The sequence below is a fragment of the Amborella trichopoda genome, chromosome 2, assembly GCF_054954075.1.
Source record: "Amborella trichopoda isolate Santa Cruz 75 chromosome 2, AtrichopodaSantaCruz75HAP2 v2.0, whole genome shotgun sequence".
NCBI lineage: Eukaryota > Viridiplantae > Streptophyta > Magnoliopsida > Amborellales > Amborellaceae > Amborella > Amborella trichopoda.
Window position 1 is genome coordinate 28,248,160 of NC_142337.1, and position 72,089 is coordinate 28,320,248.

At 43.4% G+C, this 72,089-nt stretch overlaps 1 protein-coding gene across 1 annotated transcript; it reads left to right on the plus strand.

The window, feature by feature from the left end:
* The first annotated feature begins 28,786 nt into the window (after positions 1 to 28,786).
* Positions 28,787 to 29,275, plus strand: LOC148783184 (uncharacterized). The gene has a single exon (XM_088859828.1). It carries the CDS (start codon positions 28,787 to 28,789, stop codon positions 29,273 to 29,275), a length of 489 nt encoding a protein of 162 aa, XP_088715954.1.
* The last annotated feature ends 42,814 nt before the right edge of the window (positions 29,276 to 72,089 follow it).

Consider the following 72,089-nt stretch of genomic DNA (forward strand, 5'->3'; position numbering starts at 1 on the left):
CTCTTGATTGAGCTCAAGGTTTTGTTAGGCCTCTAGTCTTTTTTCATCAAGAGCATCCAACTCCTTATAACATGACCCTCTCATCTTCAGTCAGTCCTTGATGTATTGCATCATAGAGTGAGGGTATTTGAACCTTGAGGGGTAAAACTGCCTCACCTCTATAAACTAAGGAATAGGGACTAGCGTTTGTAGCATTTCAAGTGGTGGTGCGATAGGCCCACAGAGCCTCAAGCAGCCTCTCATGCCAATTCTTCTTTGACTTCGAAATTGACTTCCGGAGCACCCCGCACAAGGTTTTATTGAATGCGTCAGCTAAACCATTAGCTCAAGGGTGATCTATGATTGATTATTTCCACTCAAAACCGAACTAGTTAACTAGGTGATCAATGAGATGGATTCTGAAGTGGGGGCCATTATCAGAGATTATTTGGTCCAAATCCCCGAACCGGTATATGATATGGTGATGCAAGAAGTTGGCCACAACAGTCCCTGGAACTTGCTTGAGAGGGACTGCTTCAGCCCACGTGGAAAAGTAATCTGTCGCTGCTAAGATGAAGGCATGACCCAAGACAGAAGGAGGGTCGATGGGTCCTACAATGTCCGTACCCCACTGGGAAAAGGGCCATGATGTCACTGTAGGATGGAGAGGTTCCAGGAGTTGATGAATGAGGCTTGAGTGCATTTGGCACACATGGCATCTTTTAACATAGTTTTGGGCATCAGCTACCATTGAAGGCCAATAATAGTCGAGTCTACGTATGCACTCGTAGAGCTTTGGGCCGGATTGATGCAGCCCATAGATACCCAAATGCACTTCTTCCAGTACTTTATCTGCTTCTCTTGCATCGATGCATCTAAAGAGAATTTCGTCAAATGATCGGTGAAAGAGAACATCCCCATCGAGAAGGGTGTACTTGGTAGACACTCGTCGTATACTGTTGCATTCCGCCCGATCCTCAGGTAGCCTTCCATGCTTTATGAAGTTCATGATAGGCTCCCTCCAGTCTTCCACTTGTTCAACCTTTACACATATTGGGTTGAAGAATTCCGGCTCTTGCTTCTCAGCCTTGGATTCTTTACCTCGGGATACTTCCTACTTTGCCTAGATGACATCCTTGGCAGCAAGGAGTGCTCTTAATGGATAAGGTGGGCATTCAGGGAAGACATCTCTCTCATCATTTGCATCTACTTCAGTACTCAAGTCAACATCTCTCCATTCTTTTACCCAAACAGGCATGGGACTTAGAGAGGACAATTGAATGGTGGCCCCGAGCTTTGAGAGCTCATCAGCCGGCGAGTTTAGCCTTCTAGGGATATGACTTAGGGAGAAATCGTCGAACTAGGCCATATAAGATTTGGCCATGTCATGATAAGGCTTGAGAGTATCTTTCATCATAAATCACCTTAAGCTACAGGATGATCAGCTCAGAGTCGCTGAAGATGTTTAGCTGCTCTAGTTCTAGCTCATGGGTGATCTCCAATCCGATTATGAGGGCTTGATATTCAGCCTCATTATGAGAAAATTCCTCTGCGAGTGAGAAGGATAGGGGAATCATTCCACCATTGAGAGTTAAGAACACCACTCCGGCACCCCTCTATCAGACTGGAATGCTCCATCGAAGTACATCTCCCATGGCCGAGTCAGTATCGTACATAAAACTTCTTCATCTGGAAGATCACTTGACAGGGGAGATTTTGAAGGGACTGGCTGCGACACGAGAAAATCTGCTAAGGCTTGACCTTTAACAACTTTTGGTGGTACATAAATGATGTCGAACTCCATAAGCAATAATGGCCACTTGGCCAAGCGTCCTGACAGGCATGGTTAGGTCATAAGGAACATGACCGGGTCCGCCTTTGAGATTAGCTTGACTTCGTGGTCGAGCAAGTAATGACGAAGCTTTTGTAGCTCAAAGATTAAGGCTAGACACATCTGTTCGATGGGAGGGTAATTCTTCTCGGCACCTTGCATCCTGCAACTGAGATAATAGAGCACTGTTTCTTTCCCTGTATCATTTTTCTGTGCTAGGAGTTCCCCAAGTGACTCATCAAGAGCAGTCTCGTATAGGATGAGAGGCCTTCCTAACACCGGCGTGGAGAGTACCAAAGGATTTAACAAGTACTGCTGGATATCATCGAGTGCAGCTTGGCACGCCTCATCCCATATGAAGGGAGTGACTTTCTTCAGGAGGTGTAAAAAGGGCTTGCATTGTCTTGAGAGGTTCGAGATGAACCTTCAAATGTACGTCAACTGCCCTTGGAGAGACTGAAGCTCACGCAGGGTTGTAGGCGGTTGCATGTCCTGGATCGCCTTAATTTTGTCCGATTCAATCTCAAGCCCATGATACCTCATGATGAACCCTGAGAACTTTCCTGAGCGTACTACAAAAGCACATTTCAAGGGGTTCATCTAGAGTTGGTGACACCTCAGCCACTCAAATACCTTTTTAAGGTCCTTCATGTGAGCATCCTTTGTTTCAGACTTCACCACCAAGTCATCCACATAGCACTCAACCTCCTTGTGCATCATGTCTTTGAAGATTATCGTCATGGCTCCTTGATATGTGGGACCAACATTCTTTAACCCGAAAGGCATCACAGTGTAGCAAAAGACACCTTTTGGGGTCAAGAATGTAATGGCCTCTTCATCCTTTGGTTCCATCCTGATCTGATTGTAACCAGAATATCCATCCATGAAGGAGAAGGTTTGGAAATGAGCCGTGGAATCAACAAGCATCTTGGTGAATAGTAGGGAGAAGTTATCCTTGAGGCAGGCAGTGTTCAGGTTGCGAAAGTCAATACAGACCTTGATTTGGCCATTTTTCTTCTTGACTGGGACAACATTTTCTAGACATCTTGGGAATTGGACTTCACATAAGAATCCAGCTTGTTTGAGCTTGTTCACCTTAGCATCAATCAGCATTTCGAGGTCGGGTTTAAACCTTCTTGATCTCTGCTTTATGGGTTTGATGGACAGATCAATACCGAGATGATGGACAACGATTTGAGGGTCTAGACTGGGCATCTCATGATAAATGCTAGGGGAATACATCCCGATTTCCTCGGAGGAGGGAAATATAACTTTCTTTCTCTTCTGGGGACATTTTTATCGAGATGAAAGTTAGCCTTAGGTCGGTCTCATCCCCTCAGTTTATCTCTTCAAGCTCGTCAACTGTGGCTTGACCACCTTCTTCCCACTCTTTCGGAGCTTCTTACAACTCTTTCTCTAGGGATTCAAGATGGTTTTGATCAATATCGAGTGCAGAGACCCATGATTCTGACATTTTTGCTTCTAGGAGGGTCCTAGTGTTTGAGACAATTTTCGATCACTGGCCAAACCAGGGAATGAAAGGGTCAACATCAAACATGAAATCCATGGCATTGTGACGGAGGTCACTCAGTATTTACCCCGAGATGGGTGGTGCTTCATGAACTTGAACCATGTGACTGACCTCATGGGAATAAGAGCTCGAAGATGGCTTGGACTTGGCTTGGGTTGCCAGGGTGTCAGCGACTGTCAAGAATCCAGCCGTTTGGGCCAACATCTTTCTTAGGTGCTTCCGATGCGACTTGCTTATGTTGGTGCCTTTGAGCTCTCTGTCAAAGTCTTGGCACTGCCAAATTGCATATGTGAAAGAGATAAAAGTAGGAGGAGGAGAAGAAATGGAGTTAGAGTGTTCTGGCCTGCTTTTTTTGTCATCGTAAGAATTGGACGCGTGCAGGGGGTATTTTAGGTCTTGCCCCGACTCTGACCTCTAAGGGTTGCTTTTAACATTGTCACCCATATTGGACAAGTCCAGAGCAATTGATGACCTAGGGACATCCACCTGATTGGATGAAGGGATCAGGCGAGTTGCGCCTAGGATTAAGTCTTATAAGGTCGGGAGTGGAGGAAGGGGCCTAAGAAATTCTTCCTTGACTGCTGGCTGACGAATATGATTCCTTCAGTGAGATAACTTAGGTGCTCGTCTCTATTTGGATCCTATGAAAGGTGTTTGGTCTATCCTATCAGGCTGATGAGTAGCCATGACTTGGCGGACTACCTCACGCTTCAAGGACTTGAGCCTACTTCGTCCATGGTAGACTTTCGAGGGCTGAGAAGTCGAGGGCTCTGCTGGGTCTAGTTTAGGTTCATAGGGAACCTGTAGTGGGATTCCTCTTGAATGGGAGTGACAGCTTGGAAGCGTTTTGGGAGAACGACGCAAACAATGTGGCCCTTATGTACTTTATCTACGACTATAACTTGGAACGCATAGCATTTTGCCAGCTCATGACCCCATACCTGGTGATATGGGCACCAAAGATTTTCGGTACCCTAAGCAAGACGCCTAGGCTGCCTGGCGGGCTTGAGAGTGACAAGACACTGTTGGAGCATTGCCTCAAAGAGGGCCTACAGAGGATCTAGCTCGGCACTTCCCTAGGCTTGTGGCGAGAGGTCTTCTTGCACTGGTGGAGCAGGGACTTGAGAGTGTCCTTCTAGGTTACCATGAACTTCTTGGTGCTGCTACATCTTCTTTGCCAAGAGCTCATGGAAGCCAGTGCATTCTCTCAGTTCATGGCCTCATATCAAATGATACAGACACTAGAGGTTCTCAGTTCTTGGAGGCAGGCACTCGAGCGGCCTTGTCGACTTCGAAGTGATGAGTCCTTCTTCGAGCAATATAGAGAATAGTGCATGGAGGACAGCGGGTGCCTCGTCATCCTCTTGGATTGTTACTATGTGGGAAGCCTCAGTTGCCCCGAATGCTTTCTTTAGCTCTTGGAGCTTTATCTGTTGTTAATAAGGGATTCGATAATGTCTTGGAGCATATAACACTTTTGAGTGGGGTGGCCTACGTGACATGTGCAATGTCTCTCATGTGTCTCCTGTCCAACTTGTTCTGGGGATTTGGCCTCCGGAAGTTGGATCATGTTTTGCTCTAGTAATAACTAAAGCAGTGCAGGAACTCACTCCTTCTCGAAAGGGGTACACCTTGTTTTGGCGCAGGATCCATTAGTCACTTTGATTTATATTTTTAGGGGGCGGGACCTTGTTATAGGACTACTGTGTTGTCTTTGCCTTGGTTGTGACTACCCCTTTTGAGAGGTCCACGGTTTGAGGGTTGGCTTTCTTGGTGTCAGTCACGGTGACAACCACACTAATCACCCCTTTTAGCTAGTTGCTGCTATTGTTGGAGTGAGAATTGCAATCCCCTAGTTATTTCCTAAGCTGAAGGGCTGTTGAGGAGATCCACCGTAGTGCTTGGACATACCTTATATACAAACCTATTTAGAACTGAGCTCTGACATGGATGGTGGATTGGATGTCTCAACATGTAGGGCAATTTTAGGCAGCATATTTCTTATGCAGGTCTAAACTGCTTCTCTTTCAGTCATGGGAGTGGCATGATAGATTGTCAACTCTCTCTATCGGGCGATGAACTTATTGACTGGCTCACCAGGCTCTTGGGTCAGAGTGATGAGCTTGATAGTTTTCACATTTCTCTGGATTTCATAGAAGTGCTGGTAAAACAATTGCTCCATTTCTTGCCATGTGTGCACTGAGCATGGAGGTAGCCGAGCATACCACTGGAAGACTGGCGCTTCGAGAGCCTCAACGAACTGATGAAGGAGGAGTCGCCTGTCAGTTGCCATCTCTTGACAAGTTGCTTGGAAGTGAGTGATATGTTAGTGTAGGGATGTAGTTGGTTATGTGCCTCGATCTCACCTCCCCGGATATAGGTGATCAGGTGACAAGTGTCTCAGGTTCGGAAGACCCCGGACTTGAGATCGCTCTCTCGAGAACCTCATTCACAAAACAAGGGAAGGTGTTCAACTGGTGAGAGAGGAATTGAATGTGAGGTGGGGACAAACCTCACCTGGGTCTGTGACTTACTCGGGCAGCCTTGAGCGGGAGCCCACTTAGATCACGACGGAAAGCCTCCCAACTGCTTCAATTGGTTCAAAATCGCCTCCCTTGACCTGCAATCTCCTTGTTTTTTGCACTACACTTTCATGGTTAACAAATGGGTGGGCTGAAGGACCCACCCTTGTCTTAGGGCAATGCACATTCCTAAGAAGTTAGGGTGATGAAGAAGAGAGTTTGAATAAAGAGAGAAAAGGGAAGAGGACTTGATGAAGGGACGAGACTAGCAAGATAGCTGAACTAGTCACCGACTCGGAGTGGTAGAAAGATGGGCATGGTACTCAGGACCAGCATGACGACAATACTACTCAAAAGCAAGGCCGATATGACTGTCCTAATCTGGTGTGGCAGCAAGACGAGCATGGTACTTAGGACTAGCACGACGACAATACTGCTCGACATCTAGACTGCTATGGCACTATTAGACTGAGTCGACCCTCAATTAAGTGAGAAGAGAATAGAATAAAGAGAAGGCATAAGACGACGAAGATATGGGGGTCCCAACGGTGTTTAACATTGCTACCGTCAGCCGTGGAGTAACAGTGTTGCGGCCCTTGAATGGTGCTGGACACTATTGCTCACGGTTAAAGGGTGAGTAGTGAACTACAGATGGAGTGAGGCATCGCCATTGGCAACATGAGAAGGCAGTACACCCCTTCGTGGGTGGCGATGGCTTGTGAAGCGCACGATGATAGCCTCTTGTAAAGCGTGTGACGATAGTTCCTTGACAAAGCACACGGTGTTAGGTTTGGGACGTAAGAGAAGCCTATGGACGGTGATAGGCACCGAGCGCACGAAGGAAGCTCGCGTACGGCGATAGGCACTGAGCGTACAAAAGAAGCTTGTAGACGACGATAAGCACCGAGAGCATGAAAGAAGCTAGCGCACGATGATAGGCCCCGAGCACACGAAGGGAGCTCACAGACAATGATAGGTATTATCGCGACCCTTCATAGGCGGTGATAGGCATCACCGTCTGCGATAGGCACGCAATAGGGTGAGACCCTTGCTGGTGGGAATAGGTATCGTCATCTGGCATCCGCAAGATGTCGAGGATACATCTGCGTATGATGATGAGCAATGCCATCTACGAATGTCGTTGAGAGATAGAGATGAATGAAAAGAATGAGAAAGTTGCTCGCGCATGGCGCTGGTATTGCCATGCACGACCTGTGAAACTACAGGAGAGAGAAGAGAGAGAGAGGCACGCACGGCACTAACACTGTCATGCATGGCCTCTGAGAGAAGCTTAGACAAAAGAAAAAGAGAAGAAGAGAGGAAAGAAGAGAGGAGAGAGAAAAATATTTACCTTAAGCCAAGGGGTACCGTCCCAAAAGTTTCTCTCTCGTTCCTCTCTCTCTCAAGCTGTGACCCAATAATGAGAAAAGATGGAGATTTTATTAAGCAAAGTTCGATCCATGTACAATGAGAGGACATGATATATATAAAGTTTTGCCCAATGGATTGATCAAAATTAAATATAATTGCTGAAAATTAGGATTTAATTTAATTAAATAAAATAAGAAAATAGGGTGCAAAACGATAGATTTGCTCCTTCTTAATAATTGTAGAAATTTTAAAAGAGTCCCTGCTACTGCCCTAGAACGTGTGTGATCTTTCATGGATGATCTAGGGTTGCTCTAGTGCTTATTTGTACGAAATATTATTGCTTTCTTGTAGGGCTCGGCATGACGACTGAATTGATACCAACTTCGAGCCAGGGATCGTGTTTTTAAGCCACGATCATGTGACTTGAAATTTGGATGAATCTTACAAACTTCATATCGATAGTGTGCTCGTTTCTTGATTTTCTTTCATGATTTCCTTGTTGAATCAGTCCCGTGGCAACAAACGCAGCCCGATTTCGTGCTCGAACGAAGATTTCGTAACTTTTGAGTTTTGACCAGAATCTGGAATTTCAACGCCACAATTTGCAGTCACTCATCCGCTTTGTGCATGAGATCTGGCCGTTCATCATGTTTGAGGTTTGGATCAGCGAGAGCCATGTGCCTTATGCACGCGATGCAGGTGGTTTCACATTGATTAGGCCCGCGAGTGCCATGATTTCGCCATTCGAGCGAGGCGTGGTGCTGCTGATTTTCCTGCAACGTTTTTCATAAATCCGCAATTTCTCTCTAGTGTTTCTTCACACTCGGGCGTCGTTACGGGGCGTGACACATATTAAAACGCTCGTCTTGACGAGACGAACACGCTCACTAAATTTGAGCTTGCCGTACCTCTGGCGAGTGAGATATGAGTGTTGCAAGTCACTATTCATGACTACCCCTTTAATGGTGTTTAGATGCAAGGTGGCCACACGAGAATAGTGTGCGAATTTTCCTGTTTTGGTCTTTTACCCATAACTTTTTCCTTGAGTGCTCGATTAAGCTGAAATCCCATAACTTTGTCCTAGAGTGCTCAATTAAGCTGAAATTTGACCCATAGGGGTTTTCGATCGTTCTGATTTCAATGGTAGTGATCCCATAACAATTTGACACATCAAAAGTAGAATTCCAATTATAAGGGTCTATTTCAGAGTGCTAGAGGCTTATTCGACCAAAACTGTTTCTCAGTCTACACTACCTTAGACCTGTTGAAATGCGACAAAAATTGACAAGAGACTTTTTGGAGTCCTTATGACGATCTTGACTAGTTCTGAGGCTATTCTAATATTGTCAAAATTTCCACTGTTTGTTAGGCTTTATTGACCGGCTACTCTTTTTATTCCGCATCAGGGACTCATGGTGCTGAAAAATGTCTTCAAACAACATGCCCTACGGAATGTTGTGCTTCCAGAGAAGCAAAAAGGACAACATTCAACAAATTTCTTCTGGTTTTATTTCTTTTTTCTTCCTAGCCACAGGTCCACGTGAACACCAAGGAGATCCACATAATGTTGTAACTAGGATGCTCAGATGTTTGGATGCAATGTACAGGTCCATCCGTGGAGAATTTAGGGGGAGAAGAGACTTTTGAAGGATCTGTTGAAGTCCTCATCCTCAAAGGACTATTTGAGATTCTGACCGCTGAGGCTTTTGTGTGGACCTCGTTGGCCAGAATCGGGCCTATCTGGCGGCCAAGTGCTATGAGCTTTCGATTGGCATTGTTTGCTGCTACACCAGGTTTTATTTTGACATTCAAGATACCTCTGTGGGCCCTCATCTTCTGGAGTCCAGTATGGGGCTTTTTGTTGGCCGGTCCTGAAGGTCTGGGCCTATTGGCTAGGGAGGGATTTTGACGAAGTGGCCTCATGGCGAGGCATCACCTTAAAGTCTCTGGAAGGTTCTCCCATGGCTTTGTCAGTTTCTTACCTTCGTAAGCATCTTTAGCATTTTGAGGGATTTATTGTTCATCGCCCGCACCCTCAGGGACTCGTTTTGTTTTTTAGGGATTTATTATTCATCGCCTGCACCCTCAGGGACTCATTTTGTTTTTGGTGTTGAAGTGTGGGAGATCCTATGAGGCTCTCACTCCCAGGTGAGCCATTTTTTGTTGTGATTGGATGCTGGTAGTAGAGAATTTTGTGTGGACCTTGCTATCCAGAATTGTGCCTGTAAGGCAATTGGGTGCCGGCTGAGACTATGATGCTGGTTAACCTGCTTTTTGCTTGTCAAAAGTTCCCTTTGCGGGTTTTCACTTGGATTGGGAAAGTGGCATCGTAAAGACGATTTTCAACAGCCTCCTTTATTTTAGGGTTCTTTTACCCATGACCTTGTGGCCATGTCCATCCTTTTCATCTGTTTTTTCTCATGGTGCCCTTTTATGGTGCCTGGGTTTTTGTTTTCATGGAACTCTTTTACTCATGGCTTCGTGACCATGTCTGTCCGTCATTTTTACTCATGGCGTTCCCTTATCCAGGTATACATCATGCTCATTCTTTTTTATGAAGGCGTGTTTAAGGTCATGCCTTCGGGACCTGTGCGAAGCCATTATCGTCATGCAGCCAGGACATGCACTATAGTTTAGGGTCATACAGCTGGACTGTAGTGGTGATGAATGGCAGTCTGTGGAGGCCATGGAGTGAGTATGGTGGTGGTTTTGACTCACTTTAGGGAGATGGCACAAGGCTACCTATGAGAGATGGATGATGTATGAATGGTGGGTAAAAAATGGTGACCCACTAGCTTACGACGAGTATGGATGGCGGGATGGTTCGCCATTTTGTGAGCATGGGTGAGATTCACTAAGGAATGATGGATGATGATAGTGAAGTGAATGGGTTAACTGGGTAAGTAGTGAAGGTGGTGCGCGCACACGAATGGGTTGGTTAGGGAAAGCGTGCATGAAAATGCACGTAAAGGGGGTGTGCGGGTATGTGGGGTCGAGTTTAAGGTCATGCCTCTAGAACCTAAGAAAAGCATTTTAACATCATGTAGTCAGGACGTGCGTTATGGTTTAAAGTCATATAGCTTGGACCGTGGTTATGTAGTTTAAAGTCATGCAACTAGGACCATGTAGTTTAAGGTCATGCAACTAGACTTCCACAACAGTTTATGGGCATATAGTTTGGATCATACAGTTTAGGGTCGTGCACCTAGACCGCTTTAGGTTGATTGCCATGTAGGTGAAGCTCCATGGGGAATAGGTCTGTGGATAGCAATTCAACTCCCTTGGGGATAATGATGGTTAAAACCAACAGGAGGTTTAGATGGAGAAGCAGACCTCACTGGGGATTAGGGGCCAAGTATGACTCCCTAAGGTGAAAGATGGAACTCCATGGCTCATGGGAAAGTAACCCAACTCTTAGGGATAGCTTAGTGTGTGACTAGCCCACATGGGATTAAAGGGGTAAGCATGACTCCAGTGGGATAATAGGTAATGGTATGTGTGTGACTCCGCTAAGAATGGCAAGCTGGAGCACATATGCAACCCCACTAGGGATTGAAAAGATAAGAATGACCGCAACTTCCTAGGGATAATGGGCTGCAATAGGGATATGACTCCTACTGGGGATGAGGGATAGTGGCCTGCATGCAGCTCTATTGGGAACTACAGTCGGGAGTAGAGGTGTAACCCCATTGGGGATAGTGATGTCCATTTCATGCTTAAAGTCATGTGAGTGGACTATGTGCATAGTTTTAAGGTCTTTGTAGCTTGGACCATAGCTATGCAGTTTAAAGTGCTGTAGCTAAGACCATGCAGTTTAAGGTTATATAGTTTGGACCATGGTGCTAAGCCTTTTAATGTTATGTGGTCAGGATGTGCACGAGAGTTTAAGGTCAAACAGTTGGACCGTGGTTATGCAGTTTGGAATCATGCAACAAGGACCACGCAGTTTAAGGTCACGCAACTAGACCTCTGCTACAGTTTAAGGTGATATAGTTTGGACCATAGCTACATAGTTTAAAGACCTGCAGCTAGTACCATGCATATTAGGGTTATGCAACTAGACCTCTGCTACAGTTTAAGGTCATATAGTTTGGATTACTATGCAAATTAAATTCATGCAGCTAGGACCATGCAGTTTAAGGTCGTGCAACTAGACCTCTGTTATAGTTTAAGTTCATATAGTTTGGACCATGGCTATGCAGTTTAAAATCCTGCAGCTAAGACCTTTCAGTTTAGGGTCATGCAACTAGACTTCCACTGTAGTTTAAGGTCATATAGTTTGGACCATGGCTACACAGTTTACAGTCATGCAGCTAGAACCATGCAGTTTAGGGTCGTGCATCTAGACCTCCGCTACAGTTTAAGGTCATATAGTTTGGACAATAGCTATGCAGTTTAAAGTCCTGCAGCTAGGACCATGCTGTTTAGGGTTGTGTAATTAGACCTTCACTACAGTTTAAGGTCATATAGTTTGGACCATGGCTATGCAATTTAAAGTCCTGCAGCTAGGACCATGCATTTTAAGGTCGTTCAACTAGACCTCTGCTACATTTTAAGGTCATATAGTTTGGACCATTACTATGCAATTTAAAGTCCTGCAGCTAGGACCATGCAGTTTAAGGTCATGGAACTAGACCTCTTTATGTGGGAAGTGAATGTGACTCCATGGGGAACAGGGTCGTAACTAGAGACTTGACTCTCTGGGGATACAAAGTGGCGGCCCGCCTGTGGGGATGACGGGTTATGTTATGGGGAAAGTGGGAAAAATCCACAGTCGACAGTGCTATAGCATGCGCATGGAATTAAGTTTTAGATGACACGCGCATGACATTAGGCCATGGTGAAGCTCGCGACGATGTCTTCCTATGAAGTGCACAGTGATTGCCTCTGTGAAGCGCATGACGATAGCCTCTGTGAAGCGCACGACGATAGCCTCCTGTGAAGCGTGCGGTGATAACCTCATGTGAAGCATGCAATGATAGCCTCTATGCGAAGCACGCGGAGATAGCTTTTGGTGAAGGCTGCAATGATAGTCCTTTGTGAAGCATGTGGTCATAAGGCATGACAATAACAACGGGTTCATGAGGCACAAGCGGTGATGACTTGCATTCGGGACTCGGGCTTGACCCCCCCCCGACCTGGACCTATCACCATCTAAAGAAGAGGACTGGAGCATCATTTCGAACTTATGAGGGGCACTTCATGGCACTATTGAATATAAAAAGGGGGTTACCATTATACCGAAAGGTAAAACAGTGAAGAGAGCTTTTTAGAGAGAGAGCCAGAGCTTCTGTCAAGAGACTACCGGCAAGAGTTTCCCGGCCAAAACTCGCAGCGTGTAGGGTGTCAGGAGATTTCCAGTGAGCTTGAGTAGGTAGTGGCTCTTCACAGAGTGCTTGCGAACTTCTTCAGAGAATTCTGAGCAGGGAACATGGAACTTCTCAGGGCTTCACTGAGACTCTGGCAAAATTGCGAGAGTCGCAGTGGTACACTGCTGGAATTCTACTGCTTTTCTGGTAGTTCTGTGATTGTTGGCAAGTTTCCAAAGGGTCTTTTAGTTATTGGAAGAGAAGGAGGAGTAGCAGGGTCTCTGCCAGAAACTCTACGATATTTTCGACAGATAGAGGAGTGCGAGGAAGGGAGAAGGGAAACCCGCAGGGTCACAGGGGAGATTTTTCAAGAATTTTGGTGGCTTTTCATTAGCTACCTTCACTGATGGAAGAGAGGGAATAGACAGGGAATGGTTTTTCGGTGAGTAGGAGTGAGTTCCCGGTGAGGACAAAAAGTGTCGGTAAGAACCCCAAGCATTGCAACCCTGTAGCAGTCGAGGAGGCAAAGGGCCATGGGATGGTGAATGGTCATTTTTTGCACGCGTAGTGCCAAGCCACATCGTGGGTGTCAGGAAGCGTGCCCGGATTTCAAGGGACACGGTGTGCCGCGCATGTGATGCGTGAGAACAACTAGAGTGCAGGTGTTAGATGTAGATGACGCTAACCCCTCGGCATTGCGTTTTGACTCAGCAGACAGCATTAGACCATCTTTGATTGTGAGACGACGATAGTCATCCTTTGGTTGCGAGACGGCGATAGCCCATCTTTGGTCGCTAGATGATGATAGCCCACCTTTGGCTGTGTGCTAGGCAGTGAAGCCTTTGTCTTAACTTCGTGGCCCAGCTTTTAGGTGCCATCCCAAATGTGAAGAACCTCCTGCGAGTAGGGGAGCTTGACTCCAATGAATTCACCGGCGAAAGCTTGGTGAGGGGTGAGCCAATCTGGCTCACTGAGGCTTTGTGTGAACCAAGGTGGCCTTTGAGTGTCACCTTTGTGAGCAACCCCGTCCGGTTGGGGCTGAGAGAAGACAGTGATGGCAACGTGAGGGTAGAGAAAGGGGTAGGCCTCTTGCATTGCCTACACCAGAATATAGACTCGAGCGGGGACTTGTCGACTTTAAGTACGAGGATGGTAAAAACCCCAAGCATGAAATGGTCCTCCGCTGGCCTGCGGGTGCAAGGGGAGCACCAGTATTTGAAGGGCTACTCATCATGGACTTTGAGGGTGCTGAGCCATTTCAGAGCTATTTTGAGATGGGCTTGCCTTCTAGCCGCCATCCAATGCTTGGTGGGCTATTATGACCATTGCTCAAACACAATCAAAGTATTGCTAGAAACTTGGAGCCTTGTCAGCAATATGTGGCTGCTTGGTCATGGGGAGGTAGGAATATCTCTGATGGACCTGCACTTCATTGGTGGGTTTCCACTCCTCGGTGATATGTATGACGAGTTTGTACCCCCGAACTCAGCCGTTTTTGAAAGGGAAAGAGTCGAGAAAGAAGCTGCACCGGCTTGGCTTTAGGAGCTATTTGGGATCTACCAGTGACTTTAGAGTGAGCCCAAAAGTGGACGGGTCTCCTTTGTCGAATGGATAACATATCTCTATGGTGATTGCACAAATGAAGCTGGTTCAACACCAAGGAAGAAAGCGCCCCTAAAGGAAGCCCCTCCAGTATTTGAGTTGTGGAAGGAGAATGGGAATACCTTCCTCGCAGCTTACTTGGTACTTTTCTTATGGGGCTGACATCATTTGTCCAAGCACGTTCTATGTGGCCTGTGACATGGAGCGGGGAAAAGAGTATGCACTCGCACAACCAGTTCTATGCAGCATCTATTATGGCCTGGGAGCCATTTATAAGGGGGACTGTATCAAGGAGCAGAAGGAGGGAAAGGCATAGTAGATGGTGAGGCCTTCCCAGGAGATTTCAAAATCCCTTTCCCAATCCATTATATTTATGGTTGACTTGGAGCTTACTTCCTCGACACCTATCTAAAAAACAGGATGTTGGAAGGTACCATGTGCCCATTCCTTTTGAAGATTGCCGGTCATAAGGCAATTTTCCACACACCTGGCCATGCTCGCATCTTGTTCCATAATGACCATTTTTCACATGACCCGAGTTGCATTCCCAGTCGGAGGCCTTACAGAGTATGCATTCATTGACGAGCTGGGCCACCACTTAGATGGTGATTTCACCAGCCAGAAAGACCTGATGTTTATGCAGAGCATCAGGGTCGGAGTCCTTGCCTACCGCACCATCCATAGCACGAAGCTTGAGGGATACTTCCCTCATCGATTTGCCCGACAGCATGGGCTAGATCAAGGATGCAAGTTCTTAGTGTTCTTCAAGAAGTGACATAGCAAGGCTACTCGCTAGAAGAAGGACCAATTGGGAATCCACTAGGAGACTTGGCTCCTGAGGCATATTCACACTGCTTGGGCCACATGCTTGGAGGCCACTTAGACTAACAAGTATGTGTTGCCCCATTTTAGCAGAACATTGTTGGAGACAGAAGCCCATCAACGCTGGTGGCAGATCATCAGTAAGGGGTATTGGGATGTGGACTGCCTTTGGAAGGGGGAGAGTAGCCGCTAAAGTCAAGATACAAGGCAGCGGAAGATGGCGAAAACTCCTCCCTTGAACGAGATATTCACTCTAAGCTTCCTCCATGATTGACACGAGATTGGGCGACCGCATTGGATTGCTAGAGACAAGTCCATGCCCAGATTTTTCATTATTGAGAATGAGACAAAGAGTATTTTTAACAATCTCTCTGCGATCTTCCAATGTAAGGAGGGTCACAATGTTCCCGGGTTCGAGACGCTCCCGGTCCAGGACCCGAACGAACTCATAAGGAGCGGTTTGCACAACAAGCTGGCCACAGTTCCTTTAAAACGTGCACTTCCAAGGCTATTGCACCTAAGCAGGTGAAAGGAAAGAAGAAAAAGCGGGCTACCTTAGTGGCTTCCTACACTCTAGCTAAGAAGGCAATCAAGGCTCCAAAACGCAAAGGGCCTAATATCTCAGCTATCCGCGAGCCAGAGGACGGTTCCTCACACTCAGCTTCTTCAAAGTGCTATGTGTCTCCGATCATTTCAGACTCACCCTCTGCCCTAGAGGATTCACCTACTTCGTCTCCTTGGCCCTGTTCAAGTTCTTCTGAGGTTGAGGCTAGTGCTTCAAATTTAGCCGCACCGATTGAAATTGCTTTCAACCAGGAGGGCCTTGCAAAAGTCTTGACTTTGTAACCTCTCATATAGAACGTGTTTGGACAAATAATGTCAGCCCCATAGAACGTGCTTGGAACGTGCTTGGACAAATGATGTCAGCCCCATAAGAAAAGTACCAAGTAAGCTGCGAGGAAGGTATTCCCATTCTCCTTCCACAGCTCAAATACTGGAGGGGCTTCCTTTAGGGGCGCTTTCTTCCTTGGTGTTGAACCAGCTTCAAGTTCTTCTGAGGTTGAGGCTAGTGCTTCAAGTAGGCGAATCCTCTAGGGCAGTAGAAGAGGAGGGCCCTGCAAAAGAGCCCATGGCTGAACCGACTGCCCAAGAGGAGGACAAGGGCATAGAAGAAGAAGAAAGAGGAACCGAACCGGCCGAGGAGGTGGCGGAGGTTCAAGAAAAGGGAGGACATGAATAAGAGGCTGCCTTAAGTGAGAGGGATAGTGAGGTGATGGCCCAGGATGGGGATTTAGCTGAAGTTTCCTCGATTGTCGAGGCAGAAGCCAGCCCCATGAGAGTCGAAGCCATCGAAGGCAAAGACACAATGGTAGATCCAGCCACTGAGGTCATGCCTTTTGAAATTGAGGTTTCCCCAGAGATACATTGGATGACTCTAGCTGAGGTTTTAGTAGATCTCGTGGCTGCAGTTGAGGATTCGTTTGTTGCGGTCGCACCTACTGCATTGCCCAGGCCCATTTTCAGCAGGATGTCGAGTGGGCTTCTAGAAGCTGAAGGAGCTGCCCCTCGAAGATCTTAGAACAACAATCCTACAACTGAGAGGATCACCTTAGGGAGTGTGCTGGAAGTCCTCCCTTACTTTGACGGCCTCACCAACGAGCTGGAGGGATGGAGGGTGAAGGTACTGCAGGCAAAAGTGACTGCAGCGTGACTAGGAGGCTCACAGCTAGAGTCATTAGAGGCTTCTCTGACACACAGCCCGCAAAGGCCCAAGTAGGGGAGAGGGAAACTATCGTCTCCTAAAAGTCTACCCTTGCCGAGAAGGCTATAACGTGCCATAACAAGGTGAAGACCTTAAAGCCAAAGATTGCAAAGTGAGCACAAGAGCTCGAAAGGTTGGAGAAGGAGGCGGCAGCTTGGGAAGCCAAAGATAAGGCATTGGGTCAGAATCTGTTGGACCTCGAGTACTCTTTGGGCGAGAAACTAACTCTAGTGGAGCATGAGGCTGGGCTGGTGGTCGAACTGAGAGCGGACATTGAGCTAGCGAGGGCCTTGGTCGAAGAGTGCAAGAGAAAGGTCAATGAAATCATTGACCACTTTTGATTTCATCCATTGTAACAAAAAGAACACTTGTAATGTCCTCTTGATTTATGGATGAAATAGTTCTTTTATTTTTCTGTGTGAGGCATTTTTTATTCTCCCCTTTTTTTTTGCTTCATTGTTTCCGCCCTAGAGTGTGAGATGAAAGAGAGTAGCCCACTCCTTGCTTGGTCTTATGACAGCTTGTTGTTGCTCTAATGACGTAGAATGGGGGAGCAGTTGCTTCCTCGCCCCTTAGTGTTTGATTGGACAGGGGCTCATAATTCATGGTTCTCATGATTTGGTGAGCCCGTTCGCTATAAATACTCTAATATGGTGGAGCCTTGACTTCGATTCGAGATGCATTTCTTTTGAGCTCGTCATAGGTCTTAGTCTCAGGGACAAACTCTTCCGAGCGCTTGAAGTGACGCGCATAACCTCCAACTGATTCTGGAGGCTATCAATCTCACTTCTCAGCTCTGTCATGGGGTCTTGTTCTTGAGAGCCGGAGGGCTAACTCTTGTCCACCTGTACTTCTTCGAGAGCCTCTGAGAAGTGTAAGACCTCCTTTTGGCTGCTGGTGATCTCCTTGCTCAAGGAGGACGGGATTTGGAGTACCTTCCTTGGTGGTTGGTATGTCAATTCTGCTTCCAAGAGGGTGATGGGGACATGCAGGACCTTTTACTGGTCTGGTGTATAGGTGACCCTCAGTACTGGAAGGTCTACCACTAGGGCTTCCTCAGTCTCAGGAGTTGCTTTTAGCTCATCATTTTGTTCAGGCGAATTAGAAGTAGAGGGGAAAGCTTCATCTTCGAGAGAGGGCACCATGACTTCAGAGATGTGGCAAGGTATACTTGGACAGATAGTAGTTAAGGGGAGGATCTTGCCTTGTCTTTCCTCCTCTTTGAACATGTCTATAATCATTCGCCTAATGTTTTCAACATCCTCATGAGACGAGGGTTCTATCTGTCTCACAGGCTTCCAATCATCATCTTTTGACCTTTCTGATGCTGGAAGGTCTGTGAAATAGTAATTAGCATCAGCATAGTGAGTCTCAGCTATGGGGAACGCTCTCTTATCAGCATAGACCATGTACTGTCTCCCATCTCAATTGAACTTGAAGCATTGGTGGAGCATGGAAGGGACCACCCCATGATCATGAAGCCAAGGGTGGCCGAGCACGATATTGTAAGATGTATCGGTGTCAATTACGTGAAACTGGGCGTAATCATTTAGGCCAACGATCTTGCGATGAAGATGAACTATCCTAGCTCGCTTTTCTACTGATTGGTTGAACCCTTACACAGTGATGTGGGTAGGAGTGAGGTCGCCATATCCTAATCCCAGTTGGGTGAGGATCCTTCTTGAGATTAAGTTGACTCATTTAGAATAATCTGGTTGATAGGGCAGGCGTGTAATTCACCATTTACGAAGAGGGGGTGAGTGTGAAATTTTCCTCTCAACTATAGGTCATCTTCGGAAAAGGTGATTGCCAAGCACCCACCCAGGATGGTTGGGTCTACCTCAATAGGCTCCACTTCAGTCTCGTACACTTCTGGATTAGAAAGGGCTTGAACCAAGGCCATACAGTAATCTCTAGATAGCACAAGGGGTCATAGATACTTAGAAGGGCTGGAAGCTTTTTCAAATTCCCAATTACGTCATATTTCACCTTATCCTTGTTAACCTTCCGTGTCCCCGATCCAGTCACTAGTTTGGGTGGCAGGGTAGGTTTAAGAATAGATTTTGGTTGAGTTTTGGTTTGTGACACTGGCTGACTTTGTTGTTCGACCAGTGCGGTCTGGGTTGATGGGGAGGTAATAGGGATTTGTATTAGGGATGTAGAGGTTTTAGGCTGAGGTTTAAGGAAAAGTGAAGGATCATAAAACTTGAGGACCTTGAACTTTTAAGGTGTGGGTTGTAGCTTCTTCCCGGATCTTAGGCGCATTTGCCCCATTCTGGATGGTAATTTCAAGATTTGCACCATATGGGAGGCCTCCTTGGAACAAGAACATGAAGAGGGCTCGGTCTTGACTTGGGCAGTCAAGGCACTAGCAACGGTTAAAAAATCCTGCATCTTGGGCCAACATCTTTCTTAGACACTTCCGCTGCGATCTGTTGATGTTGGTGCCTTCAAGCTCTTTGTTTAGAGTGTCGAAGTCTGAGCACTACTGACCTGCACCTGTAAAAGACATAAAGGAGTAAGGAAGATAAGAAGTGGAGTTATAATTTCCTGGGCTACTTTTTACGTCGTCACAAGAATTGGATGTGTGCAGGGAGTGTTTTAGGTCTTACCCCTCCTCTAACCATTGGGGGGTTCTTTTTGTGTCGTCAGCCATATTGGATGGGTCTCGAGCAGCTGATGACTCAGGGACGTCCACTTGATCGGATGAAAGGATAAGGCAAGCTACACCTGGGATGAAGTCTCGTAAGGTCGACAATGGAGGAAGGGGTCTAAGGAATTCTTTCTCAACTGATGGCTGAGGAATATGATTCCTTTGGTGAGTTGACCTAAGTGGTCGTCGCTTTCTGGATCCCTTGGCGGGTGTTTGGACCATCCTATCGAGTTGATGAGTAGCCCTAGCTTCATGGACTGCCTCACATTTCAAGGACTTGAACCTACTTCATCTGTGGTAGACTTCCCAGAGCTGACAGTGCAGGCTCATAGGGGACCTGCAATGGGATTTCCTCTTGAACAGGAGCGATGGCTTGGGAGTGTTCAGGGAAAACGACGAAAACAATTTGGCCTTTTTGTACCTTCTCGGTAACTATAGCTTCGAACCTAGAGCATTCCGCAAGCTCATGGCCCATACCAAGTGATATGGGTACTAGAGATTTTTCGTACCCTGGGCAAGATGCTTAGGCTGTCTAGTAGGCTTGGGAGTGACAAGACCCTGTTGGAGCATCGCCTCAAAGATAGCTTGCAGATGGTCTAGCTCAGCCTTTCCCTGAACTTGTGTCAGGAGATCTTCTTGCACTGGTGGAGCAGAGACCTGAGGACGTCCTTCTGAGTTATCATGAACTTCTTAGTGCTGCGCATAATGTACACACATATATATATGTATAAGTATATACACATATATATATATAAGTATCTATGTATATATGTATACATACATACTTATATATATAGATATCTATATATATATATATATATATATATATGTATACATATACATATATATGCATATATATACTCTATATACATATAGATATACATACATATAAATATACATATAGTACATATACATATAGATATATGTACATATGTATATATATGTATTTATGTATACACATATGTGTATATATCTATATATACACATGTGTATATATATATATATATATATATATATATATATATATATATATATATACACATATGTACATATACATATGTACATATATATATTTATATATATATATATATGTATATACATATGTGTACATATATGTATATGTATAGATATGTGTATATATGTATATAGATAAATATACATATAAACATAAATGTATACATATATACATATACACATATGTATATATACGTATATGCAAATATACTTTTCTGTATATATCGCCATAAGGTTTGACGCGCATACATATATGTAAATATATATACATATATGTATATATATGTATATAGACATATATATACATATATATACACATATATGTATACATATATTTGTATACATATATTTGTGTGTATATATATATATATACATATATGTGTGTGTGCGTGTGTGTGTATGTGTGTGTGTATACATATATGTATACACATATATGTACTCATATAACATATACATATATATGTATATATGTATGTATACATATACACATACATATTTACATATATACATATATATACACATATACATATATGTATATATGTATACATATATACATATATGTATACATATACATGTGTATGCATATATACATATGTATACGTATATGTATATGTGTATATATATATTCATATATATATATGTATATATATACATATATACATATATGTACATAAATACATATATACATATACACGTATATATATATTTGTATATATATATATATATATATATATATATATATATATATACTTATATATACAGATGTATAATATGTACTCATGTATACATATTTCTACATAGATATGTACATATGTACATATGTACTCATATATATATATATATACATATGTATACATGTACTCATATATATATATATAAATATATATATATACATGTACATATATATGTATGTATGTATACATATATATACATATGTACATGTGTATATGTATATGTACATATGTACATATGTACATATGTACATATATACATATGAATACTCAAATGTACATATGAGTACCTATAATAATATATAGTACTCATGAGTACATAAAGTACATATGTATTCAAGAGCACTATATTAGTACTCAAATCTCTATGTACTCATGAGTACATAAAGTGCATGAGTACCTAGAGTACATGGAGTTCATAAAGTACTCTAATGTTTTGAGTATTCATAGATTACATTGAGTACATTTGAGTACTCTATGAGTACTCAAGTGTACTCTATGAGTTTTGAGTACTCAAAACATTTGAGTACTCATAGAGTACGTAGAGTACATACATGAGTACAAATGAGTACTCAAAACATTTTGAGTTCTCAAATGTACTTAAAACTCATATGTACTCAAAACAAATGTACATATGTACATTTGAGTACATAGAGTTATGTACATATATACATTTATACATAACTCATATGTACATATGTGTATATACATATACAAATATATGTGTATACACATATACACATATACATATATGTTAATATATATGTGTATACAATTATACATATACAAATTTATATACACATAAACACATATATGTATGTAGACACATACATGTATGTATATATGTATATGTATATACATATATGTATATATGTACATATGTGTACACATATGTATACATATGTATCTATGTATAGATATGTATATATGCATATACATATCCATATATGCATACATGTGTATACATTTTACATATATGTACACAAATGTATCCATATACACATATACACATTTGTATATGTATACATATATACATATATAGAAGATGCTAGGGTGAGCCCACTAGCTCTTAGAATAATATAACCCCAAGGGCCCAGATTAAATTTGGGCCGATCTGACGAGCGACAGTGTTTGAATTTTAATATTTTTTCTATAATTCAAAATCACTTGAATTTTAGGTAAATATTCTTCTCATCAAGATGCACCTAATAAAAATATAAAAAACATAATCTGAAAAATTAAAAATGGATAAATTACTCTGGAAAATTTATGGGGGTATTTTTATCATTTTTACATATAAAATATTTTTTTTTCATATTTTTTTCATATTCGCCTATTTTTTTATCAACACACGTCTAAAATTTTAACTGATTTGGATTTATAAAAAATAGTTAAAAATCAAACATTATCGGGCATCTGTAGATCAGCCCAGATTCAATCTGGGCCATTAGGCTCATTTTTTTTTACGAGCCAATTGGCTCATAGAATACACATATATGTATACACATACATGTATACATATGTGTGTATAAATGTATACATATATGTATACATATATATACAAATATACATATATGTGTATATATGTATAGACACATATATACAAATACGTATACATATATATCTATACACATGTATATATTTGTATATATATGTATACACATGCATATATGTGTATATGTATATATATATATGTGTGTGTATGTATATACACATATACACATACACATATCTGTGTATATCTATATATATGTATATAAGTGTATATCTACATAGTGTGTATACAAACTACCTACTCCATCAAAAGACGAAGAAATATAAGACTATAGTTTGCTAGGCGACGATAACTGTGCAGGGATTACCTTCTCCCCACTAAATTGAGGGTAAAAATAAGGGACAGTATGACTCCAAAACCTCATTCAGAACACGTGTGCCAAAATCAAAATTACCACCGACAAAAGTAGCACTATTGGCACAGGTCAATCAATCATCTACACTAAAAAGGAGCATTATCATCACCAATCACTGTAGAGGAATCTTACTTTTCTCAAAACTTTAACTTTTGCTTTATTGAAAGGGCATCTTACTTTAGGTGCGGATTTGTAATCATTTGGAGTCCGACCTCCCCTCCTCTATATAAAGAGGCGAGACCCAAAGGGAAGAGGGAGGAGAAATCTTGAGAGTTTTTTGTCTAGTTTTCTACCTTTAGTTTTTAATGTTTTCTGAGTGTTTGGTTTTGAATCATTTGTTAAGTGTGAGCTTTGCTTGAGTCTTCTGTGTCTTATGTCTGAGTCTTTTGAAGAAGAGGAACCACACTGGTGTTATACTATCTCTTCTAGTCTATCTATTGTGAGCTTTGCTTGAGTCTTCTGTGTCTTCTGTCCTAGTCTTCTAAAGAAGAGGAACCACACTGGTGTTATACTATATCGTCTATTCTATCTATGTAAGTGCCTAACTTTGTTAATTATCAAGTAATTGTTCTATGTGCTTTCTATGTCTTTGCCTTCTTTGTTATGTGCTTTCTATCTTATTGTTAGTCTCTTCCGCTACTTTGGTATCAGAGCTAGGATTATTCCGTGGTGAACTGAACAATTTTGTCCATTAAAATCTTGTCAAAATTGCTAAAGTCATTGTTACCCAAAGACTACCAAGCCAGAAGGGTAGTAAGGTGTAGGGACTATTTCCAATTGACTCAGGGGTAATACCAAGATTAAAATCGCAAACTTATTCAGAACATTATCAAATAGAGCTACTTCTAGTTCTAGTAATACTCTACGTTTTAATAATAGAGAATAAATTATTATAGATAATATAGAAAAACAAATCCAAAACTAGAATATTCCTAAGGTTCCTACAACTGATGTTTATAAAGAAGGAACTTTTGAATTTAAGAGTAGTTTTTCAAATAAAACTATTGAAGAAACTATTTCTGTAAAACCAAGATCGTTTCCAACTTCTTTCATCTAGAATGATAAAAGAGCATAAAAAGAAAGAATTTAACTATCTTCATATTGGTTTTGTTCTAATAACTGTAAAACCTTTAACTAGAACTAGTTTAAATAATTCGATTTTACTTTGCTTAAGAGATAGCAGACACTGGAGGTTTAACGACTCTCTTTTAGGGATCGTTGAATCTACTCTTTGCAATGGACCTATATAGTTTAACTGGTTTCTGAATTTCTCAATAGCATTATTAGATCCAAATCTGTTAAAAGTTTTAACCCTTAACCTCAAAACTCAAGGTTTTGATATGGATCCTGGATCTCAAAATCTAGCATTCATTTATAGAATATGCTATAAAGTCATGAACACTCTATGTCCAAATGCTAAGAAAATGGATACTAAAAGACAAACTATCTTCTTTCAAACAAATATGGATAAATCTAATCTTCTTATACCTAAGTCCGTATCTTAGAAATAGGTAAAATTACCCTGAAAGATGGTCTCTCCAGTCTGAAACCCAGATAACAGCTCCTGAAAATAGGGAATCGAAACAAATTATGGAATATCTTAATGGAGAAATAGAAATATAATTTCCATCTTCTAGGAGAACATGGCTAAATATTTAAAATATCGTTCCTAAAATTCCGTGTAGAACCTCAACTTCTTCTATTCCTCAAATCGATTATGAAAAAGCCCATAATGACAAGATTGTTCTTGAAGGACTTAGAAGAAATCCAAACCAAGTCCAACACCCATTCTACAAAGTAGATACTTCTAGTTCTTCACAAACTGAAACCGAAGAACCAACCATTTTCGAATTCGATTTCGAAGTTCCTACACTTCAGAAACAAGATGAGTTTGTTATTGTTAAGGAATGGATTAAAAAGGACTTTCTCTCTGATGAGAACAAACAAATAAGAAATTGGTTCTTCCAAGAGTTCAAAGAAGAATTGAGAAATATATTTCATATAAAGTTTAATAAAATTATGATACAACACAAAACAAATGTAAAATTATTTAAATGGCTTAAATATATTCTTAAAAAGGAAGGAATAAAATATCCAGAAGATGATATAAATAAAGTTCAAAGTGTTTTTCATCATACAGTCAAAGGCGAAACGATTGAAGTTATCCATCCTCCTGAATCAAGTTTACAATTAAAAAGGTAAAAACATGAAGTAAAAGCTTCGCCTTATAAACTTGGGGCCTAAAGAATCTGATAATCATATGGCCAAACTTGAGGCAGTACCTCATATAATAGAACAAAATAATTATACAAATTTCTTCCTACAGATTATAAGGAAGCAAACTAATAGAATAGAAAATGTTCTAAATAAAATAAAGCCTCAACAACAAGAGAAGAAGGATGAAAAAGATAAAGAAGCAATCTTATTTAAACCACCACCAAGTATAGCAGCAGAAAAGTTTAGCCTGCAAGGAATCAAGAAGAAAGAAGATAACAAAGAATTGGTGGATGAACTGGTAAAAAGGCTCGAAAAATTAAACATAGATGCTAAAGGAGAACAAGTGGAAATGTACAAGTTCTTCAAAGAAACCAAATATTACAAATAAAGAAATAGAAGAAATAGAAGAAGCTTTTAAACCAGAGAGCTTAGATATTAATCGAATTAATTATGGGAGAAAAACTAGACCTGAAGCTCCTACCAGAATGTATTATCCTAGACTGACTCCTGTAGAATTTCAGATTGAAGAAGACTTGATTACTAGTTCGGTATCCTATTCAGGAAGATCTATTGTAAATTGGAATATAGATGGTATGTCTGAAAACCAAATCTTTGACCTCATGAAACATACGACTATGTATGCCACAACTTGTAAAGCAAGTGAGAATAAAGACCATGAGATTGCCAAAGCCATTATATGTGGTTTAACAGCGTGGCTCAAAGGCTGTTGGGATTTCCATATGGAAGAAGAAGCTAAAGATCAAATTTTAAATGCCACCAAGCAATGGGAAGTCAAAACTGAAATTAGACCAGTACAGGTCCTAAAAAATATAGTTACTGAGGAGATGCAGTAAATACTTTAATTTATATCATCACACTTCATTTTGTGGGAAGTTCAACCCTCTTATCAGCTAGATTTAAGGATTTACTTTCAAATTTAAGATGTCCAACTATTTCACATTTTAAATAGTATAAAGATGTGTTTTACTCCAAATTACTTTTTAGGGAGGATAGTAAGTCTGACCATTGGAAAGAAAAATTTATTGCTGGACTTCCCCATCTGTTTGTCGAAAAGGTAAAAACAAATAAAAAATAAACATGGGTGGGAATGATTCCTTACTATCTTTATACTCGGAGAACTCTCAGCCGAAATCTGTGCTGAAGATCTTACGTTATGCACATACCTAAAACTAAGAAGACAATTAGAAAAACAAAGGATGATTGGGAAAAAGGAAGTAGGAGATTTTTGCAAACAATTCGGGTATAATACTTTGCCCACTTCCAATCCTACCCATAAACAAAAATATAAAGACCCACGTAAAACAAAGTCTAAATATTCAAAAGGAAAGAAAAATACTTTTCCTAAAATTGTTTTACAAGATCACTCTTTTAAATAAAGGAGAAAAAGAGAAATACCAGTTTGCTATAACTGTAGGAAGGTAGGTCATTATAAAAATAAATGCAAAATAAAAAAGAAAATTAATGCTCTTGAAGTTGACCTCGAAATTAAAAAACAATTATTTAATATTCTGTTAATAAAATGAGATGACTCAGAAGTGTCTTCTAACTCCGATAGTGAAATGCTCATTGGAGAAATAAATGATTAAGAAATAGTTTTTACAAGTTCAGACTCTGATTCAGACTTTGATAATGTGCCTGATGACAACTGCCACTGTAATTTCTTAGTGGCCACTATGGATATGAATGGTTTAAACTTAAATACTCTAACAAAAGAAGAAAATTTTGTTATAAAATTAATTGACATAATAAGTGACCCAGAGGCTAAAAAGGATGCCTTAATACAATACATTAATATGGCCAAAGAACCCACTAGCTCTGCTACCCCTAAACTTTCCCTCATACCAACTAAGGAAGATTGTAGTTTTACTGATATTTTGAAAAGAGTTCAAAATAAAACACAAATTCAAAGGGAACCTTCGAGTCCTAAGTTAAAAAATGAGATAAATGAGGTTCGCAGTGAGCTAGTAACTCTGAAAGCTAGAGTTCAAATATTAGAAATGGCTAACCCTACTTTTAAAGAAAATGGGAATGAAAATATTGAAGAAGAATTTAATAATTTAATGCGTGATTATAATCATTATCTGCTACCACTTGAGGATGAAGATACTCTTCAAAAAATTCTAGATGACCCTGAAACTTCAACCAAATGTAACATGTTATAGAAAATACAAGACTGTAAATATGTTAACCTCTTGGACAAGGTAATAACTCAGAGATGGTTTACCATTGTTAAAATATTTGTCCAAAAAGAATATACCTTTCAAACTACTGCTCTTATAGATTCAGGAGCAAATTTAAATTGTATAAATGAAGGACTAGTTCCAACAAAATATTTTAGCAAAACCACACAGGTTTTAAGCACTACTGATGGTAGCAAGATGTTAATAAATTATAAACTGTGTGATGCATCGGTCTGTAATAATGGTGAATGCTTTAAATTTCCCTTCATAATGGTTAAAGGATTAAGTCAACCTGTTATACTTGGAACTCCCTTCTTAAATATGCTTTTATCCTATTAAACTTGATAACACTAGAATAAAAGTAGACATTGAAGGCCATGAAATAAAATTTGACTTTATTGATGAACCAAAAGTCCATGTAATAAATAATATTAAAAAATAAAATATTGACAAAAGAAAAATTCCTCTTTCATTTAAAAGAAGAAGTCAAACATAAGGTCATTGATGAAAAACTCAATGCGTTTATGAGTACTAAATGAGTTTATGAGTACTCTAAGAGTTTTTTTGAGTAGTCATTGAGTTTTGAGTACTCAAAATATTTTGAGTTTTGAGTTTTGAGTGCTCAAAACTCAGTTTTGAGTGCTCAAAACATAGAGTTCTCAAAACTCAAGCATATATTTTGAGCACTCAAAAAATATGTTTTGAGTTTTGTATGAGTACTCAAAACATGTTTTGAGTACTCAAAACATGTCGCTGTTTTGAGTGTTCTATGAGTACTCAAAACATGAGTGCTCTATGTTTTGAGCACTCAAAACATGTGCTCAAAACTTGCTGCACAACACACTCAAAAAAGGAGCACATGTTTGAGTGCTCAAAACAGGACCTGCACACCTATATGAATTGGACCCTAAGTCGTCGAGTTGGACGACTGCTCGTGCATTCATAGTTTATGTGCACTATGAACTAAGTCATAGGACCGTGATGCACGACCCTAAAAATAGATAGACCTGGAACACCTGAACATAAAGTTCCATATACGCACATGCAGCACGTTTCTCCCTTAGTCATAGCCTTGGTGAGCACACATATACACAACAAATGTGGCGATGATGATTTCTCCCTGAGTCATATCCCTAGAAGGCTAAACTCGCAGGCTAATGCACTCTCAAAGATCGGTGCCACCATTCAATTGTCTTCATCAGGGCCCACTCTAGTCTGGGTAACCTAATGGAGATACGTTGACCTGAGAGCCAAAGTCGATGCAGATGATGAGAGGGATGTCTTCCTTGAATGCCCGCCTTACCCATTCGGGGCACTCCTCGTAGCTAAGGATGTCATTGAGGCAGAGCAAGAAATGTCCCAAGGAAAAGACCAAGGTCAAGGAGCAGCAGCCCGAATTGTTCGACCCAATGTGTGCGGAGGTTGAACAAGTAGAGGACTGGAGAAAGCCTATCATGGACTTCATAACGCATGGAAGGCTACCTCAGGATCGGGCGGAACGCAACGGCATACGATGGATGTCCACTAAGTACACCCTTCTGGATGGAGATGTCCTCTTTCGTCGATCATTTGACGGAATTCTCCTTAGATGCGTCGATACACAAGAGTCAAGCAAAGTACTCGAAGAAGTGCACTCGAGTATCTGCGGGATGCATCAGTCCGGCCCTAAGCTCTACGAAGGCATACGTAGACTCGGCTATTACTGGCCTTCCATGGTGACTGATGCCCAAAACTATGCCAAAAGCTACCAGGTGTGCCAGATCCACTCAAGCCTCATTCATCAACCCCCGGAGCCTCTCCACCCTACAGTGACATCCTGACCCTTTTCCCAATGGGGTATGGACAATGTACAACCCATCGATCCCCCTTCCTCCTTGGGTCTTGCCTTCATTCTGACAGTGACAGACTACTGTTCTAAGTGGGCTGAAGCGATCCCTCTCAAGCAGGTTCCAAGGATCACGGTAGCCAACTTCATGCGTCATCACATCATCTACCAATTCGAAGTTTCGGACCGGATTATCTCTGATAATGGCCCCAAGTTCAGAAGCCATCTTGTTGATCGCCTAGCCAACTAGTTCGGCTTCGAGTAGAAGTACTCGACTATGTACTAGCTTCAAGCCAACGGTTTGGCTGAGGCGTTCAACAAAACTCTATGCGGGGTGCTCCAGAAGTCAGTTTGGAAGTCAAAGAAGAATTGGCACGAGAATCTGCTTAAAGCTCTGTGGGCTTATCGCACCACCATTCGGAATGCTACAAAGTCCACTCCTCAATCCTTGGTTTATGGAGGTGAGGCGATCTTACCCCTTGAGGTTCAAATACTCTCACTCCGTGTTGCTATACATCAAGGACTGACTGAAGATGAGAGGGTCAAGCTCCATTACCAAGAGTTTGATGCCCTTGACAAAAAGAGGCTAGAGGCCCAGTAGACCCTCGAGCACAATTAAGGAAGAATGAAAAGAGCCTTTGACAATTCTGACAAGGTTCGCTCATTCGCTCTGGGCGATCTAGTCTTAAACATCAAGAGACCGATTATCATGAATGCGTGTCACAAAGGAAAATTCGAGCCCAAGTGGGAAGGTTCATTCATAGTAAAAAAGGTCACACCAAACGGGGCCTATGTACTGGCAAACTCGGATGGAGGAGAGGCAATGCTCCTATCAATGAGGGATACCTAAAGAAGTACTATCCTTGATGTATCCCCAAAAATCTGGTGTACGCAGTAAGGTAAAGAAGGAAATGGAAAAGAAGAACATTAAGCCAGTTCAAAAGAATCTCATTTCTTTCATTGCATTAAAAAGAGTTACAAGTTACAATCAAAAGCCCATTACTAGAGAAGTTACAAAGCTCTTGCATTTGAGGATAAGAAGACGGCTACAGACCAAGAAGAAACACTCTCCTCATGAAGAAGAAGCAAACCCACGAAAGAAATGTCTTCCTCCTCAAGAAGAAGCAAACCCACCAAAGAGATTCTCTCCTCATGAAGAAGAAGAAAAACCACTTGGAGAAGTTAGCTTCAGTGCTACCAAAAAGGATGGTTACAGGCCAAAAGAAGGAGCCAACCACTTCTGAGTCAGCTTTCATCTATCTGACGAGGCATGGATAGCTTCCAAGGGACCGGCCCATGATGGAACAACATGGACTTCACGGCTGAGCTAGGATTTGGCTTCCAACAAATCGCGGCGGCACAACCTTCTCCTTTGCCATCACTCTTGACCCCCGTGAGACATCGCCATCCATGATCATCGCCGAGCGTGACTTAACACCATGCGCAGCCATCGCCGTGAGCAACACAATGTTGTGTTCTACCATCACCACGGGAAAGCCAATGACGTGCGAGACCATCGCCGCAGCCAGCATTCTCCTAAATGTGGCTCTCATCATACGTGGCCTAGGGACATGCGAAGGCAGTGCCGCATACAAATTAATGTCGCACATGCCCTTGTTGTACCTCGATTCCCACCATCCCCAATTCCTAGAGGGCACTAACCCTTGTGCTTCCTCGGTTTCCCCAACTACCTACTCGCAGCGACCGTCCACGTTCTCATGACCTTTCATCTCCTCTATAACCCTTCGGGTTTAGCCGGGACCACTCCATGACAATCGGAAAACCCCATCTGATCCTATTCTTTCCCCTACCGACATTGCCTTTCCTTGACAAAAGTACTTCACCGCCACCGAAAAAACCTTGTCCACCTTCCACCGTCCACCTTCTCATGCACGACCCTAAACTACATGGTCCAAACTATATGACCTTAAACTGTAGTGGTGGTCTAGTTGCATGACCTTAAACTGCATAGTCCATGTCTCATGACTCAAAACTATATGACCACGGTCCGTGCTGCATGACCTTAAACTGCATAGCCACGGTCGGAACTGTATGACACTAAACTGCAGCGGTGGTCTAGTTGCACGACCTTAAACTATATAGTCCTTGTTGCACGACTCAAAACTGCACGACCATGGTCCGACTGTGTGACCTTAAACCATAGTGCACATCCTGGCCACATGACGTTAAGAGGCTTAGCACTGTGGTCCAAACTATACGACCTTAAACTGTAGCGAAGGTCTAGTTGCACAACCCTAAACTGCATGGTCCTAGCCCCACGACTTTAAACTGCATAGCCATGGTCCGAGCTACAAGACCCTAAAACTGTAACGCACAGCACGACAAATGGTCCATACGCACAACTCCAACCGAGAGATAGACCACCTCCTCGCTAAAAGGGTATTTCATCAACATCCCAAGAGTCATACCTACCCCTTTTAACCCCTAATGGGTTTGTTTCACACCAACATCCCAGTGAAAGTCACATCTTACGATGACCAACTATCATGTTATCCTCAGTAGAGTCACATATATGGCATTGCTCATTATCCCTGAGAGGTCACACTGGACCTCCTAATCCACAGTGAAGCCATGTCCATCTGGCACTTCTCGAGTCCCGCCATCTCTACCTTAACTTCTTTGCTCATGTATAGCCTGAACTATCTTTATCCTCAGGGAGTCAGATTGTTATCCACAACCCATCCCCCATGTAGCTTTACCTACATGACGACCAACACACTGGTCCGTGCTGCATGACCTTAAACTGCATAGCCTTGGTCCGTGTTGCATGACCTTAACCTGCATAGCCCTGGTCCATGCTGCATGACCTTAAACTGCTCATCTATGGTCCAAACTATATGACCTTAAACTGTAGTGGAGGTCTAATTGCACGACTTTAAACTGCATGGTCCTCGTTGCATGACTTTAAACTGCATAACCACGGTCCAAGCTATATGACCCTAAACCATAACGCACGTCTTGGCGGCATGATGTTAAACTTCTTTGCCTAGGTCTAGGAGGCATGACTTTAAAGACACCCCCACATACGTTCACATGCCCTTTACATGCATCTTCACACATGTCCTCCCTAACCGACCCGTTCGTGTGTGCACACCACCTCCATTTTCTCCCCAGTGAGTCTACATAAGTGCACACGTCCTTTACGTGCATCTTCATGCACACCTTCCCTGAATGACTTGTGTAATCTTATGCAATAAATGTCTCTTGTAAATGTTCTAACACTATGATGAAAAATAATGCATCTGCATGAGTCATACTGTGATGAATGGCCACTGTTTATTTTAATATTGGCCACTACGCGGTGGGACACTCACTGGTAGTGGACATTATTATGACATTGTGATGAATGGTTATTGTTTATTTTCATGTTGACCACTACGTGGAGGGACACTAACCGGTAGTAGAAACTGCTACTGGGACTCCAGCTCAGTGTTAGTGGATGTTAGATTGCTATATGGATGAGATGGTTGATCACTATGCATTGGGACTCGAGCCCTTTGGTGGTGGATACTGGACTTGATGAGAACATTGGCTGCTACGTGGTGGGACCCAAGCCCATTGATTGTGAAAGCTAGGTTCACTAAAACATTGATGAGAATATTGGCCACTACGCAGTTGGACACTCACTGGTAGTGGGTATTGTTGTGATATTGCATGCTATGCGATGGGACAATCATTGGTAGAAAGGAATGTGATGTCGACATACTCCTCGGCCTACACAATGATAGGAACGGGTTAGGGGGGAAACAAAATCGCTCCCTAAGATTTATGTGATAAGATATGAGATTTGATTGGATGCCTTAGAAGGTGACAGCCTGTCGGACCCCGAATGCGCGCTAGGGACTGTGTGCGTGTGTTGAGGGTATTACGAAGTGGACTACCCCACTTATCATTACTCTCCCTCCTGTGTGATGATAGAGGCCTTAAGCAATGGGATTGGCTTAGCCTAATGGATAAAGCCTCTACTACGGGAATATGTGATCTTGAGAGTGCGTGGTTAATAATTGAATCTCTGTGTATGGTATGTTGGAATTGGAATGATTGAATGATTAATGGTTTCCCTGATAGAATGTTCATGATTATATTAATTTGATGGTGACTGTTGCTTGGAAGAATGTTCTTATTCGCCACCTTGATCTGATATTCATATATGCCAAACTATGACTGTATATTGATGAACTGAATTGTTATCACACATGGACAGAATCACCATAGATGCATAACACTAAACTTGCTTATTGGACTTTATAGCTCATCCCATTATTTTTCTCCTCTCCTTGTACTTTGATAGTGGCAAGGTCAAGATTTGGGGCTCGAATTTTGCTGTGGAATGTCGGAGTGGGACTTCTCGAAGAAGGTGTTTAGACTTTGTTTATATCTGGACGGTTTGGCCCGAGGTTTTGTTTATTGTTGTGTTGTTGATGTGTAATATTGGGCCTTAATGCCCCAAACTGAATGTAATATTTTGAGAAGCATTTAATGTAATAGATTTTTGATGTTTGGTATTTCTTTATGTTTTCTGCTAGTGGAGTAGTTGCTTTAGTTCTTTTCTTTGGTTTGCCTCATCACTGATAATAAAAGTTTTAAGTCTACCCCGTCCTGAGTGACAAACATTACATTAGATCACGGACCCTCCCTCAATCGTCCCTTACCATGTAAGGTACGATAGTCGGGGGAGGGGTCGTGACAGTTGCTCACCCTGTCTCACAAGTAGACATCGATGCTATGGTTACCCATAGCTTAAAGAACAGACAAATTTCAAGGATACAGGGTGCAATGCCTTATCAAAGGCCGTACCCTTCATACATTGGCCAGGTATCGCTTCCCTCAGATTAAAAGAACGGGAAGTTTCCCCTATTCAATGGAACCACGTCCCCAAACTAGCATATCGCCCACTTTTAAGTAGCACGTCGAGAAACAACTACTGATGGGAGACTTCTCCTCCATCAGTTTGTTGAAACCCTTGACGGATGGGCTTTTCAGTGGTATGCTCGACTTCCCCCAAACTCAGTGCATACTTAGGAGGAAATGGAGAAGCTGATCCAACAGCATTTTTATGAGGTAGAGGGAGAGGTTCAAACCATCGAGATTCTCACCCTGACTGAAGACCTCGATGAGCCCGTGGATGAGTTCATATCAAGATGGAGAAATTTGGCTGCTTGGGATCCCAATCCCATGCCTAAGAAGGAAGCAGTTCAAACTTGTGCTCAGAACATGCGACCTAAAATCGCTCTACATGTTTAGGCCTCTAATCTGATTTCCATGTTAGAGCTGATCTCCAAATCGGTCCGTATAGAAAGCTTAGCACGCCACCACGACGAGTCACGACAACCGTCTGCAAGCTCGAGGAACAACTGGGGCAATGGTAGCTCATGAACTAACACTTGGGGCAGCCAACAAAAAGGAGTAATCAGTACAGTCCTCACGGTCAGTGACCCAAAGAAGGCTCTCTCCCAAACTTTGGACCTCTCCAATGGGGTGAGCGCAACAAAGACAACGCCTCAGGCAGGCAAGCAACAACAGACGTACAACCGAGTACCCCCACTTGCGAATTTCAATCAGGATGACTATTGGGCCAGGCGTAGGAATAAAGTCTACCCCATTGGGAAGGAATGGGTCCCTGCACTATTCCAATTATTATTGAAACATAACATGATCGAGCTTCTAGAGGCTAAGTTCCCTGAGCAAGCTGGGCTCGATACTCAGGTGAATTACTGTGCTTACCATCGAAGGATCAATCACCCCACAGCTGATTGCTTCACGCTAGAGGATATCATTGATGCCTTGATTCAGAAAGGTCAGATAAAGCTTGAGGACATAAAGAAGGCAATCGGGGCAGTAGAAGCCTCCCACGCAATAACCGTCCAAGAAGAAGACGAAGCCCCTGGTATCCTTCACGCCTTTTATGTTATAATGCTTCAGGAAGGGTTGATCACACCGAAGCCGGCAAGGCAGGCCCAATGCCTTGCCAAGGGAACTGAAGACCGTTGGTGCCCATATCACCAGATATAGGGCCACTACTTGTGGGAATACACCAATTTCCATAATATGTTTGCAAAGAAAATATGGGAATGTCAGGAGTCCTACGACATCCCAGTAAGTGCTCCCCAAGTCACTACTCCACTGGTGCAAGAGGGCCTCTTAGCACAAGACTCGCGTAATAATGATTCAGAGCCTACTGAACCCTCGGCTTCCCAGCCATGGATAGTCCACCATGGGCGAAGTAAACTCAAGTCCTTCAAGCAAGAAATAGTTTGTCAAGCTAGGGTTGTTCACAAGCCTAGCGAGACGAATCAAGCACCACCACAGAAAACCAGAAGGAGACGAGCATCAAGGGCCGCTCGCTGGAGAAACAAGATGGCACAACCGCCAATAGAGCAGGAATTTCTCAGGCCCCTTCCTCCGACTTCGAACTTAAATGGATTTCATCCTTGGCACGATCCTCCTTGCTTCCTCATCCCATCAAGAGAACATCCCCGAGTCATCTTCTCCTCAGAGCATGTCCAATGAGGGTGACGACGTTAAAAACACTCCCCAATGGTCTAATCAAGGGAAAGACCTAAAAGATTCCTTACCCACGTCCAACCTTGGTGATGACGTAAAAAGCTCCTCAGATCGGTATGATGAGGGGAATGACCTTAAAAGTTCCCCACCTTCTGACCCTTCTCCTTCTTCTTCTTCTGCTTCTAATCCTTCTTCCCTAATGTCTCCTGCAAGTACAACCTTGAAATTTCCAGACTTTGAGGCTCTTGATAGGAATTTGAAGGAATCAACATAAGCAGGACACAACAGAAGCGGTTGAAAAGAACCGTGGCCCGGGCTGCTGGATTCTTAACAGTTACTGATGACCTAGCAACTAAAGCCAAAGCAGAGCCACCTTCTTTAAAGAAGCACAAAAATTCAAAGCCAAAGAAACCACAGTGAGCTCGACTTCAAACAGAGATTGAGAGAATCAAGAGGGAAGAACTTCTACTCTCAAGAGGCTTACTGAGCTCGACTTCAAGCAAAGATTGAGAGAATCAAGAGGGAAGAGCTTCTATTCTCAAGAGGCTTATCATATGTTGCAAATCCTAGGAGCATCACCCAGCACGGGGAAAATGAGCATCAGGTCAGGGAAGACATTACAACCTCCACCGCAAAAGTTAGGCACTTTGAAGTTTCCTAGTACATCGCTTCTCCCTAATCTAAATACCAATTTACCTATCCTACAGCACCTTGGGCTCACCAAATACTCCAAACAACCCACCTATTCTCCAATTCCATGGGACACCTCTGACACAATTACTTCTAAAACCTCAAACGTCCATCACTCAAACCAAGCCCGCTAAGTAATTAAGTCAGCTAGCAGGTCAAAATAAACCTCTTCCACCAAAACATACTCCTCAACCCAACATACCACCCAAACCCATGGCGGGACTAGGAGCATAAAGCGTTGACCAAGAAAAGGTGAAATATGATGTGATAGGACATCTAAGGAAGCTTCTAGCCCTTCTCAGCATTTACGATGCCTTCATGCTCTCAAAGGATTATCTGATGGCTTTGGTTCAGGCTCTCTCTAACCCAGAGGTGTATGAGACCAAGGTAGAACCCATTGAGGTGGACCCAACGATTTTAGGAGGATGTCCGCCAATCACCTTTTCAGAGGACGATTTGCAATTGGTAGAAAATTTTCATAATCACCCTCTCTTTGTGACAGGTGAATTACATGCATGCCCCATCAACCGAATTATGTTGGATGGAGGGTCGGCAGTCAGCCTTATTCCAAGGAGGATTCTTACTCGACTGGGGTTAGGGACCGAAGATCTTACTCCGACCCATATCACAGTTCAAGGGTTCAACCAGTCAGGAGAGAAGCGAGCTGGCACAGGTCGCATTCATTTTAAGATCGACAAGCTGAACGATTATGCTCGGTTTCATGTAATTGACACTGACACTTCTTACAACATTCTCCTCGATTGGCTATGGCTCCATGACCAGGGAGTGGTTCCATCGACATTGCACTAGTGCTTCATGTATAGTTGAGATAGGAGATAGCATACAGTCTATGCTGATAAAAGACCATTTCTTATAGCCGAAATTCACTATGCTGATGCAAAGTATTACTTCACAAATCTGGTGTCGCCTCAAAAGCTGAATGAGGGGGATCACAAGTCTACAATCAACATAACATCTTCGCCTCACAAAGATGTTGAGGATGTGGGGAGAGCATTGGTAAAAATGTTCAAAGAAAAAGAAAGGCAAGGTAGAATTCTCCCTTTAACCCCCATTCATTCTAGCATCCCAACTATCATCCCTGAAGAAACTCCGCCTTCACTCGAAGAGGAATTCTCACCCTCTGCCCCCAGTTCTAAACCAATTTCACCAAAAGATGAACCAGAGGTCATTCCTGAGATTGAGCAAGTCATGGGGATAGATTTCGCAGCTCCAAAGATCATCTATACGTCAGATCAACAAAAATTCCTGCATATCCCCATTGCACTTTTGAAAGCAGAAGTAGCGCGCCAACCACTGCGAAAGATTTTTCAAAATCCTGTTGCTATAAGCATAGAGGATGCTCCTCGGACTAGTGACCAGCCACAAGTTCTACACTTCCCTGGTTTAGCAGGAGGAGAGCAGTGTGTGAAAGGGCAGTCTTCATACCCTCAAGAGTAGGATCCTTTCACACACTTGAGTTATGAAGCAAAGTTCACAGTCTTCAGAGCCGATTGGAGGTCATGCATATTGCTTCAAAACATCTCAAGGAGTTCATGCTTGAGACCAAAAACTATGATGGTTTTGAAGTGAATGCACCACTAATGGAGGCCAAAGCCCCTCCTGATTGGACTATCTATAGTGAACAGGCTCACCAAACGATGTGGAAAATGAATTATGATCCCTTGACTAATCAAACATTAAGAAAAGAAAATGCAATGAATCCCCATTTCGAAGCTATCCAAGCCACGATAGCCGGTCATGGGACTAAACAAGGCCTAGGTTATTATCCCCTTTTGAAAAAAAAAACATTTCCAGAGGCGTTTAAAACCCAAAGAGAGCACATGAGTAAAAGCAGAATGAAATCATATAGCAAAGTCAGCCAGAAGAAGAGAAAGAAGCATTTTATTCATGAGTTCAAACTTCTTACAAGTGACGGCAAAAGAAAAGACATTTTCAGAAATGATCAGTTATCTTATTGATCTCAGCTCTGCATGTTATGGAAGAAGTCTCGGTGTCTTGGATACGTTCCTTCAGTTCAGCCACCATTCAAATGTCCTCCTCCATTGCCACAGTTTTGGACTCAATGGTGCGAGTGAGTTCGGACAAATCTACAACCAAGGAGGCCTGCCCTTCTTTGAATGATCTCCTTCTCAAGTTCAGCAAATTCCTGCCTTAATATTCGCATCTCCTCTCTTATTTTGATCATCCTCTTGTAGCAACGTTGCGCCTCCCTCTTGAGATCTAGCTGACGGCCAGTCATGGTGGCCTTCTTCTCAGTGCAGGAATCTATCTCCTCGCGATGATGAAAGATTGGCTCCTCCAATGAGGATAGCCTATTGATTTCTGCCTCATGATGCAGTATCCCTGACCGCTAGCTCTCCAGCTCATTTAGGGGTGCATCAAAATGGGAAAGGACTTTGGCGCACTCCTAACCACAATAGTCATGATAGAAAATTTCTTAAGCTTGGCCAAAGCCTCTCCCAGCTCATTGAAAGGAAGCTCCCTTAAACCCTGAAGGCCTGCACGAAGCGTGCCTGCAATCATACCAGAAACCTTCCTAAAAATGGACCTGGATGATGCTGCTGTGATTGCTAGTGCTGAAGATATTTCGGCAAGGACCGGGCTTGTTGAAGTGATAGCCATCTGAGCTACCTGCTCTTCTGAAATGACGACAAGCTCCTGAGCATCGTGCACTTCAGACTTAGAGGCAGCCCCGGCCTCGACCTGCTTATATTCTTCAATACCAGCCTCGTCACCTTCTTCTGTGCCCATGGGGGCCTCAACTTCTGTCCCAGCATTCTCCAAAGAAGCTTCCTTCCCTTTTTTCACACCTTCCTGAACTGCCACATCAGCTTGGCAAGTTTAGGAATTGCCTCTTCCCTTTGGCTTTCATCGATCGCCAATCCTGCCTCAGCCATTGTTCCTTCCATTTGGCCTGTGTCCTCAACAGCCAAAACCTCGATCACAAAATGCTCAACCCCTTCATCTTCATTATCTGTGCCCTCGGGGGCAGCAGCCTCTTAACACTCAGAGGCATCACTAACCATAGGCCCTTCTTCTTGAATCATCATCCTTGCCTCAGTTGGGGCACTAAACCCTTGAAGCACAGAGGTCATGTTAGCATCAGATTCCCTTCCTAGAGCAGCTGCTTCAGGGCCTTCAGCCTCGCTGGTCTCCGTGGGAACTGGGTCTGACTCAGGAACTACCCTTGGACTTAGGGGCACCTCCCTAAGTTTTGGAGTCATTTCCCGGTCAAAAGCAATAATAATGGGCTCAGAAGGATCGAAGTCGTTTGGTTCAGTCTCTAAAGAAGAAGATAACAATTTAGGAGAGATAGAAGATGTTGGATAAAATGCAGAAGTGACATTGAGGGAGTTCGTAAATGATCAAAGGATGAAGGGCTACCTTCTGGTTCCGAGATCACAGGAAGTTTGACACCCCTATGTCTTCGAGTATGCCCATCAACTTGAGCCAGTGCAAGAGTGCCGGTAGGGGTGGATTGTTTCCTTTTCTTTCTCCCTGTCGGATGAGGAGCAGCCGCTTCAGAACTCCCTCCTTAAGAAAGGCCTCCAACCAGTCTACTATGAGGACCACTCCCGCTCAGCACATTCAAGTTCTGAATGGGATGCTCCTCATGACCTGGGACCTTTCGACCCTCACTCCATTCAAATACAGAACTAAGCTTATCAAAGATGTTCCATGTTCTCTGTTTCACGGTGAGGAATTGCGGCAAGGTCTCATCGACCGCTATCTCTCAGGGAATCCCTAAAGCTTGCCAGTTCGAGGGATACCCCAAAACAAAGACCTCACCAGGAGCAGGAGGATCCACCACTCTCCTCTGTCTAGTCTCTTAGCGCCAGTTTCCGTTCTCTCCTTTTTAGGGGAATGGAGTCTTAAAGTCGCCAGGAAATGCCTCTCCTCTGACAATGACATTCCCTCTGTCTTTACCTTTGTAAGTCTTTCCACTGGAGATGGCCCCTAAGTCATGGTATATATTGCACAAAACATGTTGAGCAAGGGCATACCCATGCCCTCTTGCCATGTCACAGTCTACATATAAAGTGCCTGAACGAATGTCATCCGCCGCTTCTGGGAGCACGAGCTTGCATAAAAATAAGGCCAAATATGTGGCCAAGAAGACGCAGTCATTATTGGTCTTGGATTGAGAAACGAGAGGTGTCCCCTTTACAACTGCCATCCCTTTCCCCCTTAAAGTACCTCGACCCCCTTCAGGGTAGGTCCCACTAGTTAGGTGCCTCGATCTCGTCCTCCGGATCTTTTGAAGATCGGACGGAATGCGTCTCGGGTTTCAGGGATACCTGGGACTTTTTGAGATTGCTCTCTCGGGAACCTCATTTGAGAATGAGGGCAGGTGTTACCAACCGGTGAGAGAGTAATTTAAGGTGGGGTCAGGACTTACTCAGGCTGGCTCGCGAGGACGCCCTCAGATCACGAAGAAAGCCCCCCAGTAATAAAACTGATTCGGAATCACCTCCCTTGGCTTGTATTCTCTTATTTTATACAATCACACACATATGGTAAAGGTTATAAGATAGGTGGCTCAGACCTAACCTTTTCCTCTTTGGTGAACACACACAAGCATCCGCATTCAAAAGAAGAAGAGAAGAATAAGAGAAGAAAGATGGGGGAGAGAAGACTTCGACTAAGCGAGGAGATCAGCACAGTGACTAAGCTGGTGAATAATTGGCTTGACGTGGTAATAGAATGAGCTCGGTAACTCAAACCGGCTCACATGATTACTACTAGACATTCAATACCGATATTGACTAGCTAGGCATGATGGTTAGTCTGTCATGGCAATAAAGCGGGCATAGAAATTCTGGCACAACAACATTACAGCTAGACGATAAGACTACCATAAGAGGCTAATCTCAACCCTTCTTAATCAAACGAAAGGATTACAAAAAGAATGAAAGTCATAAAGGGAGAGTAAGAAGTAAGAGAATAAGAAAGAGAAGAGAAAGAAAGAGAGGAAGAGAGAAAGAAGGAGAAGAGTGTGAGAGAAGAGAGAAGGAAGGAAAAAAGAGAGTGAAAGACACAGTTGGAGCTAAGCATCTCATGTTGGGTTGTAAAATGACGAGAGAAACGGACACAGCCGGTGCTAGGCTTTGTCGACTGTGTCTAAGAAGTTAAGAGAGAGAAGAGGCAGTTGGTGCCGGGTATCGCCCGCTCGGTTGGAAGGAGAAGAGAGAGAAAAGATACAGTCGGTGTAGGCTTCATCAACTGTATTGGACACAGAAGAGAGAGAGGATGCAGACGGTGCTAGGCTTCATCGACTATATTGGACAGAGAAGAGTGAGAAGATGTAGTCAGTGTTAAGCTTCTTTGATTGTATTACACTAATAAGAGAGAAAAGACATAATCAATGCTGGGCTTCACCAACTGTGTTAGACAAAAGAGAGAGAAGATGCAGCCCCTGTTAGGTTTCACCAACTGTGTTAGACCGAAGAGAGAAGACATAGTCGGTGTTTGGCTTCGCTGACAGTGTTAGACAGAAGAGAGAAGATGCAGTCGGTGCTAGGCTTCACCAACTGTGTTAGACAAAAGAGAGAGAAGATGTGTCGATGCTAGGCTTCACCGACTGTGTCAGACTGAAGAGGGAGAAGACGCAGTCGATGCTAGGCTTCACCGACTGTGCTAAAGAGAGAAAAGACGTAGTCGGCGCTAGGCTTCACTGACTGTGTTAGACTGAAGAGGGAGAAGACGTAGTCGGTGCTAGGCTTCACTGACTGTGTTAGACAGAAGAGAGAGAAGATGCAGTTGGTGCTAGGCTTCACCGACTATATCAGAAGAAGAGAGAGAAGACATAGTCAGTGCTAGGCTTTACCAATTGTGTCAAAAGAATAGGAGAGGGAAATGCAGTCGGTGCTAAGCTTCACCGACTGTGTCAGAAGAAGAGGAGAGAGAAGACACAGTCAGTGCTAAGCTTCATCGACTGTGTCAAAAGAAGAGATGAGAGAAAAAGAGATAAGGATGAGAAGAAGAGAGAGAAAGAGAAATAGAGATGAGAAGAAGAGAGAGAAATAGATAAAAATGAGAAAAATAAGGTTGAAGAGAGAAAAAGAGAAGGAGAGAGAAAGATAGGAGTAGAGAAAGAGGGGAGCAGAGAGAAAGTTACCTTATTGAAGGGTACCGACCCTTTTCTTCTCTCTCCTCTCTCTCTCTCTCTCTAAGACGTACCCACGAGCTCAAGAAAAATTCAGAACTTTATTCAATGATCCAAGAAAAATGAATCGGCCCTCTTTTTATAATGAGGCATTGTCTGTTTATATAGAATTGAGCTAAAACGTGGGTGTACGCCCAAACACTACCTAGAATTAAAGATAATTGCAATTCAATTAAATTAAAAGAAATTCTAAAAATTGGTGCAAAAGGATTGTTTTGCCCCTGCTTAACAATGTGTGGAATTTCAGAACAGTCCCTGCTGCTGCTCAAGAACTTGTGTGATCTTCCATGACTGATTCGGGGTTGTTCTGATGCCCGTTTAATCGAAAGATAATTGTTTTCTTGCGAGGGTTGGCATGGCGATCGATTTGATACCAACTTCGAGTCATGAATCATGTTTTTAGACCGTGATCATGAGACTTGAATTTTGGATGAATCTTGAAAACTTTGGATCGATTGTGTGGTCGTTCCTTAATGTTTCTTCAAGGTTTCTTCATTGAATCACAATGAGTCTGCCATCACAATCACTTTGCAACAAATACAGCTTTATTCTGTGTCTGGATGAAGATTCCGTCGTCTTGAGTTTTTGATCGAAATCTTGAAATCCAACGATCAAAATTTACAGCAGCTTTGACACCTCCATGTGTGAAATCCAACTGTTCATCGTACATGAGGTTCGGGCTAGAAATAGCTAAAAACCTTACGCACATAATGCAATTGGTTTCGTGCCGATCGGGTACGCGAGAATCGTGATTTGGCAACCGGAGTGAGGCATGCTAGTACTGAATTTTCTGCAACTTTCTTCATGGATCAGCAGCTTCCTTCTCGTTTTTCTCCCTACTCGAGCATCGTCACGGGGCATACCACATATGGAATCGCTCGTCTTGATGAGACGAACATGCTCACCAAATTTGAGCACGATCCGATGTGGAACGAGTGAGATATAGGCCCTGAAAGTGACTGCCCATGACTGTAATAGCATCCACTTTTAATGGTGTTTTGGTGTAAGGTGGCCACACGGGAATAGTGTGCGACCTATCCCTTTTTAGTATTTTTCTCATAACTTTGTCCCGAAGCACGTGATTAAGCTGAAACTTGACCCATGGGGGTTTTAGACCATGCCAGATCTAACGGCGGTGGTCACACTACTGTTTGATGTACCAAAAATATAACTCTAGTTACAGGGTCCATTTCAGGGTGCTAGAGGTCGATTTGCCAAAATTGTTTCTTTATGTTCACTGCCTTGGATATGTCTGATTGCGATGAAACTTGGTAGATAGTCTCTCGAAGTGCAAATGAAGATCTTAACCAGTTTTGGGGTAATTTTGAGATTGTTGGAATTTCCACTTATTTTGTAGGCTTTATTGACCTACTTCTGATTTATTCAGCATCAGGGACCAAAGTGCTGAAAAATGCGTTCAAACAGCTTGCTCCACCAGATGTTGTGCTTCGAGAGAAGCGAGAAGGACAACATTCAGAAAATTTCCTTCGACTTTTACTTTTTTTCTTCCTAGTCACATGACCACGTGAATGTCGAGATGTACAGATGGTGCAACTAGGCTGCTCAAACGTACGGATGCATTGTTTGCGGTCCGTCCATGGAGAATTTAGGGGGAGAAAAGTTGGATGGATCTTATCAAATTTCGCACCCTCTTGTGGACTGTTTGTGACTTTGAAGATGAGGATTTTGTATGAACCTCGTCAATCAGAATAAGGCTCGTCTGACACTTGAGTGTCATGTGGAAGGGCATTGTTCCTATTTGGTCTGGGTTTCTTTGTCTTGGATAGACAACAAAAGAGCCTTTGGTTGGAATTCGTCTACGTCTTGTACCAGTTGTTCCGTGAAGGGTAGGGTACCTCAGTTTATTGAGGTGACTAGCTTTGGGTACAAACACCCTACCCACTGTTGTGTAGCTTGTTACATAGCAGGTCCAAAGTCATGGCTGACTTAGCCTTCTTAAGGTATCTTTTGGTTTTTCGGGATGATTTCCTTATTTGTTTTCTAAAGAACCTTTGGTTGGTGCTGTTTTCCGCTACACTAAGTTTACTTTTCACAGTCAGAATATTGCTATAGGTCTTGTCTGTCGGGTCTAGTTGGGGGAAGTTTTGTTAGCCGGTACCGACGGTCTGGGCCTATCGACGAGGCGAGCTAAAGTCTCTGGCAAGTTGCCCTGGCTTTGTTAGCTTCTTATCTTCATAGTGGTCATTAGCATTTTTAGAGTGTGTTTGTTACCTTGTGGGAATAGTGTTCTTTCTCATGAGACTTGTCTTGCCGTCTTTGCGAATCTTTTGTCATTCGAGTCCTTTTTGCAAATGGACTCAAGCTGTCAGAATATTTTCCTTAGAGCTCATATTTTTGGAGCCCTGACATTGTGACACCAAGGATTTTCTTCTTTTAAGTTAGAGCTGAAGCCGCCTATAGAGACGAATGTTGCATCAACCTGTTTTATTGATCTAAGCGTCCTTTGTGGATTTTCATTTGGACCTGGGAAGTGGCACCATAGAGACGGTTTTCACCAACTTCTTTTTATTTGGGGATATTTTACCCACGACCTTATAGCCATGTTCACCATTATTTTCTATTTTTAGTCACTATCCTCTTTCGGGTTTCCACTGTGCCCGATTTTTCTATTTTCACATAACATTTTTACTCTTGGTTTCATGACCATGCCCGTCCATCATTTTTACTCTTGGCGTTCCCTTACTAAGGTATACACCATGCCTGTTATTTCATTGTGAAGTTATGTTTAAGGTCAAGTCTCCGGGACCTGTGCAACGCCTTTTAAAATCATGCAGCCAGGACATGCATTCTAGTTTAAGGTCATACAACTGGACCATGATGATGATGAATGGCAGTCTATAGAGGCCATGGAGTGAGTATGGTAATGATTTTAGCTCACTTTTGGGGAGATTGCATGAAGCTACTTATGACAGATGGATGACATATGTGAGGTGAGTGGAAAATGGTGACCCACTATCTTACGATGAGTATAGGTGACGGGATGGTTCACCATTTTGTGAGAATGGGCGAGACTCACTGGGGAATGATGTAGAGATGGGAAAGAACTCATTGGGGAGATAGTGCAGGTGATGCGCACACATGGTCGGATTAGTTAGGGAAGATGTGCGTGTAGATACACGTAGAAGGTATGTGCGCGTATGTTGGGGTGAGTTTTAAGGTCATGCCTCCGAGACTTGTGCAAAGTAGTTTAACATCATGCATCTAGGACGTGCACTATAGTTTAAGGTCATACAGCTGGACCGTGGTTATGCAGTTTAAAGTTATACAACTAGGACCATACAGTTGAAGGTCGTGCAACTAGACCTCCGCTAAAGTTTAAGGTCATATAGTTTGGATCATAATGCAGAGCCTTTTAACGTCATCCGACCAGGACATGTTCTATGTGGTTTAAGGTCATATAGCTTAGACCGTGCAGTTTAAGGTCATGCAGCTAGACCTCCGCTACAGTTTATGGTCATATAGTTTGGACCATGCAGTTTTTAGGTTTGTGCAACTAGACCAAGGCTATGTAGTTTACGGTCATGCAGGACGGACCATGCAGTTTAAGGTCATGCAACTAGACCAAGGTTGTGCAGTTTAATGTCATGCAACACAAACCATGCAGTTTAAGGTCATACAATTAGATCATGGCTGTGCAGTTTAAGGTCATGCACGATGTACCATGTAGTTTAAGGTCGTGAAACTAGACTAAGGCCATGCAGTTTAAGGTCATGTAGCGTGGACCATGCAGTTTAAGGTCGTGCAGGGTGGACCATGCAGCTTAAGGTCATGCACCTAGACCAAGGCCTTGCAGTTTAAGGCCATGCAGTTTGGACCATGCAGTTTAAGGTCATACAACTAGACCAAGGTCATGCAGTTTAAGGTCATGTAAGGTGGACTATGTAGTTTAAGGTCGTGCAACTCGACCAAGGCCGTGCAGTTTAAGGTCATGCAGTGCGGACCATGGAGTTTAGGGTCACCATGTAAGTGAGACTTCATGGGAAATAGGTCGGTGGGTAGCAGTCAGATTCCCTGAGGATAAGATAGGTCGGACCAATGAGGGGTCCAGATAGGAAAGTTGACTTTATTGGGCAGAGGTGACAAATATGGGTCAATTTAAATATGCATGAGGCAAACCACTCGGGTTCTGGGATAATAGTACGAGAATGGTTTTCTTACTGGGGATGAGAAGTCATGGCCTGAGTTTAGTCGACCTGGGTTCCATTTTGCTTGGGGCAACAAGTCGGGGTCAAGGTGCAGCCGCATTGGGGATAGTGATAGGACACTCACGACTTCAGCCTAGGCTGCTTAAAATACTGTTGGAGTCAAGTGCAGTAGCCATTGTTTCTTGAGAGTGCTCAGCTGCTGATGAGTCTTTACAACTGGCGCTGAAGATGGCCACCACTGCTTTTTAACGAGTCAGCCAGCACTAGATTAAAAATGAGATCGGCATCGAGTTGCTAAACACATAGCAGGCACTGTGCTATCTCCTGGAGGCCGCTAGTGATAAGTTGTCGAGCATCCCGGCGGCGCTGTGGTTTGTGAAATACATAGCCAGCACTATGAACGACCCGTGATATCGTTTGATCATAGTCGACACTAAGTCAACCTCGCTAAGGGTTGTTGCAACTTAGCCAGTGATGAGTCTTCAGAAATGTAACTGGTTCTAAAGACGGTCAGCACTGCTTTCTGACTAGTTAACCGGCACTGAGGATGGTACATGATGGAACACAGCCAGTGCTGAGTTGTTTAAGAATGCAACCGGCACTGAGTTGTCGAACACATAGCTAGTGCTGAGTTCTTAAGACACAGCAGATGCCATGACCTAAGCCTGACCCAGTCTAGCTCACTTGTTGAAATTTTTCAGGCAGTGATGAGAGTTGCTTCGGGCCTCCGGTCAAAGCCCGACCCGGCCCATAGTCGTTTGGCTTTTCAAGGATACTGGGCATTTCATCTTCCTCTTGGATGGTTACTGCATGGGAGGCCTCGACTGCCCAGAAGGACTTCCTTAAGTCTTCAAGATTTATCTGACCCTTATGAATCATGGCCTCGATAATATCTTTCAGCGTGTAGCAATCATATGTGGATGTATGATCCTCTGATCGTAGGCACAATAATTCGCTTGAGTGTCAAGGCCCGCTTGCTCAGGGAACTTGGCTTTTGGAAGCTGGATCATATTATGTTCCAATAATAACAGGAGTAGTGCAGGGACCCATTCCTTCTCATATGGTTAGACCTTGTTCTTATGCTTGGCGAAATAATCATCCCGATCAAGGTTGGCTAACGGGGATACTCTGTTGCACGACTGTTGTTGCTTGCCTTCCTGAGGAGTTGTCTTTGTTGTGCTTACCCCTTTAGAGAGGTCTAGAGTTTGGGAGGGAGCCTTCTTTGTATCAGTGATTGTGACAGCTGCACTGATTACTCCTTTCTGTTAGCTGCCCCATGTGTTATTCCGAGAGCTAGCATTGCCTCGGTTGTGGGCTGAGCCAGCAGACGATTGTCGTGACCCATCGTGGTGGTGTAATAGACTTTCTATGCAGACTGATTTAGAGATTAATTCTGACATGGAGGTCGGATTAGAGGCCTCGACATGTAGGATGATCTCGGGTCGCATATTCCGCACAGATGTTTGGACTGCTTCCTTCTCGAGCATAGGATTGGGATGGAGAGAAGCCAAATTTCTCCATCTTAATATGAACTGGTTCACGAGCTCATCGGGGCCTTGAGTCAAGGTGAGAAGTTCGATGGTTTGAGCCTCTCTCTTGACCTCATAAAAGGGCTAATAGAAAAATTTATCCATTTCCTCCCACGTAGGATACCTTTGAAAAGTTGGGCCATCAAAGGTCTCAACGAACTGATGGAGAAGAAGTCTTCTGTCAGTCGCTGTTTCTCGACTTGCTGCCTGCAAGTGGGCAACATGCTGGTTCGGGGATGTGGTTCCGTTGAATAAAGGGAATTTTCCTTTCTTATAAACTAAGGGAAACGGGACCTGGTCAATGTATGAACGGTAAGGCCTTTGATAAGACATTGCACCCTGTATCCCCAGAATTTTTCTGTTCTTTAGGCTATGGGTCACCATAGAATCAATGTCTACCTGAGAGACAGGATGAGGGGGTGAATTATCTTGTGAGGAAGAGGGAGGGGGCTGCCTTGGAGGTGTACCATCAAAGTGATGAGAATTGATCTCATGGTCAGCTGACTGGCGTGTGGCATCTATACTATCAATGTTTTCCATCATCGCGCTCACCATCTCCTCAAATTTGTTCATGCGCTCTTCCTACGCGTCACCAGGCTCGCTTACATCCATCACAATGATGGTTTCTTTATGGAGTTAGTGTTAGTTGCAACTGCGGGCTTGCGAACTTGAAGAGTCGTGCACGGTAAATCAGTCATCAGGGGTCAGCATGCCCTGACTGGACCCGGCTCTTGTATGCCTATCGCTTGAGGATCAGTTCTTGACGGTCCAAGTGGCTGGGTCATCTTCCACGATACTAACCACAGTGCAGGGCTCATGGACTTCTTCATCAGGTTTCAGGCGAAGAGGGTCCTCAAAGCGGGTTGCCTTGATGGTCATAATTCACAGACCTCTATCACATTTAGCCTTGAGGTCTTGATGGACCTCATGCCAAAACTGCGATCTGGGTTGTGGCTGGTCAGCTCGTCTTACTCAAGAGAGAGCTGTCTCCATCAGATGTGACAATGGATGAGGGCCAGGGACTGGAGTCATCTTGGGCCAAGGAGGATGAAGGACTCGATCTTCCATCAGGTCATTGCCCCGAGCTCTCTTATGGGCTTCAGAGACACGACCAAAGTGACGAGGCTGGTTTAAGATGGTACTCTTGGGGAAAACCTTCGTGTACCAAGGCTAAAGATGCTTGCTCGAAGAAGGAGGAGTAGGCTGGAGTAGGGTTGACTCATGAGGAGGCCTAAGTCGAGGACAAGGGGACGTCTATGATGGTGACGCAAGTGCACCCCTTGAAGAGGGATCTCGGATCACAGGTGGCCTTAGGAGGTGGAGAACTGCGAGCAAGTGTCTGTAAGAGAATAGGTGGATACCCGCCCCTTACATGGTGTGCATGTGTGTGCAGAGTAGGAGGACGAGAAGATCGGCTCTTGTGTGCTAGGGTTAGCACAACGACGGTGTTGCCCCGAGCAGTGAGATGCATGTAATCAGCGTGCATAGAACCTGACCTTAGAAGGTCTGATCCTGGATGCTGACTCGAGGTAGCACAAGGGCTGCCCCGAGGTGTGGCTTGAGTGGGTGACCCACGAGCCTTATGGTGTGCGAGATGGGTTGAGACCGTAGGGCTTCCGCCCAGATGTGTTGAGCCTCTAGGGATAGAGACTGGTGGTGAAGGAATGTTGGGAGTAGCCTTACAGTTACCCACAGAAGCAATGGCAACTTTGTTGTATTTTACAGAAAGGGACTGGGCATCCTTCCGACATACCTTGGGAATACGACTGACAAGTGACTTGCCAGTGGCTGGGTGCATGTTGCGAGTGGTGGTGTGTGAGCCACATATGCAGGGTGTCTTGGTGGAGGTTCCAACAGAGCGAGGAGATGGGGAGTGAGGGATCTTTAAGTCCCGCCTCACACCGGTCTAGGTTAAGACCTGGGAGTTAGAAAAGGGTCTTTGCTCAAAAGGATGGTTCAGGATGAAGTTGGAGGAACAGATTCCTTGGGGACAGTCGCGAATGCGAGGATAAGAAAATCCTCGATTCGAATGAATCGGTTAGAGAATCATCAAGACATAAAGTGTGAAGAGATAATGAAAGCAGATACTAAAAGAAGAAACTAGCCAAACAAGAACGATCCGACTAAGGGGTAGTTTCTCCCCAGTGGAGTCGCCAAGCTGGTTAGGTGCGTCAATCTCTCCCTCCAAATCTCTTGAGGATCTGGTAGAACGCGTCTCGGGGAGACCTAGGACTTTGTGAGATCGCTCTCTCGGAACCTCGTTTGAGACGAGGGCAGGTGTTACTAACCGGTGAGAGAGGAACTTAAGGTGGGTTCGAGACTTACTCGGGCTGGCTCGCATGGGCACCCTCTTAGATCATGAAGAAAGTCCCCCAAGTAATAAAACTGGTTCGAAATTGCCTCCCTTGGCATGTATTCTCTTGTTTTCTGCAATCACACACACATATGGCAAAGGTTATAAGACATGTGGGTCAAACCTAACCTTTTCTTGTTTGGTGAACCTACACAAGCATGCGCATTCAAAAGAAGAAGAGAAGAATAAGAGAAGAAAGATGAGGGAGAAAAGAATTCGACTTAGCGGGGAAATCAGCGCAGTGACTAAGCTTGTGAATAATTGGGATGACGTAGTAATAAAATAGGTTAAGTAACTCAGACCGTCTCACAAGATTACGACTGGACATCAATACCGACATTGACTAGCATGGCATGATGGTTAGTTTGTCATGGCAATAAAGCAGGTACAATAATTTTGGCACAACAACATTACGGCTAGACCACAAGACTACCATAAGAGGCTAATCTCAACCCTTCTTAATCAAATGAAAGCATAATGGAAAGAACGAAAGTCATAAAGAGAGAGTAAGAAGTAAGAGAACAAAAAAGAGAAGAGAAAGAAAGAAAGGAAGAGAGAAAGAAGGAGAAGAGTGTGAGAGAAGAGAGAAGGAAGGAGAAACGAGGGTGAAAGACACAGGCGGCGCTAGGCATCGCCGATTGGGTTGGAAAGAGAAGAGAGAAATAGACACAGTCGGTGCTAAGCTTCATCGATTGTATTTAAAAAGTGAGGAGAGACAAGACACAATTGGTGCTGGGCATTGCTGGCTGGGTTGGAAGGAGAAGAGAGAGAAAAGATGCAGTCGGTGCTAAGCTTTGCCAACTAGATTGGATAGAGAAGAGAGAGAGGAGTCGGTGCTATGTTTCACAGACTGTATTGGATAGAGAAGAGAAAGAAGATGCAGTCAACGCTAGGCTTCACCGACTGTATTAGATAGAAAAGAAAGAGAAGACACAATTAGTGCTAGGCTTTTCTGACTATGTTAGACAGAAGAGAGAGAAGATACAGTTGTCATTAGGCTACACCGACTGTGATAAACAGACGAGAGAGAAGACGCAGTCGGCATTAGGCTTCACTGATTGTGTTAGACAGAAGAGAGAGAAGATGTAGTTAGCAATAGGCTTCACCGACTACATTAGAAAGAAGAGGGAGAAGATGCAGTCAGTGCTAGGCTTCACCAACAGTGTTAAAGAGAAGAGAGAGAAGACACAATCTATGCTAGGCTTCACCGACTGTGTTAGATTAAAGACACAAAAGATGTAGTCCATATTAGGCTTCGACAACTGTGTCAGAAGAAGACAGAGAAGATGCAGTCAACATTAGGCTTCATCGACTGTGTCAAAAGAAGAGAGAGAAGATGTAGTCAGTGCTAGGCTTCACCAACTGTGTTAGAAGAAGAGGAGATGGAAGACGCAGTCGGTGCTAAGCTTCGTCAACTATGTCAAAAGAAGAGAAAAGAGAAGATGCGGTCACCATTAGGCTTGCTCGATTGTGTCAAAAGAAGAGAAGAGAGAGAAGAAGAAATAAGGATGAGAAGAAGAGAGAGAAAGATAGACAAAGATGAGAATAAGAGAGAGAAATAGATAAAGATGAGAAAAATAATGGAGAGAGAAAGAGAGGTGGAGAGAGAAAGAGAGGAGGAGAGAAAGAGGAGAGGAGAGAGAAAATTACCTTATCGAATGGTACCAGCCCTTTTCTTCTCTCTCGTCTCTCTATCCATGAAATAGCCGCGAGCTCAAGCAAAATTTAGAACATTATTGATTAATCCAAGAAAAATGAATTTGCCCTCTTTTTATAATGAGGCATTGCCTGTTTATATAGAATTGGGCTAAAACATGAGTGTATGCCCAAAACTACCTAGAATTGAAGATAATTACAATTTAATTGAATTAAAATAAATTCAAAAAATGTGGGCAAAAGGACTGTTGTGCCCCTGTCTAACAATGTGTGGAATTCCAAAACAGTCCCTACTACTGCCCGAGAACTTGCATGATCTTCCATGACTGATCTAGGGTTGTTCTGATGCCCATTTGATCGAAATACAATTTGTTTCTTATGGGGCTCGACATTGCGATCGATTTGATACCAACTTCATGCCATGAATCATGTTTTTAAACCATAATCATGAGACTTGAATTTTGAATGAATCTTGAAAATTTCAGATCGATTGTGTGCTCATTCCTTGATGTTTCTTCATGGTTTCTTTACTGAATCACACTGAGCCTGCCGTCACGATCACGTTGCAACAAACACAGCTTGATTACGTGTCTGGATGAAGATTCCATGGCCAGAATCTTGAAATCCGGTGGCCGAAATTTATAGTAACTTTGATACCTCCATGATTGAAATCCAATTTTTCATCATACATGATGTTCGAGCCATAAATGGCCACAAAACTTACGCACATAATGCACTTGGTTTCGTGTCAATCATGTATGCGAGCGTCGTGATTTGGCCACCGGAGTGAGGCGTGCTGCTGCTGATTGTTCTGTAACTTTCTTCACGGATCAACAACTTCTCTCTAGTTTTTCTCCCTGCCAGGGCACCATCATGGGGCGTACGACACATCTAATCACTCATCTTGATGAGATGAATATGCTCACCAAATTTAAGCACGATCTGACTTGGAATGAGTGAGATATAAGCCCCAAAAGTGATTACTCAGGACGGTAAAAACAACCACTTTTAAGGGTGTTTTAGTGTAAGGTGCCCACACGGGAATAGTGTGTGGCCTACACCTTTTAAGTGTTTTCTCATAACTTTGTCCCGGAGTGCTCAATTAAGTCGAAACTTGACCCATAGGGGTTTTCCACCATGTCAGATCCAATGGTGATGTTCCCATAGCTGTTTGACGCCCCAAAATATATGGTCCATTTCAGGGTGCTAGAGGCTGATTTTTCCAAAATTGTTTCGTTGTGTTCACTGCCTTGGACATGCCTGATCGTGATGAAACTTGGCTGGTGGTCTCTCAAAGTGTAGATGAAGATCTTATCCAGTTCTGGGGAAATTTTGAGACTGTTGGAATTTCCACTTATTTTGTAGGCTTTATTGACCTGCTTCATATTTATTCCGCATTAGGGACCAAGGTGCTGAAAAATGTGTTCAAACACCCACAAAAGAATTTCACCCATTTGGTGAAGGTTACCCGACCATTGCTAGACCGGTCATGGAGCAATTGGTAAACCTTGAAAATATTTTGAAGACTAGTGGCCCCTCTTCTCCCAAGCTAACACCACAAAAAATGATTGAATTCTAAGGCACGAACTCATTGTACATGGCCCCGATCAGGGGAAGACCCCCAATAAAATGAAGATCTAGTAAAGAGATTCTTGCTTCCCGGTGCCCAAGAAGCCCGGTGTTGCTAACATGGCTCCACGTCTCCAGCAGTACCTTGACCATATTGGAACACCAATCATAGTAGTTGGCCGAGCACTGAACCGCTGCCAATAGGGAAACACGTTCAAGAATACTGTTCTGCGACACCAACACCCTGGCAATCCAGGAAGAGTATCCTTTTAAATATTGGTGCTCCCCCTGTACTTGAAAGCCTCTTCCTGACCATATTATTTCCTTTTTCTGCACCATATACTTTCCTAGGGTGTGTAAGTTCTCCCCAAAAGCTATATTCTGGTGCATACAATAAAGGAGCGCCACCCCTTCTTGAATACTGACATTGCCGTCATTATCCTCTAGGACTGCTAAACAAACTGGGTCAGTGATAAAAGTGACATTGAGAGGCCACTCTGGTTTGCATACCGACTCTGTCATCCAAATAGGCTCGCCCATTACTAAATCCTCACCGGTAAATTAATGGGTATCGACCTCTCCTCCACTTGGAAGGTTCTTTATCTCAGGAATTTGGTAAGCAGACTCAGCCATTATGAAAAGGGATTCAAGGATTTGCAGCTGAATGAATATTACTAAATCACCTGTCAAGCATCGGCTACATCTTCAGAGGACCAGCGCCGGTTGCATATACGGAAGCTTAGCACCAGCTGTGTCTCCAATGGGCCAGTGTCGGCTGTGTATCCTCAGTTGGCACCGACTGTGTTTTCAAAGGCATATTGCTGGCCGTATCTTCAGGACCCTAGCGCCAGATGAGTTTAAGGAAGCTTAGTGCCAGCTAAGTTTAAGGACGCTTAGCGTCAGTTGTATCTCCAAGGGTCCAACGCCGTCAGTATCTCCAAGAGGTCCAGCGCTGGCTGTGCACTCAATGTTTAGTGTCGGCTTCGTATCCTAATGCAACGCCGACGATGTTCTCAAACACAATTGCCGGTTGGGTTCAAATCTCCCACATGTCCTATATATTCTGTAGGCGTCACCTCGAACTCTGTCACGCTGCCCAACTTTCACGTCCTTCCCTGGCACAGGTCTTCACACATGCGGATTGGCATCCGTTCTCCTTCCTGCAACAGTCCAGCTTCAGCGATGGCCCGTTTCCCTACACCTTTTGGTTTCCCGTCGGAAACTCCCCTCCACAGCAAGAAACCCTCTACGACCCTTCCGCAAGTTGCTGGGACACCACCTATGCTCATCGAAAAAATCACCAAGATCAGTGGAAAGCCCTAAGCAGCCCACTACTGTCACTTTCACCGCTTCTTCCATTCGCTGGAATCCACAAAACCATGGCTGGAGTTTCTTGTTTCTCCGGAAACCCTATGTGCCGGTCGCGAAACTCTTGCAACTTCAACTGATCCTGCCTCTTATCCCGCAGGGGTCTCCTTGCTCGATCGACACCTCCCCTGCTTGATGACAAGCTTCCGCTAACCCTTGTTGGAATACTTTCAGTTTTTTGAAGCTCCTTCTCACCATTAAAACCAAGTTTTCACCCTAAGTATTTTTACCCTTCTGTAAAAAATAGTGAAAATGGTGTTTACCCCCTTTTATAGCCGATGATTTCAACAAATGCCCCTCGCAAATTGGGAAGAGGCCAAACGCCAATGGGCTAGACCGGGTCGAGCTCGGATCAAGGCCCGAACACTAACCCACAATCAGTGCTAACTATGTTGTCGAAACTACCCAGCACCAGCTGTGTTTTCAGTAACTCCAGTGCCGACCGTGTTTTTAGTAACCCCAGTGCCGGCTGCATTCTCAACAATCCAGCTTCGGCAGTGTTTAAGAGTTAGCACGACCACCCTTAGTCGCCTACATTTTAAACCTCAGCATCGTTTGGGTATTCAAGAGATAGTGGTTGGTTGTTCTCAATGTTGACCGCATTTTCAAAAGGTTCAGCACCAGCTGAGTGTTCAAGAAGCAGTGTTGTTCGTTCTTAGTGCTGGCTATGTTCTAAACAATCCTTCGCCACACTCTTCATGCTCAAGCTGTGCGTATCTTACTACTATTATCCCCAGTGAAGTTACACCTTGACCGTGACCTATCAATCCCAGTGGAGTTGTACCTCGGTCATTCCACCCAGGTTATCACTCCTAATCCCCAGTGGGAGTCATACCCATGTTATACCCTCTCAGCCCCAGTAGGAGTCATACTCATACTGCAATATCCCCAGTGGAGTTAAGGAACATTTTAGCACTGCAACCACCAGTGAGTCTGCTTCACATGTAGCTATCCTATCCCAATGAAGTCGGACTTCCCATGTGAACCCCTTTGCTGGCTTTAACCATTTTATCCCTAGGGAGTCAGATTTCCATCTATAGACTTATTCCCCATGGAGCTTCACCTACATGGCGACCCACACCATGGTCTGCGCTGCATGACCTTAAACTGTGTGGCTATGGTCCGTGCTGCATGACCTTAAACTTCATGGTTATAGTCTGTGCTGCATGACCTTAAACTTCGTGGCTATGGTCCATGTTGCATGACCTTAAGCTGCATGGCTATGGTCTGCATTGCATGACCTTAAACTGCATGGCTATGGTCCTCGCTGCATGACCTTAAACTGCATGGCTATTGTCCACGCTGCATGACCTTAAAATTTCATGGCTATGGTCCGCGCTGCATGACCTTAAACTACACAGCGTTGGTCTAGGTGAATGACCCTAAACTGCTTGGTCCAAATTGTATGACCTTAAACTATAACGGAGGTCTAGCTGCACGATCTTAAACTACACAGTCCAAACTATATGACTCTAAACTATAGTATACATCCTAGTCGTATGATGTTAAAACGCTTAGTGCCACGGTTTAAACTATATGATCCTAAACTATAGTATACATCCTAGTCGTATGACGTGAAAAGGCTTAGTGTCATGGTCCAAACTATATGACCATAATTGTAGTGGAGGTCTAGCTACACGACCTTAAACTGCATGGTTCCAGTTGCACGACTCTAAACTGCATAACCACGGTCCATGCTATATGACTTAAAACCATAGTGCAGGTCCTGACCGCATGATGTTAAACTGCTTTGCATGCCCCGACCGCATGACGTTAACCTACTTTGCACAGATCTCTGAGGCATGACCTTAAAACGCACCCCCACATATGTGCACACACCTTTTATGTGCATTTTCATGTACCGTTCGTGTGCACGCACCACCTTCATTACCTCCTCAGTGAGTCCATTGACTTCATTACCATTCATTATTCCCCAATGAGTCTCACCCATGCTCACAAAATGGCGAACCATCCCGCCACTTATACTCATCGTAAGCTAGTGGGTCTCCATGTTTCACTTTCCATTCATACATCTTCCACCTTTTATAAGTAGCCTTGTGCCATGTTCCCAAAGTGAGCTAAAACCACCACCATACTCATGGCCTCCACAGACTGCAATTCATCACCATCACAGTCCAGCTGTATGACCTTAAACTGTAGTGCATGTCCTGGTTGCATGACGTTAAAAGGCTTCGCACAGGTCCCGAAGGCATGACCCTAAACATGCCTTACAAAAAATAATGCGCATGGTGTATACCTGAACAAGGGAACGCCATGAGTAAAAATGATGAACGGGCATGGTCTTGAAACCATGAGTAAAAGAGTTTCGTGAATAAAAAAAACCTGAGCATGGTAAAATCCCAAAAGGGCATTGTAAGTAAAAATAGAACACAAGGGTGGACATGGCCGAAAGGTCATGGGTAAAAGAGGCCCAAATAAAAAGGAAGTTGGTGAAAACCGTCTCTACACTGCCGCTTCCCAAGTTTAAGTCGCTTAAACCAATAAACAGGTTGATGCAGCGTTCATCTCAACATGCAGCTTCAGCTCACATTAAAAAAAAATCCCTGGTGTTACAATACCAGGACAAAAAAAAACGAGCTTCAAGGAAAAGATTCCAACAGCTTGAGTCTATCAACAAAAAGGACTTGAGAGAAAGAAGAGTCACTAAGAAGGCAAGAAAAGTCTCATGAGGAAGAAGCTTCATTCCCATGAGGTTACTAAACGTACTCCAACGATGCTGGAGACGCCCTAAGAAGGCTAAGTCAGCCATGACCTTGGACCTGTTACGCGAGACTACTAACAGTGGATAGGGGTTATAACCAAAGTTGGTCACCTCAATAAACTAAGGTACCCTACTCAACAAGGAATAACTGGTGCACGACCTAGATGATCATTGACTGAAGGCTCTTCAGCAAACCATCTAAAACAAACAAGCAGTAAGTCACCCCGAGAAACCAAAGATGCCCCAAGAAGGCTTAAGTCAGCCATGACTTTGAACCTGTTATGCGAGACTGCTAACAGTGGGTAGGGGTTATACTCAAAGCCAGTCATCTTAATAAATTGAGGTACCCTGCGCGCCAAGGAACAACTGGTGCACAATGCAAACAATCACCGACCAAAGGCTCTTTTATTGTCTATCCAAGAAAAAGAAACCCAGGCCAAATGGGAAAAATGCCCTTCAGCCTGGCATTCGACTGCCAAACGGGCTTGATTCTGACTAACGAGGTCAGTACAAAATCCTCAGCTTCAGAATCATAAACAGGGTTAGGACTTCCACAAGATCCCTAAGAAAGGTCTCTTCTCCCCCTAAAGTCTCCATGGATGGACCTGTACATTACATTCAAAACGTCTGAGCATCCTAGTTGCAGCATCGCATGAATCTTTTTGGCGTTCACGTGGTCCTGTGGCTAGGAAAAAAAAGTAAAAAAGCTGAAGGAAATTTTCTGAATGTTGTCCTTCTCTCTTCTCTCGAAGAACAACATTCATTGTGGCAAACTGTTTGAACACATTTTTTAGCACCTTGGTCCATGATGAGGAATAAAGAGGATGCAGGTCAATAAAGCCAACAAAACAGTGGAAATTTTGACAGTCTCAGAATGGCCCCAAAACTAGTCAAGATCTTCATAAGCACTTTAAAAGGTCCCCCTACCAAGTTTCACCACAATCAGATATATCTAAGGCAGTGAACACAAAGAAACAATTTCGGTAAAATCGGCCTCTCGCACCTTGAAATGGATCCTGTAACTAGAGCTATATTTTCGGTTTGTCAAACAGTTGTGGGTCACTACCACCAGATCCGGGCCTTATGAGTCATGTTTTGGCTTAGTCGGTTACTCTGAGACAAAGTTATGCGTAAAATATCGAAAAGGGGTAGGTCGCACACTATTCCTGTGTGGCCACCATGCACCAAAACACCATTAAAAGTGGCTATTTTCACAATCACGGGCAGTCATTTTCGGGGCCCATATCTCACTCATTCCAAGTCGGATCATTTTCAAATTTTATGAGCATGTTTATCTCATCAAAAAAAGAATTTTGATATGTGGTACACCCCGTGACGATGCCCGAGGAAAGAGAAAAATTAGAGAGAAGTTTTTTATCTGTGAAGAAAATTACAGAAAAATCAACAGCAGCACACCTCGTTCGAGCTGCCAAATCACGACGCTCGCGTACCCGATCGACATGAAAATAATTGCATTATGTGGGTAAGGTCCGAGGCTATCTATGGCCTGAACTTCGTATACGATGAATCGTTGGATTTCACACACGAAGGCGATGATGCTACTGTAAATTTCGACCGCCAAATTTCAAGATTCTAGTAAAAAATCTAAGACGACAAATTATTTATCCGGACATGAAATTGAGTTGCGTTTGTTGTAACGTAATCATGAAGGGATGATCAGTGTGATTCAGTGAAGAAACAAAAGAAAAACATCAAGGAACGAGCACACTTATCAATCAGAAATTTTCAAGATTCATCCAAATTTCAAGTCAGGGATGGTTCTGAAATCTCACACATTGTTAGTCAACGGAAAAACAGTCTTTTGCACCCATTTTTAGAATTTCTTTTAATTCAATTAATTGTAATTATCTTCAATTTTAGGTAGTTTTTCGGCATCCACCCATGTTTGGACCCAATACTATGTAAACATGCAAAGTCAAAATGTGAAAAAAACAACACAGGACCTTCGATTCATTCAATAAAGATTCAATTTTTTCTTGAGTTCGTGGGTACATCTTGGAGAGAGAGAGAGGAGAGAGAAGAAAAGGGCTGATACCCCTCGATAAGGTAACTTTCTCTCTCTCCTCTTTTCTCTCTCCTCCCCTCTCTCTCTCTTCTCTCTCCTCTCCTCTTTCCTTTCCTCCCCTCTTTCTCTCTCCTATTTTCTCATATGTCTCTCTTTCTCTCTCCCTTTTCTCCTCTTTATCACTTTCCCTCTCTTCCTCCCCTAGTGTATCATGTCTCTCTTTCATTTCTTCTCTTTTTCCATTCACGCATGGCGGTCAAACAGTTAACGACAAACTTTGCCACATCATGCTTCATGTTGTTCCATTAAAAGGTCTCTTTCAAATCCAGGTACATCTTCATACTCCCTGGGTGTACCGTGTAGCGGGAGTGGTGAGCTTCCTCTAGAACAGCCCTTTTTATATTCTCATCATTAAGAACACACACTCGATTCTTAAACCTTAACAAGTCATCACTGCCATAAAGAAGTATTCTTTTCCTTCCATTTTAAGTTCTTTTAAGAATTTTTACCAGTTGGGGATCTCCTTTTTGAGCCGTTTTGATTTGTTGAAAGAGTTGGGGTTCCATCCTCAGACACGATAGCATTCCTTCTCCCTCACTACGGGGCTAAGATGGTGCCACTCCACCACATCCTCTAATAGCTTCATTTCTCAAACCATCAAATGTGCGACGGAGATCACAACTTTTTAACTTAAGGCGTCGGCTACTACATTAGTCATGCTTGGTTGGCAATCAATTGTACAGTCATAATCATTCAATAAGTCCATCCATCTTCTTTGCCTCATAGTTAACTCTTTCTGGGAAAATATGTACTTGAGGCTCTTGTGGTCCGTGAACACTTTAAACTAGGCCCTATAGAGGTAGTGCCTCCCGCTTTTTAACGTGAGCACTACTGTCTAGAGGCATAAGCAATGACTTTACCTCTCTTCATGAGTACACTTCAGAGCCCTTTATGAGATGCATCGGTGTAAACCACAAAGTCTTCATTCCCCTCGGGCAAGGCCAGTATCGGGGCTGTGACTAGTCTCTTCTTAAATTCTTGAAAACTCCTCTCACACTCCTCTGACCATATAAATTTTATGTTCTTCTGAGTCAATCGAGTCAAAGGAAGCGCTATCTTTGAGAATCTTTCTACAAAGCGCCTGTAGTGCCCTGTCAATCCTAGAAACCTAGGAACCTTGGTCACATTTGTTGGCCTTTCCTACTTAAGTATGTCTTCAATCTTAGAGGGGTGAACCTTGACTCCATCCTTAGAAATAATGTGCCCAAGGAAGGCCACACTGGGGAGCAAAAACTTGCTCTTTCTCAACTTAGCATACAATCTTTTTTACTTCAAAGTTTGCAAGACAGTTCTTAGATGTTGTTCGTGCAAATCCCGACTCTTAGAATATATCAAGATATCATCGATAAAAACCACTACAAAGTCATTTAGGAAGGGCCTAAACACCTTATTCATCAAATTCATGAATACAGCCAGAGCATTGGTTAACCCGAACGACATCACAAGAAACTCGTAGTGACTATATCGAGTTTTGAAAGAGGTCTTTGGGATGTCTCCTTCCTTGACCCGCAATTGATGATAACCCGATCGGAGGTCAATACCCATATTTCCTGGAAGATTCTTCAGGATCCTCGGGTTAGGTGGGAAGGGCTTCCCTTTAGTGTTTCTCCTAGAAAACTGTTGGGTTTCTTCCCAAACTTCCCCAACAGCACTGTATTCATTTGTCCTTCCTTCCTTAACCGGTGATCCTCACAGTCTTTTTCCATCTTCAGGGCATGGTCTACCATTGGGGCATACGACTTTATATTGGCCGACATCACTCTAGTCCTAATATCCGATAGCAAGCCCGTTCAAAATTTAGCGGTCTTTCGCACCTCAGTATTTATGATGTGAGGCGCATACCTAGAAAGATTTGCATATCGAGCGGCATATTGTTCCACCGTCATACCTCCTTGCTGAAGTTCAATAAATTCTACCCCCTTCATGTCCTTGATTAAATCGGGGAAGTACTTCTCATCAAATGCTTCCAAGAAGTTTTCCTAGGTGACCTCACTGCCTAACTCCCTCCAAGTCTGCTTTATCGAATCCCACCAATGCTCTACTTCTCCTTCCAGCATAAAGGCGCCTAGCCTGACATTTTACTCATCCGAATAGTGTAACACCTTTAAAATCTTCTCTATTTGTTTCTTCCACCTCTCAGCCTTCTCCACTCCACCATGCCTAAAAAAGGTTGGGGTGACATTCTCCTAAACCTCTCCATGAGGCTACTGCCATTTTGCACTGGTGTAGGGGTAGACTGGGTTGGCATCGATTCCTTCATCATTTGGGTGATAGCCCCCCTAGAGTTCTATAAAACTTGTCGAGTGCCTCGGTATTGTCATTACTGGAACTCGCATTGTGGGTACGAGCTCTCGGCATCCTTAACCTAGTCCCAAGAACACCCAGTCACTTGTCTACCCCAAAACTAATCTAAGGACTCTCCTAAACTCCCTAGGCCAAGAATCCTATCCTGGCTGCTTTTGATACCATATCTGTCATGACCCCACCCCCGATCACCGTACCTTACACAATGAGGAGCGACCGAGCGTGGGTTCGTGATCCAATGTAACATTTGTCACTCAAGAAGGAGTGAACTCAAAGCATTTATTTTCCATAATCGAGCAAACCATGGAAAAGAAACTCAAGAATAACTCAACTAGCGGGTGAACATCAACAATCCCAAACACCAAAAATCCATTATCTATATAAATCTATTTCAAAATGTTACATTCAGTTCAGGGCATTTAGGCCCAATATTACATATATCAACAAAGAACAAAAACCCAAGGTCAAACAACCAAGACATAAACAAGATCTAAGTGCCTTCTTTGCAGAATCTAACTTCAACTTCCCACAGCAAAACACGAGCTCCAAGTGCTAAACCTGTCGCTATCAATCAACAAGGAGAGGAGAAATAATGGAATGAGCTATACAACCCAATAAGTAGATCTATCGTTATGCATCTATAGTGATTCTTTTTGTGTGTGATAACAGTTCAATCCATCAATATAAAATCATAGTTTAGCACATATGAATATTAGATCAAGACAGTGAGTATGAACATTTCATTTACTGTCGGCCCACTAACATCTCGAGTCAAACATTCAAACGGGACTTCCACTAAAGTGCTTATTCTTTAGAGGAAAATGATCTTATACTTATAGAAGATCATTCATTTCAAACCAAGTCATGTAAGAAGTGATCGGAGTCTGATCGGACATCGCCCCACGACTCCGATTCTCTTATTTTTTAGATTTTTATATTCATTATGATTCCAAGTCTCATCGTCATTGCAAGAGTTTCATTTCTCATTTGATAGAACGGGTTGTTCCACGAGTAGATGCTCTATGGAAGACAAAAGCAGTTCCTCATTACAAGCTCAATGAATCTTCAGTCATTGATATGAAAACGCCCTAATGGAATCTCATTACACAATAGTTATCATTAAATTAGTGCGATCCTGAGCATTGAATCAGTGAAATCATTAACATTCAATCAGTGCAATCCTAAACATTCCTTATTCAGAAATTCGATCATTACCCACTCACTCCCTAAATCACCTACTGTCGTAGTAGAGGACCTATCTATCAGGCTAAGCGAATCCTATTGCTTAAGACCTCTACCATCATATAGGAGGGAAGCTAATGACAAGCGGGGTAATCTACTTCGTAATAGCCTCAACACACTCACACAGTCCCAAACGTGCAATGGGAGTTCGATATGCCCTTACCTTGCAAGGCATCAATCATTTCATTTCATTTCATGAATCTAGAATGTGACCCTCTGTCATTTCTCGTAAACCGTTCCCATCATTATGCAGGTTAGGGAATATGTCGGCATCACTTTCCTTACTATTGATGAGTGTTTCATGGCGTAGCATGCGATACCGTAACAGTATCCACTATCGGTGAGTGTCCCACCTAGTAATGGTCAATATCAATACAAGAAGTGACCATTCATGACAATATCATAACAATATCCATTACTGGCGAGTGTCCCACCGCATAATGGTCAACATCAATATAAGTAGTGGCCAGCCATCACAATATCGAAATAGTATCCATTATCAGTGAGTGTCCCACAACATAATGGTCAATATAAATATAAGCAATGGCCATCTATCATAAGATCATAACAGTATCCATTACCAGTGAGTGTCCCACCGCGTAATGGTCAATATCATTATAAGCAGTGGCCATCCAACACAATTTCATAATAGTATCCATTACCGGTGAGTGTCCCACCGCGCAATGGTCAATATCAATATAAGCAGTGGCCATCCATCATGTTCAAGCATTCAATTCATTCATATCATTCAATGCCTCATACAGATGAATCACATTCCATCATATCATCATATCATTTAGCAAAAGTTATTTATTTCATAAACTTTCACAGGGCATTTACACGTAAGTCTTCTCAGTAGAAATTGGTATTCATTATTAATTCATTTCATCACTATTGTGCTCGTGGTCCCTTTTTCTCACATACTGTAGTCATAAGACATGATTCACATATCTTTATGGCATTCACATGAAATTCATCATATGGTATTCACATTTATCACATTTCAAGAAAGCTTAGTATAGCATGGATATAAAACTGGTGCAGTGACATGTAATAGTGACATGCCCCTCATGCGAGGGCATAACTCCCAATCTAAGGGGAGTTTCAGAATGCCTCAAACATGAAACTTTAAGCTTACCCCTAGATCATTACAAAGATAGTAATTTGAAAGAATTTGGGTGTCATTTGATGGGTCTATAACTTAGCATAAGGTGAGCATTAGTTGCTGGAACTCTTCCGAGCAACATTGGGTAATGCCATGTTCGCGCATTTCGAGCATAATTCAAAATCCGTGGGGAATTTCAAAAACCTTAAAACATGCAACTTTGAGTACATTCACATAACTTCCCAACGGTAGAAATTTGAATGTTAGGACACCATTTGCTGGGTCAAAAGCACTGCCCAAAGAGGGCCACAGTTGCTGAAATTAGCAGTAACTGTGAGTTGTGTCGTGTCTTGACATTTCGGCCATATCTTTTAATCCATGCACACCTTTATCATGGAATAAAAATTAAACTTGGGGTCATATATGTCTTTCAATTGGAGCCGATTTAGTCCCATTTGGATGCCATTTGGCCATCAAACATTTTGATACAAAAACAATCATAGTTTTGGAAATTCTTATTCTCAAGTTAACATGCTTTTAAAGAACACTTAATATTTCCTAGCCAAGCTACACTTTGGGCTTGGAACCTTGTTCATGATATGGAGTCTCACATTGTGCAATTTCATGAGTTTCCATACATAAAAGGATCATATATATGGTAAAAACAATCATGGCATTTAAAAGCACAAACCCGAAGTTTCAACGTTAACCTAGTCATGCTTCACACTTTTCATTCTATCATCTTACCCATTCTAAATACTTGTTCTTTACATAAACCATGAATGTATAGAAGTTAAACCCACTTATCTTGACTCCCACGGAATCTCAAATCCCCACTCACTACCTTCACGAGCTTCCCCCTTGCTCCACTAGTGGGCTGTCTTCAAGGAGCAACAGTGAACTTCAAGAGAGAGAGAAAAAGTTGAGAAAATGGGAGAGACGATGCTGCCCAAAGGAGGAAAAGGCTTAAAAAGGAGAGGGTAGTTGGAAAAACATGTTGCTGACGAAATCGCATGTGGCTCTGACACGTACGGAGTGGCGCTGATTAGTGACAACTGTACGATTTGACCAAACACACACGGCGATGCTCCCATACACAACCAGCGATTCTCACTTACACAGCCAATGATGGTCACTTACATAGCCGGCGCTGCCTCTCGCATGCGTGGTAATACTCTTCTTTCTCTCTTTTATTCAGGAGGCGCTACATCTTGAGTTCTCAGACAGCGATGGGTCTCTTTACACAGCCGGTGCTACGTCTTCCTTGGACAACCGATGCTGCGTCTTCCTTACATTGCCGATGCTATGTCTTCCTTACACAGTCGGCGCTGCATCTTCCTTATACAGCTTGGGTTGCATCTTCCTTACATGATCGATGTTACTCCAAATGGCACTAGGCCTCTATCTCACTCTCCCTCGCCATGCATGTCATTGGATTTGGGAGAAAAATTGTTGTCCTTACAAGAATTCTTGAGCATGCTTCTTTGCTAGCAGCGATTCAGTGCTTAGAAGGCTATTATGATCGGTGCTCCAATACTGCTATGGACTGCTAGAGACATGGAGTCATGCTAACAACACATGGCTCCTTGTGAAGGGGGAGGCAAGAATCTCCTTATTGGAACTTGATTTCAATGGCAGCCTTCCGCTGATCGAAGCAATGTATGATGAGTTCGTGCCTTAGAACTCGATCATCTTTTGTTGTGCTCACTAAGCGGAAAAGGAACCACCTACTAGTCTTCAAAAGTTTTTAGAGATTTACTAGCTGCTTCATTCCAAGTTTAGCAATGGTCTGTTTGAAGACATTTTTCAGCACCTTTGTCCCTGATGTGGAACAACAAGAGAAGTCAGTCAATAAATCCATGACATACAATGGAATTCTCGACTGTCCTCGAATTGCCCTAAAACAGATGGAAATCGTCCTAAACACTTTAAAAAGGCACCTGCGAAGTCTCATCGCAATTAGACATGTCTACGGTAGTGCAGACAAAGAAAAAAATTTGAAAAAATCAGTCTCTAAAACCCTGAAACAGACCATGTAACAAGAGCCCTATTTCCTATGCGTCAAATTGCTATAGAACCATGGCCTTTGGATCCAACACGGTCGAAACCCCTTATGGGTTATGTTTCAGCTTAATCGGGCACTCTAGGACTAAGTTAGGGGTAAAATACCAAAAAGGGGGCGTAGGCCACACACTATCCCGTATGTCCCCCTTGCACCAAATCACCATTAAAGATGATTGTTTTTACAATCTTGAGCAGTGACTTCCGAGGGTCATATGTCACTTGTCCTGAATCAGATCACGCTCAAATTTTGTGAGCATGTTCGTATCGTCAAGGCTAGCATTTTGATATGTGGCATGCCCCATTATGACGCCGGAACAAGGAAAAAAGCTAAAGAGAAGTTGCCAATCTGTGAAGAAAGTTACCGATCAGCAGCGACACTCCTCGCTCGAGCGGTTAAATCATCGTGCTTGCACATCAGGTTGATACGAGATCGGTTCGCGTGAGTTAGGTCTAGGGATATCTCTGGTCCAATCCTTGTACATGATGAACGGTGGGATTTTGTACATGAAGCCAATAAATTGACAGTAAATTGCAGTGCCGAAATTCCAAATTTCGACCAAAACTCAAAAGTTGCAGAATCTTTGTTCGAGCACTAAATCGAGCTGCTTTTGTTGCCACATGATTGTGACGGCTTGCTCATGTGATCCAGCTAAAAATCATAGAAAAACATCAAGAAATAAGCACACTATCGATCCAAAGTTTTCAAGATTCATCCAAATTTCATGTCGCATGATCGTGGCTTAATAACATGATCCATGGCTTGATGTTGATATCAAATTGATCGACGTGTCGAGCCCTACAAGAAAATAATCATCTTGCAGATAAATGGGCATCGGAGCAACCCCGGATCTTCCACAAAAGATCACGTATGTTCTAAGGCGGTAGTAGGGATTGTTCTGGAATTCCATGAATTGTTAGGTAGGGGCAAAACAGTCCTTTTGCACCCATTTTTAGAATTTATTTTACTTCAATTACAATGTAATTTTGATCAATTAACATTTTTTTTTGGTATGCACCCATGTTTGGGCCCAATTCTATAAATACATGCTAAACCTAATTGTAAAGAGAGTTCCTTGTTGGAAGGTATTTTTCATCAACATGGGGCCCCCGCTCAATAAATCCTAGCAAACAGTGCAAATTCTGGCAGTCTCAGAATAGCCCAGGAATCCGCCAAAATCTTCATGAGGTCTCACGAAAGTCTCCTGCCAAGTTTATTCGTATTCCGACATGCCTAAGCCAGTGCAGACTCAAAAATAGTTCCCTCAGAATCGGGCGATAGCACCTCAAAATGACCCCTATAACTAGAGCTACATTTTTGGTGTCTCGAATGTCTATCTAACAACTACCATTGATCTCGACAAGGTTGAAAACCCCTAGGGGTCAAATTTCATCCCAAACGGACGCTCCAGGAAGACGTTATAGGCAAAAGAGTGAAACAGGAGGGGTCGCATGCTATATCAGTGCAGCCACCCTACAACTCCATGCCATGGAAGGGACAGTCACAACTAGTGAGTGTCGATGCTTATATCTCACTCGTCCCAAGTCGGATCGTGCTCAAATTTGGTGTGCATGTTCGTTTAGTAAAGATGAGAGATTCGATATGTGGCACGCCTCATGATGACACTCGAGCACAAAGAAAGGCTCGAGAGAAGATGCTGATCCATGAAGAAAGTGTAGAAATTAAGCAGCATCATGCCTTGCTCGAGCATCCAAATCACGCCCCTCATGAGCCAAATCGACGTGAGATCAAATCCATCGTGTGCGTAAGGTCTCGGGTTACCTCTGATCCGAACCCCGTACGTGATGAACGGCCAAGTTCTGCACACGAAGCTGACGAAGCGACTGCAAAATCTGTTGCCGGAGTTCCAAATTTCGGTCAAAATTCCAAAGTTGCAAAATCTTCGTTGGGGCATGAAATCGAGCTGCGTTTGTTACCCCACGATTTTAACGGCATGCTCAGTGCAATTCAACGAAGAAATCACCAAAAAAAATCAACGAATGAGTACACTATCGATCCGAAGTTTGAAGATCCATTCAAGTTTGAAGTCACATGATCATGCGTTAAAAACACAATCCATGGCTCATAGTTGGTATCAAAACAATCGCCATGTCGAGTCCTACAAGAAAAAAAGCATCTTATGGTCAATCAAGTATCAAAAGGACCCCGGATCAGCCATGTAAGATCACGCAAGTTCTAAGGCAACACAAGGACTGTTTTGAAATTCCACGAATTGTTAGAAAGGGGAAAATATTTCATTTTGCACCCTATTTTCTAATTTCTTTTAATACAATTTAATCTTAATTTCCAATAATTAGGGTTACTTTTGATCATCTACTCATGTTTGGAGCCAACTCTATATATACGTACCAGCATTATACGCATCAAGGACTGAACCTTTCACAAAAGAGAGAAAGTTTTTACTTTATACAAGTTTCTCTTTATTCTCATTGTGGGGTCACATTTGAGAGATAGAGTGAGGTGAGATAAACTTTTGATCGGTACCCCCAGGTTCAAGATAAATCTTCTCTCTTTTCTTTTCTTTTTCTTCTTCTCTCTCTCTCTTCTTTCCTCTCTTCTCCCTCTTCCCGCCTAAGCTCCTCACAAGGGCCAAGCACGACAGTGGCAGTGCCATGCAGACGCTCCTAAGGTCACACAGGTCGTGCATGACTATGGCAGCGCCATGCGTGAACCTACTTCTCCTTCTTTCCTTCTATCTCTTTCATCTAGTGGGGCCTGTAGACGGTGCTGCCCATCGCTGTCCACATACGTAGCTTGGACGTCTTAGTGAAGAACCTAGACGGTGAAACCTGTTGCTGCTGGTAAGGGTCCTTCTCTGTTGCACGTCTTTAGTAGATGCAGATACCCATTGCCAGCCGCTATAGGCCTCAGCAATGTCTACCACCGTCCGCATGCTCCCTTCACTTGTTCGGCATTCATCGTCGTCCTTCGTGCATCCCACGCTCATCGTCGCGCGCTGCATGAATGAACAATCGTCGCACGCTTCATCAGAAACTATCGTCGTCCGCACGAGGGCGTGTTGTTTTCTTATGTTTCTAATGACGATGCCTAGCACCGTCCGTAGTTCATTCCTCACTCTCTAGGCATGAGCAGTAGTGTCGAGCGTCGCCCAAGGACCACGACACTGCTACTCCACGGTCGTGAGGCAACTCCTAGCACCATGGGGACCTCATCTCTCTTCCGTCTAATCTCTTCTTTTCATTCTCTTTTCTCTTCTCTCTTGATTGAGAGTAGACTTAGTCTAGCACTGCCATGTCGGTCTTGACTTCGAGTAGTATTGCCATTGTGCTGGTTCTAAGAACCATGCCCGTCTTGCTACCATTCCGAGTCAATGACTTCCCAGATGCAATTCAAGTCTCACCTCTACGTCGATTTTTCTTCACTTTTCTATATTTATTTGAACCTTATGCTGCATCGCCCTCTCGTGTGAATGTACAATGCCCTAAGACAAGGGTGGGTCTCTTTGACCCACTTGTCTTGCAAATTAACTGTAGAAGTTTTGTGAGGATTGCAGGTCAAGGAAGGCGATTCGAACCAGTTAAAATAGTTGGGGGACTTTCTTCGTGATCTAAGAGAGCACCCACTTGAGCTAGCCCTGGTAAGTTCCGAATGCACCTTCAATTACTCTCTCATTGGTTGGTATACCTGCCCTTGCTCTTGAGCAAGGTTCTGAGAGAGTGATCTCAAATCTCGGGTTCATCAGAAACCCAGGATTTGTGCCGCCAAATCACATAGATTTGAAAGGCGAGATTGAGGGACTTAACTAGCTTGGCAACTCCATTGGGTACTTACTACCCCTTATTCCGCTCAGTCTTGTTTGACCGGTATCCACTTTTACTTCTATGGCACCTAGGTTGTTCAACCCATTCATCCGAGTAGGGGACTTCCTTATCCCTGCACTCATGACTGTCTCGGGGAAGCGAACTTCTCAAGCTTCCTAACCAATTCTCGTTCTGAATTAGAACTCACGGTCTGGCTCAGGTTCTCACCTGGATCGGTGCAAGAGGGGACTTAAAGGTCCCTACCTCCCCGCTTTCTCGACCTAGTGGACTCTCCTACAAGGCTCCTTGGACGGGTAGCACACCTGCTACTGCGCACCCTATTGCTGGCAAGTCTACTGCTAGTCATATTGTTGAGGAATGCCGGAAGGCTACCCCTATCCGTCTCACGAAAGGTGAGCAAGTTCTCGTCGCTCTTGAGGTTCGCCGAAAGGCAACCCCTTATGCTCCTTCACCAACCCGAATCTCCACACTTGGAGAGTCGGCACATAGAGGCTGAGGTCTTGAGATCTTCACCCCTCGCACACACCCAAGGGCTCGTGGTCCATCTACTCGAGCCGCACCACGGGGCAACCCTCACGTTGCCTTATGCTAGCATCCAGGGCTAGCCCTTCTCAGGCCGAATCCTGCATGCGCCGTGCATTTACTTTTCAATATCAAAGGCAGTGCTAGCTCTGCATCACCTCGAGCACATGAGGGTCGACCACCCCATCTTCTCTCCCAGCACACATAGCTTCACCCTGTGAGAGATGGGCTTCTTCCTCAGCACTCACGGACACAAGCTCCTGGGTCTCAACCTCCGCTAGTCGGACTCATTGACCGAGCTCGGGTTGACCCCCAAGTCACCCGGACAGCTAATTCTTAAGGTGCACATGCACAGTCTTGATAGGTTCCTTCTTGATCTCAACCCAGACGAATTCGTGAACCAGCTCCTTCATATGGTACTCAAAGGTCTTCCCTAAGAGTATCATCTTGACCCAATCTCAGGTCAGTCCTGCACATAGGCCCCACAAAGGAACTTGGGGCAACGACCAGATGTCAGGCAGAGGTCTCCAGCCTCCAAGGCAAAAACCTAGGCTGCCTTTCATCCTCCGACCCCACTCCCTGATCCTGCTCATAGACATGGCCCTTGTATGTTTGAAGAAGGCGGGACAGTCCAGATCTCAGGCTTGGTTCTGGAGTAAAGTCCATAGCCGTCTCAAGGTTAAGTAGAAAAGGGGTCTTCAGATCCGGACCAAAGAAGCCTCCAAGGCAGTCGAGGTCACCACCTTTGATGACCTCCTACCTCGTAACCCCTTTTTCCCTCTCCAAACTATAGAGCCTGAGGGAGTTCAAGAGTATTGCTTGCTCATCACTACTCAAAAACCATGATCCTAAGACCGTCAAGAGTTGGTCCTCACAAGATTAGCATACAAGGCTCAAGTCCACTCGGGGTAGGCTGAACC

Coding starts and splice junctions, on each gene's coding strand:
- LOC148783184 (XM_088859828.1), top strand. CDS start 28,787: ATGTCATTGAGGCAGAGCAAGAAATGTCCCAAGGAAAAGACCAAGGTC.